Consider the following 69809-nt stretch of genomic DNA (forward strand, 5'->3'; position numbering starts at 1 on the left):
GGGTAAACACTTTGTGATACCTGTGTGGCAGTTTTTTCTTTTGGCATTGTAAAAGTCTCATCCTATATATTTAACCTCAGTATATCCTGACTAAATACTCTGCATATTATTGCGCTCATCTATCCTGTATTAGCGTAACGGAGAATTCTTCTGTGGTAGACAGAAGAATTCTCCTGTTTTCTGCAAGTCAGAAATGTTCTCAGCTTAATGCCCGTCCATGGGCTGTCTTATCTTTTTATCCAATCTGATTCATATTAGAAATACAGTTAGAGTTAAGGTTAGCCAGAAGTCAACATATCTAGTGTTTATCTAATGACATCTCTCACTTGCAAAAATTAGGCATGCGTACAGCCGAGCTAAATGAGTGTATTGAGAAACACCTCACTCATTTCAGGTGATATGAACTTGTGTCACAACTCAGCATACATTTCTGAACCGTGTACTCCACCAGGGATATTGTTGTTTCCAACTTGGATGTCAGTACACTCTCCATAGAAAATGAATGGTTTGATGTCATACGGAGCATTTTGGCACTGAGCATGTGCATAAAACTTGAGAGGCCAGAGAGAAATGGAAAGACAGAGGTGTTAGTGATGTGAACGACGACCAAACTCAAGTTTCCCCTTTATTACAGGTGGTTGTCCAACATGTCAACATTGAGGGTCTGGAAAGAACTAAAGAGGATTTACTGGGATATGAAATCTCAGAGGTCTTCAGTGCCAAAAACCTCATAGATGTATGTATTGCAAACTGTGGCTTGACAGTATAATGGGAATCACCACACACACACACACACACACACACACACACACACACATATATATATATATATATATATATACACACACACTCTCTCTGTCTCAAAAGTCTAGAAAAGGATTTATTTACAGACATTTTGGTCTTGAATGTTTCAAATTAAAGCACAGAGTCGGTTATTGATTCTGAATCCAAAGCTTGTACAATGATTATTACTCACATCAGACGCATATTTCACTCCTCATTTTTTAATAGTTGTGGAGACACTGGAATTTCACATATTGTGATGCACTGTGATGTGACTTCATTGACAGTTAAGTAAACCAAGCTCTAACTTACGGCATGTCATTGTGGCATGCAAAAGGTTTAGGGATCCTGTCTAAGCCTGGATTAAAGAGCTTGCTTATCTATGTTTTTGGGATAGGTCATGAAAAAAGCTCACGTGGCCAGACAGAGACTGCTCCGTCTGGGTATCTTCAAAGAGGTCGAGGTGCTCATCGACACATCTGAGGGTAACCAGTTCAACCGCCCTCCCTTTCTCAAACACCCAAACACTTACCTGCATAGCATACAGGTGTTCCCATTCAAGTTTAATTGACGTAATTTAATTCTCTCTCTCTCTCTCTCTCTCTCTCTCGCTCTCGCTCTCGCTCTCGCTCTCGCTCTCTGTCTGTCTTTCTGTCTCTCTCTGTATTTTTCTTTCTTTCTCTCTGTCTGTCTGTCTCTCTCGCTCTCTTTTCTCTCCTCAGGTAGAGATGCTTTGCCCAATGGTCTAGATGTGACTTTCGAGGTGACAGAGATCAAGAGGTTGACGGGAAGCTACAACACCATGGTTGGCAACAACGAAGGGAGCATGGTGAGAGAAACAAAACACTCAGACGTGAACATGATTTAAAACTCATTTTTGTTTCATATTTTACTTTGATGTTATGTTCTACAAACAGCCAGGCAGGGCTGTTTTTTAAGAGTGAGTACCAAGCCAGGGTTCATTGTTATAAGTGGTTCTCATATCCAATCCTCGGGGGGCCCACAGTACTGCTGGTTTTCTGTTCTGCCAGGGAGTTTATATTCTCCTCTTGTGTCCAATCTGAAATCCTCTGATTAGAAGGCTGGAATGCCTGGCTGGACTGAGGGCCACTGATTTATGTAATTTCAAATTTAACCATCTCTGGGAACAGGTTATTTTTTGTTTTTCTGTCAGTGTCACTTCTTCACTTGATCACATTATTTTTTGTCTTATTTACTATACGGACGAAGAAAACGGCCACACATATATGCTCCAGCACACCTTTATAGAGGGCTATTAGACAAACATTCGATGAACTGTGTTTTGATTCAAATGTTATAATCTTGTTTGCTGTTGCAATGCACCCGTTTCATCAAGCACGTACACATGTGCCATCTCGGGGGGGGGGGGGGGGGCAGAGACAGAATATTAAGTACATAGATCTGAATTACAGAGGCAAGTAGCTCCTGGCCAGCATGAATTCAAACATCACAGAAAAAGGCGTTAAATAGCCTAACCCATCAAATGACATCAATTTTTCCTCCACCGACTGCTTCTCAGGCCAGCCCCCTAGAATTGGGATGTGCACATATCTACCTTAACCCATATTTACTATGCCATGCCTTTTAATTAACTGTTTGCAAAATAATTGACAGAATGATCCACTAATCAGCGCTTGGCAATCATCTCAGTTTCCTCTGACAAACAATATCCTACTCAGTCTACAGGGATCGGCTTTAAATTCTAGATTAGAAAAGATGTAATTACCAAATGGGAAACGGTGTAATGATGTTGTCGGAGAAACTATATAATAGATTCACAATATCCTGAGTGACTGGAGGGCAATGTGTTTTTTATTCCATCTCCAAACCCAAATCTGACCTTTAGATGTGCAATCTAGAGATTAATTTTTTGTGATTGCATTTTCCAAGTTTAAATAAACCATCAACAGGCACATATACATATCAAATACAAGTTGTCTGCAGACCACCTTGCTCTGTTTACCTTGTGACCTTAAAGTATTAAAAGCAGGGCTCGCTTTCAAAGTTTATTGGACATAGCAACAGCAACCAAGGGAGGCGGGACTTGGAGAAATTTCGCAGACGATAATTTAGCAGAATGAATACCAACTGCCAAGTATAACGTACTCCCATTATTTATCATCACCGTTCTTTCCAAGACCTTGTAATAATGGAAGTCCGCCTTGTTTGGAGAGCGAGCCTTCTCATTTAAATCTAGCCAGCGACCTGTAATCTTTTCCTAAGTGAGACACACAAAATGGCGGTTACCGTGGTGTGGAGGCTGGCGATGCTGTGATTTCGAACTCTGATAAGAGAGGGGTAGCGCAGGTTTACAGGCTGATACAGCAGATGCGTGTGTGACCTTTCGAACCCTTTGTCTCCCAGGTGCTTGGTCTGAAGCTGCCCAATGTGTTCGGTCGCGCTGAGAAGCTGACTTTCCAGTTCTCCTACGGGACCAAGGAGACCTCGTATGGGCTATCCTTCTTTAAGCCTCAACCTGGACACTTTGAACGCAAGTACGGGCCGCAGCCCCTCCTCCCCATCACCTATGGCAACATCAATCAATCAAGTTGCATTTTATATGGCGCCCTTCTAGCTGCAACAGCCACTCAAAGCGCTTTACAATTAATTAATTCACACACACATACACACACACACAATAGCCATCAAAAAAGATCCCTCGGGCATCCAGGTAGCGTGGCGGTCTATTCCGTTGCCTACCAACACAGGGATCGCCGGTTCGAATCCCCATGTTACCGCCGGCTCTGTCGGGCGTCCCTACAGACACAATTGGCTGTGTCTGCGGGTGGGAAGCCAGATGTGGGTACGTGTCCTGGTCGCTGCACTAGCGCCTCCTCTGGTTGGTCAGGGCGCCTGTTCAGGGGGGAGGGGGAACTGGGGGGGTGATGGCGTGATCCTCCCACGCGCTACGTCCCGCTGGCGAAACTCCTCACTGTCAGGTGAAAAGAAGCGGCTGGCGAGTCCACATGTATTGGAGGAGGCATGTGGTAGTCTGCAGCCCTCCCCGGATCAGCAGAGGAAGTAACTGGCCGGATACAATAGGGGAGAAAAGGGGGGGGGAAGAAAAAAAGATCCCTCGTCTGCTACGTCCATCCTCTAGCCATGTCAAACTCGTGCTGCGGCAGCCACCGAAGTCTGTTCCTCCTTGAGTGTTGGGTGTATAAACTGCTGGTTTTCAAATCCGTCCTCGGGCACATGCAGCGCTGCAGGTTTTCTAGCCTTTCAAATAGTTAATTACGTTCACCCATTATGTGAGGTTTTCCAGCCGTCTGATCTGGGAGCTGTTAGATCTGCAACCACAGGTAAATGTAATTAACTACCTGACGGAATAGAAAACCTGCTCTACCCTTAGTACCTGAGGACCTGATTGAGAACCACTGGTGTATATGGTAGGTCAATTATAATGCGTGACAATGAATGTAGACGAGTCAAGTAACACTTTCTGCGGTTATCACTTCAATAAATGAAGTCGAACAAATAGGAAAGGGGAAGTCAGATTCAGCTTTCCAGGGAGAAGAAGAGGAAGAGGGCCAAACCTAGCTAGAAATATGCATATTTGAAGTGTTCATATTCATATTCATATTACTGATGGGATGAAGTTAAGCTCCAATAGAAGCAGCGAAAACTCCCCATGGAGCTGATGTGGGACGTCGGCATTGGCTGCATGTCTGTCTGTACTGTAGAATTGGGTCATCCCATATCCAGTGGGATCCCATATCCAGTGACACCTCACCTCCTTTCTCCACTTCATTACTGCTCTGTTAAACCTTCATGGGTAAAACCTGAATGATTCGAATTAGCGAATGATTGGCATCTGGATCACAGCCGGGGTTTTGGTCATAATCGGATGTGTTGTCTGTTTCAGCCTCACACTCAACCTGTACAAAGTCATGGGTCAGTTCCCCTGGAGCTCGCTGAAAGAGACCGACAGAGGGCTGTCAGCAGAGCTCAATGTGAGAATCTCTGTGTGTGTCTGTGTGTGCGTCTGCGTGGCCCTGTTCTTGTACTTCTGTCTCTGAGGACTAATTTGAGTTTCTAACCATCAGAGTGAGGGCTTTCTGCAAAGGGAGGACATTTTGTCCAGTCCTCACTTCTTTAAGGGTCTATTTTAGGGTTGGGACTTGGGTTAAGGTTCGGATTAGGTTACGGTTAGGGTAAGGGTTGTGGTCAGGCATGTAGTTCTGATGGTTAAGGTTAGGATTAAGGGCTAGGGAATAAATGTAGTCAACGAGGGTCCTCACAAAGATATGATATACGTACAGGAGTGTGTGTGTGTGAGTGTGTGTGTTTGTTGCCTTTTGGAAAGGATGCTCCATCCTCCCCTTTAGAATTATTTTTCTTCTTCTCTGCTATTAATGAAGTACAATCAGAATGTGTACATTTGTCAAGAAAATGTTCACCCCGCAGGAATTTGGCTCAGTATATGTTAGCGTGGTCACATGGGCAATGTAAACATAATAAAGAAAATCTCAAAAGACTAATCTATATAGCGTAGTGGACTGATAGATTTGGACCATGCTAATTGGTGCTGAGATGTCAGGTATCCAGGACAGAATTACCAGGCCGGGTTCTGCCTACAGGATAACAGGATGTGACATGTGGTACCGGCAAGACTGTATTATGTGACCGTAGTTCTTAACATAAATCCGTTACAAGTGTGCAAATAAAGGTCTTGCAGCCCGAATATCTGCGTTCGTTTCTGGTCTTTTTAAAGGCCGGTTGTGTGTAGCTGGCATTTGAAGCACAGTAGATGACCCCCTCAGATGACCTCACATCAGCGACAGCAACCAAATAGTGATTGCCGTGTTATTTCAACGTCCGCTCTCGCTTCTCCTTTCAGTTTCCCCTCGGGATGACCAGCCACACGCTGAAGTGGGAGGGGGTGTGGCGGGAGCTGGGTTGTCTGGCGCGCAGCGCCTCCTTCGCGGTGCGAGAGGAGAGCGGGCACTCCCTCAAGTCTGCCCTGATGGTACGGTCTAGGACTCCCTCCAGAAGATCCCAGTGCCGTTCCTTATATGGGCCTTTCTCTTTGCAAAAACATCTCCTCCTGTCTCATTACTGGCCTTTGGATATCAGGAATATTCTGGAATCTTTCTGTGAAAAGACAAATTGTCAGTCACTCGGCCAGTCAGTGATTTTTATATCCTTTCTCTTCGCAGCACACCATGTCGGTCGACACGAGGAATTCTTCCATCTTCCCCCACAAAGGTGCCTTAATGAGGATCAACCAGGTCAGTGTGTGTGTCTGTGTGTGTGTCTGTGTGTGCGCATGCACTGGTAACTTATGTATTATTGTGGCGATGTAGTGAAACCCAGACCTGGCTTTCTTGCCAGCTGAGCTTGAGTGTTTGCCTTGCAGGAACTAGCCGGTTACACAGGAGGAGACGCCAGCTTCTTGAAAGAGGACTTTGAGCTTCAGTTCAACAGACGACTCTTCTGGGACTCGGTAAGACAAAACCCGGTACTTCTGAACCCGGTCAGCATATACAGGAAATGGGACTTTTAGTTTTGTAAACTTAAACGTGTCTGTTAAGCGAGTTGTCTGCGTTTGTTTGAACTATCACAATGCAACAATCCAGCCATCTGATTGGTCAAACAACGCCTCCAACCATGCGGGCTGATAATACATGATCAAGAAGTCAGTCAGCAGTCTCTTCTGCTTTCATATTATTCGTACAGTGTGCGTGTCCTGGTAAAATACAGTACTTCAGAAAACGTCAGACAATAAGCATATGTTGTATGAAGGCCTTTACTGTACTGTACTGTAGCTGTCCTAGTTAACATTTCTATAATTAGAATAATTCTAGTTAATGATTCTCTACAGTCATCATATAATAGGTGTGTTTATTGTTTGTGTGGTTTTTTTTTTCCAGTTGCCGTACTGTTGTAATTGCTGTAAGTAACCACAGGGCGGTGCAGGACACACTTACTGAGTGTGCAGAACTTGGCAGAGCAGAAGTCTAGTTCCCATAAGGGAATGGTTATAGTTCACTTTCCTTCCTGTTCCAATGAATTCCACACATTGCCTTTCTTCATGTTGCCTTGTTTTGAGTCGCAGTTTGTGAATTATGGCTGACGTTTTTGTGCAGTCCTTCCCTAACGTTGATTTACTGGGTGGACGTTGTTTTCTCTCAGGTGTTGTCTGCCTCCCTGTGGGGCGGGATGCTGTATCCGCTTGGAGGGAAGCCTTCTTGCATCGCTGACCGGTACGAGCCTTTTCTGGATGATGATAAATGGTGTCGGATCTCCTTCGAACCCCCATGCTGTATAAAACAAGGTGTCGTTCTAAGTGTGACTCGTTTGACGCTGCTGTCTGTTGCTCAGGTTCTACCTTGGCGGTCCCACGAGCGTGCGAGGCTTTGGGATGTACAGCGTTGGGCCGCAGAGTGAAGGTGAGGTCACGCTGCGTCCGCCAGTCACAGAAAACTGGTTTTCGGAGAAGCCAAAGGCACGAGGACATTTTCCGTCGCCCCCTGCCTCACCTCGGTATCCTCTGTTGTGCTTCAGGTGACTATCTCGGTGGAGAGGCGTACTGGGCAGGCGGACTTCACCTGTACACCCCGCTTCCCTTTAGACCGGGCAAGGGCGGCTTCGGGGACCTCTTCAGAACACACTTTTTCCTCAACGCTGGAAACCTCTGCAATCTCAACTACGGTGGGTGTCTTTTCGATAAAACTTGGAGCCAATCACCTTTTTTCTTTCTTTCTCTAGCCTTGGCTGGTTGGTGCACTGGAAACAGAGCAACTTGCAGACACCAGTTGTATTTTAGATTCATTTCCAGTTGTGTTATCTCCCCTGCTTGTGTGTTCTGTGTTGGGTGTGAGCAACGCACCGAGTCACGTTCCAGATATCTGCGAATGAACTTGTGTAATAAGCTGTCAGTTAATTCAATGACTAGGTACACTGACGAGATGGGGGGCACATATAACTGTCTCGTCTGTCTGTGTGCAGATGAGACTTTAAAAATAAAACGTCAAAACGGAGTCGTTCTCTCCTCGACGCTCATCCGTGTTCAGTTCTGCCACATTCCAGAACTTGCTGCTGATGGGAATAGGGAGCCGGTAGGGAACGTGGGATGCGTGTAGTTGTGCGAGGCGGTGTAACCACTCTCGGTGTGTGCAGGCGAGGGTCCCCGGGCACACCTTCAGAAGCTGGCGGAGTGCATCCGCTGGTCGTACGGCGCGGGCATCGTGCTGCGTTTAGGAAACATCGCCAGGCTGGAGCTGAACTACTGCGTGCCCATGGGAGTCCAGAGCGGAGACAGGTACCGTAAGACACCACACGTACACATTGGTACAGGACTGAGTGAAAATGATAATAATCATCATCATAATGATTTGGTTTTACATAGCATAAGTGTGTGTGTGGGGCGGCACGGTGGCGCAGTGGTTAGCGCAGTCGCCTCACAGCAAGAAGGTGCTGGGTTCGAGCCCCGGGGTAGTCCAACCTTGGGGGTCGTCCTCTGTGTGGAGGTTGCATGTTCTCCCCGTGTCTGCGTGGGTTTCCTCCGGGTGCTCCAGTTTCCTCCTACAGTCCAAAGACATGTAGGTCAGGTGGATCGGCCGTACTACATTGTCCCTAGGTGTGTGTGTGTGTGTGTGTGTGTGTGTGTGGTGGACTGGCGGCCTGTCCAGGGTGTCTCCCCGCCTGCTGCCCAATGACTGCTGGGATAAGCTCCAGCATCCCGCAACCTGATAAGCGGCTTGGATAATGGATGGATGGATGGATGGATAACAGTAGGAACTTTATGAGAGTCAGATGGTGAACCCAATAAGATTTCTTTGTTTCCTTTGTATTAATCCCAAGGGCATTCGTTCACGCCACGTTGGTGCGGCCCGGGGTCGCCTGGGTTACCTACCAGAGATATTGGCGCTGCGTCATCAGAATCCTGTAGAATGTATCGGTTTCGGTATAGCTGTACGGCAGTCGTCGGCACAGAGAGTGAAAAGCATGGCTGACCTCACACGACCCCAGAGGGCCCCAACATTGGTCAATGAAAGGGGTTTGTTCACCTTTACAATCTGGACTCGGGGGTAGTGACAAAAGAGGCACGCGGATGAATCAAATGGGCATTCAGTCCCCGCTGGGCCATTATCGACCCGAAACATCCAGACGTAGGTAGCGAAGGGTCGGACCGCGGCCGTTTTGGGGGGGAAAAAGAATCACCCTTAAATGTTCATGTCTTTCTCCCTCCCTCCCTCTTCCCACACACAGGATATGCGACGGTGTCCAGTTCGGAGCAGGAATCCGCTTCCTGTGATGTCATCGGCTCGCCGTACTCTTGCACAGGCCATAATGTTTAAAAAAAAAAAAAAAAGGGGAGAGCGTAACGCCACTTCTGTCAGTGTGTCGTAAAGTGCAACACTAAGCATGGATCCCGCCAGAATGCATTGTCCCGGAGAAGACCCCCCCCCCCCCACCCGCCCACCTCCACCCTCAGCTGTGTGTACCGGTGAATAACCACCACCTCTGTTTCCTGTGGTAGCACGAACTATTTATGTTTCTAGGGACTTCGATAGATTTGGGCACATCAGCCACGCCACGCCGCTCCCTACCCCCCCCCCCCCCCCCGTTTTGACACGACTCGTCCGTAACGTTGCGTGAGATCTGAGCCACAGCGGGCGCTCCTGCGGCCCCCGTGAGTCGAGTCCACACCAGGTGACCCAACAACCGCCACACACCGGCGCCGAGTCGAAGCGTTGCCGGCGAGGGGCCGGGCCGTCTCCCGGCCCGGCGGCAGAGGTGGACATTTCTTGAAGGAAGCCTACCGCCACTAGTGCCCTTACCTGTCTGCCCTCTTTTTGATGTTGTTGAAGCTGTTCTGATCCGTACACAAATTAAAACACAGCTGTTCTCTGTTTGTCCTGACTCTTTGTTGTGAGACGCACAAGAAGCCGGCAGATTCTCCCACCTCAAACGCTCTAGTCTGCACTGCCGGGGTATTTGTGTCTGCACCGCCGGGGTATTTGTCTCTGCACTGCCGGGGTATTTGTGTCTGCACCGCCGGGGTATTTGTGTCTGCACCGCCGGGGTATTTGTCTCTGCACTGCCGGGGTATTTGTGTCTACACTGCCGGGGTATTTGTCTTGCACTGGCGGGGTATTTGTCTCTGCACTGCCGGGGTATTTGTGTCTACACTGCCGGGGTATTTGTGTCTACACTGCCGGGGTATTTGTCTTGCACTGGCGGGGTATTTGTGTCTGCACTGCCGGGGTATTTGTGTCTGCACTGCCGGGGTATTTGTCTCTGCACTGCCGGGGTATTTGTCTCTGCACTGCCGGGGTATTTGTGTCTACACTGCCGGGGTATTTGTGTCTACACTGCCGGGGTATTTGTCTCTGCACTGCCGGGGTATTTGTGTCTGCACTGCCGGGGTATTTGTCTCTGCACTGCCGGGGTATTTGTCTCTGCACTGCCGGGGTATTTGTCTCTGCACTGCCGGGGTATTTGTGTCTACACTGCCGGGGTATTTGTCTCAATGCGTCGGTATAACGGACCATATTTATTTTGACAAAAATTGTTCGCCTTTCAGGTGTCCGGGTGGCGTAGCGGTCTATTCCGTTGCCTAGCAACACGGGGATCGCCGGTTCGAATCCCCGTGTTGCCTCCAGCTTAGTCGGGCGTCCCTACAGACACGATTGGCCGTGTCTGCGGTGTATCCGGCCAACTACCCCACTCTTCCGAGCCGTCCCGGTCTCTGCTCCACCCCCTCTGCCGATCCGGGGAGGGCTGCAGACCACCACAGGCCTCCTCCCATACATGTGGAGTCACCAGCCGCTTCTTTTCACCGGACAGTGAGGAGTTTCACCAGGGGGACGTAACGTGTGGGAGGATCATGCTATTCCCCCTCCCCCCCGAACAGGTGCCCTGACCGACCAGAGGAGGCGCTAGTGCAGCGACCAGGACACATACCCACATCCGGCCTCCCGCCCGCAGCCACGGCCGATGTGTCTGTAGGGACGCCCCAAGCCGGAGGTGACACGGGGATTCGAACCGGCGATCCCCGTGTTGGTAGGCAGCGGAATAGACCGCCACGCCACCCGGACGCCCCTTGCTGGGTTTCTTATCGTGGGACGCGGCCCATGAGCCAGGCGTGCTGCGCTTTAAACGGAACCGGGGGAGAGTTCAGAAGACGTCATAAGGTACGTGTGATCGCGTCACAGCCCGGACACCCCCCCCTGGCGGGCAGGACTGGCAAATCACCCAACCAACACGTCACTACTGTGCGCCCGCAGGATTCGGTCTAACCCTGCCCACCGACGTCTTGATAAAACATAACAATGGCAGATGTAGGGGGGGGCGGCCAAAACCATCCTCGCCCCCATTAAAACCCCCCCACCACCCCCCTATTAAAAATGCACAAGACCCACGCGCCACGTGGCCGGACCACCCGTAGCGCGGTTCGTTTGCCGGGGGTTCGAGCGCCGTGTTTCCCGTCGTCTGCGGCTGGGAAGAGGGACGACCTCTCTGGGCCGGTACACGTTTGCCTTGTTTATCAGGTGACGTGTCTTTCCAACTGCACACGCTGCAGTACAGCACCCCCCCCACCCCTCCCCACCCCCACATCTAGGGAACAATTTCAGCGCCGCCGCCCCCCCCCTAAAACTCGCTGGCCCCGCTTTGGCCCCCGTTCAAGCTTCTCTGCGGCGCCACCGGCTGCAGCACGAGGGCGCTCGGGTCAGCGGCAACGCTCCACCCATTAAAACGACCGTACTGGTATGTGCACGAGAGCGCATGGTGGCGTGTGCGTGCGTGCGTGTGCGTGTGTGCGTGTGTCTTCCCCTCCTGGATGTTGTGTGTTTAAATGCTGTCAGGACCTTTGCCCTGCTGGAACCAGTGTGGGGCAGCTGGATGTGGATGGTGCTGTCCTCTGTCCTCTGTCCGTCCGTCCGTCCTCTGTGTGTGTGTGTGTGTGCGTGTGTGTGTGCGTGTGAGCCGGTTCAGCTGGACAGTGCGTGTGCGTGCGTGTGCGTGCGTGTGAGCCGGTTCAGCTGGACAGATTGTGGTATCAGCTGCAGGTACAGGCTGTGACCGTCCCCAGCAGACAGCTGGGTGAAGTGTGGAACATGAACTCGCCTGCATTGCTTCGCTTGTTTTGGGGCAGCCGTGAGTTCGACACCCACCCTCCAGATGTAAAGTGCACAGCGTGTCGTCGCCGGTCTGAGGGAGGACAACGGGTCGGGTCCGCAATGCTTGCTGACACGGTTCGGAGTGGGACTCGGGTGCGGACACAAACCAGGCTGAGTAGTCCGAACAGGGGCAAGGCCTTTACTTGGCGGTACCGACCGGAACACATAAATAAGGCGGAACAGCCCGGCAACTGTTGCACGGGTCAGAACCGAACACCGGGCACGGCCAGTCCAGTGGACATAGGAAGTCCTACACACCCCTGCTGACATGGCGGGGTTTTGTAATGTGCAAAAATGAAACCGGGACAAATCATGTCAGAACTTTTTCCACTTTTCTTTTTTTTTAATTTGCAACAAGAACCTGCTTGCGTAAGTGTGCGGCTGTGTTCAGAATTAACCAATCACATTCAAGCTCGTGTTAAATAGTCGCTAATATTGCGCTTCATCGGGGCGGCGCGGTGGCGCAGTGGTTAGCGCGGTCGCCTCACAGCAACAAGGTCCTGGGTTCGAGCCCCTGGGGTAGGCCAACCTTGGGGGTCGTCCCCTGTGTGGACTTTGCATGTTCTCCCCGCGTCTGCGTGAGTTTCCTCCGGTTTCCTCCCACAGTCTAAAGACGTGTAGGTCAGGTGAATCGGCCGTGCTAAACTGCCCTGTGACGGCCTGGCGGCCTGTCCAGGGTGTTGCCGCCCAGTGACTGCTGGGATAGGCTCCAGCATCCCCGCGACCCTGAGAGCAGGATAAGCGGTTTGGATAACGGATGTAGCTGTGAGCAGGATCCGACAATCTGATTAAACCTGATGGGGGGTGCAGTACCAGGATTCGCCAGAGGGGGGAGGCAGAGAAGGCACGAATGTGGCACTTGTAAAATAAAACCGGGCCGCTTGAGGACCGTGTGTCGCGGCATACGAGCGTGCGTGTTTGACACAGCAGTTCAGTGCGCGCGCGTGCGCGCGCGAGGGAGGCCAAGAGTATAATGAGTATTAACTGCGTAAGAAGAATCACGGTCAGACTTGTAATTGCGGTAATAAGCCATCGCCGTGTGACACATTGCCCCTTCATAATGAAAATGGGGTGATTAAAGTGCAGCCCCGTCGCTGAGCCTGGGGCGGCTCGGGTTACGCGCATTTCGTGCGTCACGACACCAGCAGCCAACCACAGGGCTGCGCTGAACAAGCCCCCCCTCCTCCTCCTCCTCCTCCCCCCCCCCCCCACGGTCGGCGTTTCCATGCGGCGCCGCTTTTAATAAACGGGACACCGTGGAAGCCACGCAGGTCTGAGTGCCACATCGGAACGGAGGCGGGGTTCAAAACCCGGCGCGCGTACACGCCGTTTCCCGTGCGTGCCCGGTGGTGGTGGGAAGGGAGCGGGAGCGCGCACGTACCGGGGCAGCACGTAAACCCGGTGGCGAGTATAAGCCGTCTTGTGGTGCGGAGCCCACGATCCGCCAGTCAGTCGGACACACGCGCAGGCAGGTGCGTGTCGCCTCCCCCCCCCCCCGGAGCGCGCCGTTCTCCCACCTCCCCTCCAAGGCTGGACCGGTTCTGCAGCGTTTCTGACTCGGCTTGAATGACCCGTGCGCCATCATGCTGTGGACGGCGAGTCGGGTCCTGAGGAACTTCTCCACCTCCGCCGTGAGTAGCGTCGCTCGTTTCGTTTCACGCGGCGGCGCCGCCGCCGCCGGACAATATCTGCAGGAGTTGCGTCAGCACACGGAGTCGAGCGCCGGCGGCTTAGCGGCGTGCGGAACTCCGCTTTAGACCAGCGCACAGGGTGGGGGGGGGGGGGGGTGCGAGTATCGTTAGCGTGGATGAAGTCCACTAAGGTGGGAGGCCGAGTCTAGCACGACTCCTCAAATTGTCCAGTATCACGGACGTTTCGGCAGGGAGGGTGGCTGCAGCAGTTCTGCACCCCCCCCCGTGCAAGAAGGCTGGCCAGGGGTGTAGCTGTGCTTTCTTAACGGCCGGAGCGAACATTTTGGCCCCTCGCGGGAGGGGGGGAGGGAGGGTGGGTGCCCCCTGCGTCTGACAGCACCATTCATTATAACGCGTGTGCAAGCTCGGAGACCTCCCCCCCTTTCCCACGTGTGGTCGCACACTCTGGATGGGAGGTGGCGCACAGTTGGACGTGAGCTTTTCTCCTTCAGGAGGAGGGCTGTGGCTCCCTGCAGGCCAATAGTCTTGCACTGCCCGCTTCCCCACCGATGACGAGACTGATTTATGGCCCCACAGGCGGTTACTTAACGCCTCTGCAAGAAGCAAGAGGAGGGAAGGACCGGAAAGAGTAGCTTGAACGCGTTTCTCTGGCACTTGAGCTTCAAGTACACTCTGGTGGGCCTTGAATTCGTGGAGCCCAGAGCCCCCTGGGATCAAGAGTACATTGAATTGTGATATTTACAATAGTTCAACCAGGGACCTGGTTTACCCTCATTTTTTTTGGGGGGGGGGGGTCATGAGTCTGTATAACTAGCTGTACTTCTGGTAATCGAACTGTGTTAAGTTATACGAAGGCTTGTGAAAGGGAGGAAAGCTGCAGGCCTGATTATTTTATTTTTTTTTGCAGCAGATTGTTTGCCTGTTTTTTTCCCCCCCATGTTCACAGACTGAGAGTCACAGGTTGCTCACCTTTTCATGTACCAACACATCACTTGGCTTTTCTCTCTCTCTCTCTCTCTCTCGTTCGCTCTTTTGCAGCGTTATTACCAAAGTAAGCTGAAGCTCGCTCTGATTGGCCAGAGCCTGTTCGGCCAGGAGGTTTACTCGAATCTGAGGAAGCAGGGTCACAAAGTGGTCGGCGTGTTCACAGTCCCGGACAAGGATGGCAAGGCGGATCCCCTGGGTGAGTTAGGCTGTGTTTTATGTTATTCCTGCAGAATCATCGTTTTGTCCCCCAGCTCGTCCCACAGTGTGAGAAGTCTGGCGTCTGTCCACTGCACTATCAGGACCTTGCACAAATATTTAGAAGGGCGGGTGTGCTCCCTCCCTCCCTCCCTCCCTCTCTCACTCCCTCACTCCCTCACTCACACCAAAACTCTACCCCCTCACCGCCCCTACCAACCATCTCCCTCTTGCTTTGCGGGGACATATCGAGGAGGACGACGCCTTTTCGTCATGGCGTGTCAATGGGACACCTGCTGCTCCCTGATATCGCCTCATATAAAACACGTAGGACTCCCTCTGACAGACGTTATATTGATTATAACACTGCGCCTCCATTGCCGAATGGTTACAGCGCATGTCACGTGGTCGCAACGTCGCCGGTTCGAAACCCAGCCGGCGACCTTTGTCGCGTGCCGTCCCCCCATCTTTCCTGTCTATCAATACTGTTGCTGTCGAATAAAGCAGAAATGCCCCCCCCCAAAAAAATGTTTTTTTTATATACACTACCGTTCAAAAGTTTGGGATCACCCAAACAATTTTGTGTTTTCCATGAAAAGTCACACTTATTCACCACCATATGTTGTGAAATGAATAGAAAATAGAGTCAAGACATTGACAAGGTTAGAAATAATGATTTGTATTTGAAATAAGATTTTTTTTACATCAAACTTTGCTTTCGTCAAAGAATCCTCCATTTGCAGCAATTACAGCATTGCAGACCTTTGGCATTCTAGCTGTTAATTTGTTGAGGTAATCTGGAGAAATTGCACCCCACGCTTCCAGAAGCAGCTCCCACAAGTTGGATTGGTTGGATGGGCACTTCTTTGAGCAGATTGAGTTTCTGGAGCATCACATTTGTGGGGTCAATTAAACGCTCAAAATGGCCAGAAAAAGAGAACTTTCATCTGAAACTCGACAGTCTATTCTTGTTCTTAGAAATGAAGGCTATTCCATGCGAGAAATTGCTAAGAAATTGAAGATTTCCTACACCGGTGTGTACTACTCCCTTCAGAGGACAGCACAAACAGGCTCTAACAAGTACTATTTAATGAAGATGCCAGTTGGGGACCTGTGAGGCGTCTGTTTCTCAAACTAGAGACTCTAATGTACTTATCTTCTTGCTCAGTTGTGCAACGCGGCCTCCCACTTCTTTTTCTACTCTGGTTAGAGCCTGTTTGTGCTGTCCTCTGAAGGGAGTAGTACACACCGGTGTAGGAAATCTTCAATTTCTTAGCAATTTCTCGCATGGAATAGCCTTCATTTCTAAGAACAAGAATAGACTGTCGAGTTTCAGATGAAAGTTCTCTTTTTCTGGCCATTTTGAGCGTTTAATTGACCCCACAAATGTGATGCTCCAGAAACTCAATCTGCTCAAAGAAGTGCCCATCCAACCAATCCAACTTGTGGGAGCTGCTTCTGGAAGCGTGGGGTGCAATTTCTCCAGATTACCTCAACAAATTAACAGCTAGAATGCCAAAGGTCTGCAATGCTGTAATTGCTGCAAATGGAGGATTCTTTGACGAAAGCAAAGTTTGATGTAAAAAAAATCTTATTTCAAATACAAATCATTATTTCTAACCTTGTCAATGTCTTGACTCTATTTTCTATTCATTTCACAACATATGGTGGTGAATAAGTGTGACTTTTCATGGAAAACACAAAATTGTTTGGGTGATCCCAAACTTTTGAACGGTAGTGTACATTGTGACAAACACTGCTAATACAGCCGGTCTGGGTCATCCGGGTGGCGCTGAGGTCTATTCCGTTGCCTACCAACACGTGGATCGGTGGTTCGAATCCCTGTATACTTCCGGCTTGGTCGGGCGTCCCTACAGACACAGTTGACCGTGTCTCTGGGTGGGAAGCCGGATGTAGGGTGTGTGTGTCCTAGTCACTGCACTAGCGCCTCCTCTGGTCGATCGGGGCACCTGTTGGTGGGGGGGACGCGTGATCCTCCCACGAGCTACGTCCCCCTGGTGAAACTCCTCACCGTCAGGTGAAAAAAAGCGGCCGGCGACTCCACATGTATGGGAGGAGGCACGTGGTAGTCTGCAGCCCTCCCCGGATCAGCAGAGGGAGTGATTGGCCAGGTACAGTTGGGGAGACAAGGGGGGAGGGGGGTGAAAAAGAAGGAAAGAAATATAGCCAGCCTGTATGAGCCTGTATCAGTAAGGAGGTGATGGGTACGTTTCGATCCAGCTGCTTCGAGGAGCTTTGGGTTTATGTTGACCTGGTGCTCCTGCGGACAAAAAGCGGTTGCCTTTTGGGGAAGAACGACTTAATTTCTGAATTTCACATAAGCATTGTGTCTTGTGGCAAAGATCTCGTCCACCCTCTGGTTAGCTTGTGTATTTGGTTTTGGTTTTTGTATTTTTGTAATTTCTAGTTTTCCCCCTTATCCCACCCGATTAACCCAACGGCATGTGGCCGGAACTCTTGTGGAATAACTCCCCTGGCTCACGTTTCCACAGGGAGGAGATAGGCGTAACACCAGCTTCCTCCAAACCCGTGTCGGCCGCTCTCGCCATTTTACACGCTGAAGCCTCCTCGCACGGATTGCATCACCTTCAGGCCGCGAAGGAGGCGTAGGGAGAACGCTTCCGGTTTGCTTGGCTGCAGGCGCCCGGATGGGCCAGAGGGGTCGCTGGAGAACGACGAGTCCCCGAACACTACACCGATCTACACCCACTACCCCTCGGGTAAGGGTGGCCCAATGAACGCCTGACCCCGTGGACGCTCTGGCCGTGACCGGTTACGGCCAGTCTGGGATACGGACCTCCCAGGCCACGTGACGAGCGGGTTGCCAGAACGGCGGGTTATCCCGCTCGGCCACCAGGGCGGCGGTGTATTTGTCTCTAAGAGAAGAATTGCAGATGTGATGGCGTTTTGGAAAAACAGCTGTTTGCGAGACGCACAGCAACGAGGTAGTGTGTCTGTTAATCCCGTTACGGGTCCCGCAAAACCTGCAGGGTGCTGTAAATCCTGCAGGTTTTGCAGAGAATCCAACCCGGACAAGTGTTTGGTCTCATTATACGGCAATATCTAATCTCTTCTCTCGTGGCCTCATTTGCATTACGCCGGGGCCATGTAGAGACGTCGAAGTTAAGCCGAGACTGATGAATAATCCCTGAAAAACTCCTCGTGGCCGCTTAAACGGCTCGTTGGGCCGGACGGGACTGGGTACCAACGCCGTACGGTGGAGGGCGTCTCGGTTTGGCCGGCGACCGCATTAGCGTTGACAATGTGTCACGTGTCTGTCAGCCTTTGAGTCGGCAGAATTTGTGCCGTCCGTCATGACTGTCATTCGGGTCCTGCAGTGAGGCATGATGGGTTGTCGCTGCGGGAGAGAATGGTGTGTGTTACTGTTATTCGGGTTGTCGGTGTGGACCCCTGGCTCTCCTCCGTCATCGGGTCATCGGAGGCCTCCACCCGTTGGCGGTGAGGTAGATGCGTGTTGACTCCGCAGTGCTCCTGCACAAAGACGGGCCTTGATCCTGCGTTAGTCTCGGGGCGGTGGCTCCATTGTCTGGCGGAGGCGGAGGGCCCTCCCCGTGTGGCCGGGGAGGGATGCGGCGCCGGGGGTGACAAGTCTACAGTCGCCCCTCGGTGTGATGCAATCCACCCGGGGTCTATCGTCACTGTCTGCCGGATGCACAGAGTCCAGCTAACCTTCCCTGATCATATAGCCTGCACACACACACACACACACACTAACACGCTAACGCAACTCGCCTTCACTCCGTTTCCCCTCGCAAACGTACTTGCTGTGTTGATCTCCTTGACCGGCCTCGTTGGGTTCTAATCCGGACATCAAGGCTACGTGCACCTGCAGGCCCGTCGGAATAAAAGCTGATTTGACGACTCGTCAGACGGCTCAAGTCCCAAATTAGTCCGTTGGAGGAGCCCGGGTTTGTGAATCACGGCCGGTCAGTTACCGTCTGTCCTCTGCGGCTTTCATGCCACTTAGACCAGTCTGTCTCTCACTCTCACTCTCACTCTCGTAACACACACACACACACAACTGGTTGTGTGTGTGTGTGTGTGGGGGGGGGGGGGACCCATTGCAGCTGTTTGTAGGCTGGTAGGCCGAGTTTCGGGGAAACTTAAGTCGCCTGTTGATGCTGTCGTAGGTGATGCTGCGCCTGTCCACAGACCTACGTGTGTCCCAGTTGTCCTCTGGCTGGTGTCCTCTGACTGGTGTCCTCTGGTGTCCTCTGACTGGTGTCCTCTGACTGGTGTCCTCTGACTGGTGTCCTCTGGTGTCCTCTGACTGGTGTCCTCTGACTGGTGTCCTCTGGTGTCCTCTGACTGGTGTCCTCTGACTGGTGTCCTCTGACTGGTGTCCTCTGACCTGCAGCTGAGGCCTCTGTCTCGCTGTCTCTTCCTTTATTATTCCCCAGAGAGGAAATCATCCCAGTGTGTGTTACACAATAAATACATCCACACAGGAATAACATGGCCCCTCTTCACATTACCGGTGTCTGATATGAACTAAAATTCATATCATGGGGGCGTCCGGGTGGCGAAGCGGTCTATTCTGTTGCCTACCAATACGGGGATCGCCGGTTCGAATCCCCGCGTTACCTCCGGCTTGGTCGGGCGTCCCTACGGACACAATTGGCCGTGTCTGCGGGACGGAAGCCGGATGTGGGTATGTGACCTGGTCGCTGCACTAGCGCCTCCTCTGGTCGGTCTGATCCTCCCACGTGCTACGTCCCCCCGGCGAAACTCCTCACTGTCAGGTGAAAAGAAGCGGCTGGTGACTCCACATGTATGGGAGGAGTCATGTGGTAGTCTGCAGCCCTCCCCGGATCGGCAGAGTGGGTGGAGCAGCGACCGGGATGGCTCGGAAGAGTGGGGTAATTACAGTTGGGGAGCAAAGAGGGCGGGGGGGGGGGTGATGAGAATATGAATAAATGACTGCAATACTCTCTCTTTCTTTCACCAGCTGTGGCGGCGGAGAAGGACGGTACGCCGGTGTTTAAGTTCCCCCGCTGGCGGGTGAAGGGGCAGCCCATCCCGGAGGTGGTGGAGGCCTACAAGGCGGTGGGCGCCGAGCTGAACGTCATGCCCTTCTGCTCCCAGTTCATCCCCATGAACGTCATCGACCACCCCAAGCACGGCTCCATCATCTACCACCCCTCCATCCTGCCCCTGCACAGAGGAGCCTCCGCCATCAACTGGTGAGTGGGGGTCAGGGGTCGGAGGTCACGGGTGGATGGCGTTAAAGGGAAACAGTCGCAATTTTCGACATTATCTCTCTATATACAGACGGGGGACAAAGGAAAAACCTGAGTGCTTGACCCCCTAGTGAGGGGGGTCCGGGGGCTCTGTTGTGCTGTAGGGGGCATTTTCCTGGTATGGTTGGGGTCCACTTGTCCTGGGTCAATGCAAATCAGTACAAAGTTCTTCTGAGTGGGTCACCTTTATCCTGCCATGAGACATCTCCATCCTGATGGGAGTGGTCTCTTCCAGCATGACGATGCCCCCATCCACAGGGCACGAGGGGGGGGGGGTCACTGAATGGTTTGATGAGGATGAAAATGGTGTAAACCGCATGCTGCGGCCTTCACCGTCGCCACATCTCAACCCATCTGAACACCTACGGGAGATTTTGGACCGACGTGTCAGACCACTGTCCACCACCACCGTCAAAACACCAAATGAGGGACTATCTTCTGGAGGAATGGTGTCCGTCCCTCCGGCAGAGTTCAGACTTGTAGAACCTATGACAGGCAGCACTGAAGATGTCCTGGAGGCTCGTGGTGGCCCTGCTGACACACTTTGTGTTGGTTTTTCCTCTCATTTGTCACCGCCTGTACACGTTGTAGGGATAACTCTGCATAAAGCAGCTGTACTGCTGAGCGGGCCTCTGTGTGTCTCTGAAACGGCACCGAAATTGTGTGGAAAAAGTGGTCGAGCCAGACAAACCATGAATGTGGGAAGCACAGCTCTCACTTCCTGGTTTGTCGCCGCCTTCAGCCTTCAGGGGTTTACATCAAGACTGGCTTCATTAGATGGGGAAAATGTGAATCGCAGCGCTGCATATACGTCTTTTGTAGCCAAACAACACCGCATAAAATGTTGGCGCTGTCGCAGAGACACTCAAAAGACTGCCCACACCCAGTATTATGGCTGCTAATGCACTGTTATCCATCCCTACTGCAACACACATATATATATATATATATATATATATATATATATATATATATATATATATATATATATATATATATATATATGTAGTATATGATGATAATGATGAAAATCCTGACTGTGCCCCTTTATGGACTTGGGAAGAGGCTAAGTGGCTAGTGTGCACACTCGTGTGTGTGTGTGTGTGTGTGTGCGTATGTGTGTGTGTGTGTGTGTGTGTTTGGTTAACAGAGTACAGAAGCTAAAGAATAACTCTTACATAAATTTGCTTTTGGCTCATTGCCAACACAGGTTGATCCTGTTAGGGGGAAAAAACACACACGTGACGTGACGCTTGCATACCTGCATACACACATGCACACGCACATACACATGCACACGCACATGGACATACACACAAGCACACAAACACATGCACATGCACACAATAACACTTGCATGCACACGCACACACACACACACACGCACACACACATGCACACACTCACGTTACACACACACATGCACACGCATACACACACACACACACACACACACGGGTTAAGAAGACACACTGTTGCTGATCAATCTGCAAGGATAACAACAAAGACATGAAGGGAGTCAGTGTGTTTGTCCATTTATTTATATATATATATATATATATATAAATATATATATATACACACACACACACACACATATATATATATATATAAAATAGAATCATGAAAGTGTAAACTTTTTGCAGTGTGGGAACATTTGGTAGTGAGCCTAAAACCAAATCGAACAGACTGGGAAAGGTGCTTTGCTTTGCGCCGTGGTTGCAGACCGTGGCTGCAGACCGTGGCTGCAGACCGTGGCTGCAGACCGTGGCTGCAGACCGTGGCTGCAGGCCGTGGCTGCAGGCCGTGGCTGCAGACCGTGGCTGCAGACCGTGGCTGCAGACCGTGGCTGCAGACCGTGGTTGCAGACCGTGGCTGCAGACCGTGGTTGCAGACCGTGGCTGCAGACCGTGGCTGCAGACCGTGGCTGCAGGCCGTGGCTGCAGGCCGTGGCCGCAGACCGTGGCCGCAGACCGTGGCGGGTCACCACGTGCTAAGTGAGTCGACATCACACGGCGCGCCGCTCATTAGGTGCATTATTAACCGCCGGCGTTGCAGGTTGTGTCAGCTCTCCGGGGCCCGGCTCCCCGAGCGTCTGGCGCTGTCCGACTGGCTTGAGTTTAAACCAGTTCTGTTCGGCCTTGCCGGCGGCTCCTCTTATCTGCCTGTGTTTCCCGAGGCTATCTGCAGTCTCCGCCCCTGTTATCACAGTGTCCTGGTTATCGGCGTGGGGATGGATGGCTTCCTGACCGCGTTAAAGTTTAGCTCAGCTTGTCACATATTGATGTTGTGTTTGTCAAATGTACAAAGATACTCGTGCCCACACAAACGCGTTATCTTGTAGAGATAATTAAGATGGACGATGATGATGATGATGATGCATGGCGTTGTCAAACGGACTGATGAAGGACTCAGAGGAGGACACACAGTGTGTCCCTCTGTTCCCCGACATGGGGGTTGGGGCCACACATTGCCTTTGTCAAGTCAGCCGACGCCGCCTGTTTAGGGGGGGGGGGGGGTTCTGGGAGTGTTAGCACTAGCGGTCAGTAGCGCTACAATGGTAAATACACTGCATTTATACGGCTCTTATCTAGGCTACCAGCCACTCACAGTGCTTCACAGTGCTCGCCTTACATTCACCCAGTCACACACATGTTCACCCAGTCACACACACGTTCACCCAGTCACACACACGTTCACTCAGTCACACACACGTTCACCCAGTCACACACACGTTCACCCAGTCACACACACGTTCACCCAGTCACACACACATTCACCCAGTCACACACACGTTCACCCAGTCACACACACGTTCACTCAGTCACACACACATTCACCCAGTCACACACACGTTCACCCAGTCACACACGTTCACCCTGTGTCACACACGTTCACCCAGTCACACACACGTTCACCCTGTGTCACACACGTTCACCCAGTCACACACACATTCACCCAGTCACACACAGTCACACACACGTTCACCCAGTCACACACACGTTCACCCAGTCACACACACTGAGGGCAGAGGCTGCCACGCAAGGTGCCAACCTGCTCATCAGGAGCAGTTAGGGGGGTTCAGCGTCTTGCTCAAGGACACTTAGACACGCTCTCTGGGATCGAACCGGCGACCTTATGATGACCGGTCGACCCGCTCCACCTCCTGCCGCCCCACTTAATGAGCGGCGTGCCGTGTGACGCGGACTCCCTTGGCATGTGGTGGCCTCCGTGATCTGCGGCCACGGCATTTAGGCTCACTACCAAATGCCTCCACGCTGCAAAAAGTTTATGCTTTGGTGATTTTATTCATGTGTGTGTGCTCAGGTTTCCTCCCACGGTCCAGAGACATGTGGGTCAGGTGACTCGGCCGTACTAAATTGTCCCTAGGTGTGAGTGTGTGTGTGTGTGGGCCCTGTGATGGCCTGCCGGCCTGTCCAGGGGGTCTCCCCACCCGACTGCTGGGGGAGGCTCCAGCATCCCCGTGACCCTGAGTAAGGAGCCACGTAGAAGAACTGTGCTGCCGTGTGGGTGGAGCAGAGGCGCCACAGTGAGCCCTCAGGAAAGCTTGAGCCATAGGCGCTCGGGTGTTTTTCCAGAAGGGTGACCCTTACACCCTGATAGGTCCGCACCGGCCAATATATCAACAGGGAATGCTGGGTCATCACGTGATGGTTTATTGGCCGGCTGACAGGTTTTATGTCCTTCAGGTAATGGTGTTTTATCGGACCCTGTTCTGGCCGGTTGTGTTATGGCCCGTAATCGACCTTCCGCCTGGCCTCTGTTGAGCTCCTTCTATGGTTCGGTTTGTTTCGGAAGGGGGGTAGTTCAGCTTTTACGAGACCGTTAGTCCTTATCTTTGAATGTGGCTGCGGAAAAATGAATGAGTAGCAGTCTAGTCTCCATAAATCAGTACTACTGAGGTGCTCTTGAGCAAAACTTTACCCCGAACTACTGCAGTGCAGCTTTCATGACGCATTAAAAGACTGGTTGTACTGTGTGTGTGTGTGTGTGTGTGTCTCTTCGCCAGGACCCTGATCCACGGCGACAAGAAGGCCGGCTTCACCATCTTCTGGGCGGACGACGGTCTGGACACGGGTCCCGTCCTGCTGCAGAGGGAGTGTAAGGTGGAACCCAACGACACTGTGGACACGCTTTACAACCGCTTCCTGTTCCCAGAGGGCATCAAGGCCATGGTAAACTACCGCCACTGCAGACGTGTCACGGTGGTCATGTTGGATGGATGGTTGGATGGATGACTGACAGGTGGAACGGTTGGTCGATTGATAGCTGCGTATGGAGACGACCATATTAATCTAATCAATACTTTGTTTGCTGTGGTGAAGACGTGTAAGTCCTCAGGGTTGTAGTGTTTGCTGTTTCCCATCGAGGCGATAAGAAATCAAACCTGCTTTTCGGGAACTTCCATCCCCCACACAAGAGCGTGAGGCCCAGGGCCAGGATTATACATAACCTTACCAGCTTCTCTCCATCCGCTCTGTTGCACCCCTAACTAAGGCGTAGCTCTCACACTGAACTGGTGCTGGTGTATTTGCTGGGGGCAGGTGGAGTCGGTGCAGCTCATAGCGGACGGCAAGGCCCGGCGAGTTCCCCAGTCTGAAGAAGGGGCCAGCTATGAAGGCATTCAGAAGAAATCCAACTCGGTGGTAAGAGTCCCTCTCTCTCTCTCTATGTTCCTCCTCCTCTCTCGCACTCACACACGTTCGTACTTCTATTTTTGTGGGGACCCCTCACGGACTACGTTCATTCCTTAGCCCTTAACCCCTAACCTTAACCACCAGAACTACATGCCTGACCCTGACCCTAACCTAATCCTGAACCCAAACCCAAGTCCTAACCCTAAAACAGACCCTTAAAGAAGTGATGCCTGGCCAAAATGTCCTCGCTCTGCAAAGATTTCCTCACTCTTGATGGTTCAAAACTCAAATTGGTCCTCACAAGCATGGAAGTACAAGTACACACACACACACATGTGCACGCACACCCATCGCAGATGATCGCCCAGACTTGGCTGTGTTGCACTAGATAAGCGGTGGCCCCTTCCCTTACAGTTGCAGTGGCCCCGCAACTGAGGAATGTCCGTACGCCGACTCCTCTCTTATTACATAATACACGTTCCTCAACTGACCTTTTTCATTCGCCCCACCCCCCCCACCCCCCACCCACAACCCGCTCCACTGATCCGCCATTATCAAAATGAATACTGCGTCTGTAATTGCAGGACAAATGCGTGAATACCCTGTTAAAAACATCAAAATAAGAGTCTCCCTTAAATGAGATCCTACAGTGAAGCCCAGGAGTGAGTCTGAGTCTCAAAACTTCCCTGTTAAAAACATCAAAATAAGAGTCTCTCTTAAATGAGATCCTACAGTGAAGCCCAGGAGTGAGTCTGAGTCTCAAAACTTCCCTGTTAAAAACATCAAAATAAGAGTCTCTCTTAAATGAGATCCTACAGTGAAGCCCAGGAGTGAGTCTGAGTCTCAAAACTTCCCTGTTAAAAACATCAAAATAAGAGTCTCTCTTAAATTAGATCCTACAGTGAAGCCCAGGAGTGAGTCTGAGTCTCAAAACTTCAACCCCCCCCCCCCAAAAAAAATCCACATTTACAAAAACAATTTTTTCAGGACGAGACTTGCATATACTGTATGTATCACGGTTTCCGTACAGCGTGTGACCCTTTAGAGAAACGCTGTGCTTGAGATCCAGGACGGTGTTGGTCCCCATGTGGTGCGGGAGCTGGCCCGGTATTCCGGGTTCTGCTGTTGGGGTGGACTTAAAATGAGGCCGTGTTGAGTCGGTTTCACCGATGGGACATTTCCTGTATTTGTTAGCTAGCGTGTGGATCAGGGCCGGGAGTGGGTCTGAGTGAGTGAATTTATGGGCGGTGGTTGGGTGGTGTCTTGGAGGAGAGGGGAGGGGAGGGGTGGGGTCGGGTTTTACAGTAACTGTTCAGCCGCTGCAGAAGTGCTGATTCATCAGCTGAATGCCTGCTGCCGACAGCTGTGTGCAGCGAAGTTATTCTTAGGACGGAGTGTGTGTGTGTGTGTGTGTGTGTGTGTGTCTGTGTGTGGTGTGTGTGTGTGTGTGTTAGCTTTCAGTGGTGCACTTCCACATATTGCACAGCCACAGGCGGCCGGTCAGGTTGGCCCTCCTGTGATTCCCAGGAAGGCTCCTCTGCAAGGGGAAAAGCAAACTGGAGTTTAATCAGTTATTTTCTTTTTTTTTGGGGGGGGGGGTCCCCCGGGGGGGGTCCCCCCTCCTTTTTCTACCCAATTCTATCCGGCCAATTACCCCACTCTTCCGAGCCGTCCCGGTCGCTGCTCCACCCCCTCTGCCGATCTGGGGAGGGCTGCAGACTACCACATGCCTCCTCCCATACATGTGGAGTCACCAGCCGCTTCTTTTCACCTGACAGTGAGGAGTTTCACCAGGTGGACATAGTGTGCGGGAGGATCAGGTGCCCCGACCGACTAATGGAGGCGCCAGTGCAGCAACCAGGACACATACCCACATCCGGCTTCCCACCCCCAGACACGGCCGGTTGTGTCTGTAGGGACGCCCACCCAAGCCGGAGGTAACACTGGGATTCGAACCGGTGATCCCTGTGTTGTTAGGCAACGGAACACACCGCCACTCTACCCGGATGCCCTAATCAGTTATTTTCTGTCTGTCCTCTTTCTCTCCCCTGTCTCTCTCTCTGCCCCTCAGGTCAACCTAGCCCAGCCAGCCGAGGCCATCCACAACTGGATCCGCGGGCATGACAAAGTCCCCGGCGCCTGGACCACTATTGGCAGTCAGGTGTGTTTCCAGGAACGCGAAAAAGCGCAGACAAAACCTCATACTGTGTCAACACGCACCTGTTAAAAGGGCAGCGTTGACCTGAACTTTGACCTCTACAGGCCTTAACCTGACCCTACGGGAATCGACGTCGATTCCCGTAGATGCGACGCATGCTTGGTTTATCGCCACACACCCGCACATGCGGACATTCGTAGCAGTTGTTCCTCTGCGTGTCTGTCCCTCAGACTGTGACCTTGTACGGTTCGTCCATGCTGAGCGGGTCGGTACCAGCGGGTCAGCCCCTGGAGATCGAGGGAGCGTCCCAGCCTGGCCTGGTCACCAAGAGCGGACTCGTCCTGTTCGGAGCTGATGGGAAAGCGGTGAGTGTCCCAGCCGTCCGCTGTACTACAGAGTAAACAGAGAAGGCAAACAAAAGGGTGTAGAGGTGGACGTGTGTGGCAACGCTCTTGGCTCGGCTGGCTCGAGCGGCGCAGCACTCCGAGTTGGCGAGGTCATCGGAGTTCAAGTTCGAATTCAGATCCCCCGTTGTTGTCCCCTTGTCATCTCCTCTTCTCCCCGTCTCGCCTCCCATCCTCTCTCCCTCCGCAGCTCCTGGTGAAGAACCTGCAGTTCGAAGACGGGAAAATGATTCCTGCCTCCAAGTATTTCTCCTCGGGGGAGAGCTCGAGCGTGGAGCTGACCGACGAGGAGAGGGAGATGGCGGAGGAGATCAGGGTGAGTCACTTGTGCCGGTTCTCTCCAGCTCTTCTATCCAATATGTTTTTTGACGACAGTTCAGCGGGTGACATTCTTGCAGGACCGTAACAGTGTTTCGGCGTGTTTTATCCCGTGTGATCCTGGATACTTCACATTGCTTCCGACCATTTTCCCAAACATGCCGTTGTTTTTTTTTTTTAGATTTTTGTTCCCTCTCGGACAGCCACTTGTTCCCATTAATTTCAGCAGGGTATGAAAATTAACTTGCAAAGCTAGGTCATCCATCACAGTGGACATTTGAACACAGTGAACTCAGGGCGTCCGGGTGGTGTGGCGGTCTATTCCGTTGCCTAGCAACACGGGGATCGGCGGTTCGAATCCCCGTGTTACCTCCGGCTTGGTTGGGCGTCCCTACAGACACAATTGGCCGTGTCTGCGGGTGGGAAGCCGGATGTGGGTATGTGTCCTGGTCGCTGCAATACCGCCTCCTCTGGTCGGTCGGGGCGTCTATTCGGGGTCGGGGGGAGTAGCGTGATCCTCCCACGCACTACGTCCCCCTGGTGAAACCCCTAACTGTCAGGTGAAAAGAAGCGGCTGGTGACTCCGCATGTATCAGAGGAGGCACGTGGTAGTCTGCAGCCCTCCCCGGCTCGGCAGAGGGGGTGGAGCAGCGACCGGGACGGCTCGGAGGGGTGGGGTAAGAGTGGGGCCTCCATTGACTCGCCATCAAATATAGAATGAATTACAAGATCGCTCTGTTGACCTTCAGGGCTCTAAGTGGCGTGGGTCCGTCTTTATGTGCTTAGCTGATCTAACACATGCTGTACTCCCCCCCCCCCCCCCCCACACACACACACATGGCTGGTCTGGTTCTCACTGCTTCAGAAACCACCTGTCGTGCTGTCCGCGGTACGTCCGTCTGTGTTATCGCCCCCAGACTGGCGAACAACCGGCCATTCTGCGTGACGTTCAGCTCCCACGACGTCCGTTTTTCAATCTAAACTCAAAAGCCACCTTCTCGACCTGTCTTGGATCCAGCGTGGGGTCATCTATTGTTGGTTTGTGCCCCTGGAAAGGCACATCACAAGTAAAAAGCATAATCTTGTTATTATCAGTACCGTTTCATTCATTGTGCGGCTGAAACGATGAATCGATGTCCTGCACGCCATCCTGGCAGGACTTCTGTGCAGACACTGAAAAGAAGGGTTACACAACAATCAGGCCTTTTTTCTCACTTTTACTGAACTCTCCTTGGGATTTGTGTTGGTATCTCTAATTTTCTCTGAATGAGGAGGGGGAATCAAAAAGGGATTGCAAATGTCATCTCTCCTCAGGCCATCTGGAGAGGCATCCTCAGCAACGTCCCCGTGATCGAAGACGCCACAGACTTCTTCAAGTCGGGAGCCGCCTCCATGGATGTGGTCAGGTGAGGTGGCGGGCGTGAGTTAGCGCCAGTTGCTTTTGTCATGTTCCTGTGACCCAGTGGTTTCGTTAGAGGCCAAGCGGTCGACCGATCATCCTGAATTATACGTATAATTTCTCTTCACGGTCTCTGAGTAGACTCGCTAGCCCTTGGCTAACGGGTCGGCCCCTCTAGTCGACTGGTTAACGTAGTCGCCCGTGGTGCGGGAGACCCGGGGTTCGCGTCCCGGCTGCCCCCTGAATTCGCTACATTGGTGTCAGAAATAGGTCTGCAGCAGCTACCCTGAATTCAGAAGACTGGTGTGGTTTCTACGAGGTATAGCCAGAACAAGGGGGTAACATTTGGGTCACATATATATATATACATTTATAGCCAGAACAAGGGGGTAACATTTGGGTCACATATATATACATTTATAGCCAGAACAAGGGGGTAACATTTGGGTTACATATATATATATACATTTATAGCCAGATAAAGGGGTTAACATTTGGGTCACATATATATACCTTTATAGCCAGAACAAGGGGGTAACATTTGGGTTACATACACTACCGTTCAAAAGTTTGGGATCACCCAAACAATTTCGTGTTTTCCATGAAAAGTCACACTTATTCACCACCATATGTTGTGAAATGAATCGAAAATAGAGTCAAGACATTGACAAGGTTAGAAATAATGATTTGTATTTGAAATAAGATTTTTTTACATCAAACTTTGCTTTCGTCAAAGAACCCTCCACTTGCAGCAATTACAGCATTGCAGACCTTTGGCATTCTAGCTGTTAATTTGTTGAGGTAATCTGGAGAAATTGCACCCCACGCTTCCAGAAGCAGCTCCCACAAGTTGGATTGGTTGGATGGGCACTTCTTTGAGCAGATTGAGTTTCTGGAGCATCACATTTGTGGGGTCAATTAAACGCTCAAAATGGCCAGAAAAAGAGAACTTTCATCTGAAACTCGACAGTCTATTCTTGTTCTTAGAAATGAAGGCTATTCCATGCGAGAAATTGCTAAGAAATTGAAGATTTCCTACACCGGTGTGTACTACTCCCTTCAGAGGACAGCACAAACAGGCTCTAACAGGTACTATTTAATGAAGATGCCAGTTGGGGACCTGTGAGGCGTCTGTTTCTCAAACTAGAGACTCTAATGTACTTATCTTCTTGCTCAGTTGTGCAACGCGGCCTCCCTCTTCTTTTTCTACTCTGGTTAGAGCCTGTTTGTGCTGTCCTCTGAAGGGAGTAGTACACACTGGTGTAGGAAATCTTCAATTTCTTAGCAATTTCTCGCATGGAATAGCCTTCATTTCTAAGAACAAAGAATAGACTGTCGAGTTTCAGATGAAAGTTCTCTTTTTCTGGCCATTTTGAGCGTTTAATTGACCCCACAAATGTGATGCTCCAGAAACTCAATCTGCTCAATGAAGTGCCCATCCAACCAATCCAACTTGTGGGAGCTGCTTCTGGAAGCGTGGGGTGCAATTTCTCCAGATTACCTCAACAAATTAACAGCTAGAATGCCAAAGGTCTGCAATGCTGTAATTGCTGCAAATGGAGGATTCTTTGACGAAAGCAAAGTTTGATGTAAAAAAAATCTTATTTCAAATACAAATCATTATTTCTAACCTTGTCAATGTCTTGACTCTATTTTCTATTCATTTCACAACATATGGTGGTGAATAAGTGTGACTTTTCATGGAAAACACAAAATTGTTTGGGTGATCCCAAACTTTTGAACGGTAGTGTATATATATACATTTATAACCAGAACAAGGGGGTAACATTTGGGTTACATATATATACATTTATAGCCAGAACAAGCGGGTAACATTTTGGTTACATATATATATATACATTTATAGCCAGATAAAGGGGTTAACATTTGGGTCACATATATATACATTTATAGCCAGAACAAGCGGGTAACATTTGGGTTACATATATATATACATTTATAACCAGAACAAGGGGGTAACATTTGGGTTACATATATATATACATTTATAACCAGAACAAGGGGGTAACATTTGGGTTACATATATATACATTTATAGCCAGAACAAGCGGGTAACATTTTGGTTACATATATATATATACATTTATAGCCAGATAAAGGGGTTAACATTTGGGTCACATATATATACATTTATAGCCAGAACAAGGGGGTAACATTTTGGTTACATATATATATATACATTTATAGCCAGATAAAGGGGTTAACATTTGGGTCACATATATATACATTTATAGCCAGAACAAGGGGGTAACATTTGGGTTACATATATATATACATTTATAGCCAGAACAAGGGGGTAACATTTGGGTTACATATAGTATATACATTTATAACCAGAACAAGGGGGTTACATTTGGGTCACATATATATACATTTATAACCAGAACAAGGGGGTAACATTTGAGTTACATACATTTATAGCCAGAACAAGGGGGTAACATTTGGGTTACATATATATATATATATACATTTATAACCAGAACAAGGGGGTAACATTTGGGTTACATATATATACATTTATAACCAGAACAAGGGGGTAACATTTGGGTCACATATATATACATTTATAGCCAGAACAAGGGGGTAACATGTGGGTTACATATATATACCTTTATAGCCAGAACAAGGGGGTAACATTTGGGTTACATATATATATACATTTATAGCCAGAACAAGGGGGTAACATTTGGGTTACATATAGTATATACATTTATAACCAGAACAAGGGGGTTACATTTGGGTCACATATATATACATTTATAACCAGAACAAGGGGGTAACATTTGAGTTACATACATTTATAGCCAGAACAAGGGGGTAACATTTGGGTTACATATATATATATATATACATTTATAACCAGAACAAGGGGGTAACATTTGGGTTACATATATATACATTTATAACCAGAACAAGGGGGTAACATTTGGGTCACATATATATACATTTATAGCCAGAACAAGGGGGTAACATGTGGGTTACATATATATACCTTTATAGCCAGAACAAGGGGGTAACATTTAGGTTACATATAGTATATACATCTGTAGCCAGAACAAGGGGGTAACATTTGGGTTACATATATATACATTTATAGCCAGAACAAGGGGGTAACATTTGGGTTACATATAGTATATACATTTATAGACAGAACAAGGGGGTAACATTTGGGTTACATATATATACATTTATAGCCAGAACAAGTAGGTTACATTTGGGTATATATATATATATACATTTATAGCCAGAAGAAGGGGTTAACATTTAGGTTACATATTTACACATCTATAACCAAGCTACGGCTATACGGGTAGCTGTAGCCATTAAAAAGTGAATTTTCCCTTTTGAATTCTCTTGACAAGCTGGAAAAACCTGGACGGCAACAGTAGACAACTAAATCCTGACCCGTCATAATGGCCGTCCATGTACCCTTGAGCAAGGCGTTTGATTCAATTCAATTAACCCCCAGTTACTCTTAAGTGTGGCCAGTAATCAGAATACATGGTTCTGTGTGTGTAACTGAAAGAAGGTGAAGCAACAAAAGTGCATGTAAAAGTAAAAAGGTTACACACCTCCATCGAGCCCCAAGTGGAAGTACGGCGTTTAAAAAAGGAGGGGTAAAAGATCCTACTGCTCTGACCTTTTCCGTGACCTCCGTGTCCAGGCTGGTGGAGGAGATGAAGCAGAAGTGTGCGGGGGTGCAGCTGCAGAACGAGGACGTGTACATGGCCACCACCTTCCGGGACTTCGTCCAGATGTTTGTCCGCAGGCTGAGAGGAGAAGACCAGGAGGAGGAGTTGGTCGTGGACTACGTGAGTCATTTCGTAACTGCTGAAACACGTCCGTCTCAGCGAGTCAGTTGTGTTAGGGGTTGAACTTTCAGAAGGGAGATTTGGCGACTGATAATCTGCACGTCCGGTAAGTGCTGGTGGTCTGTCTCATTATTTTAAACCTATCGCCGCGTCTGTTCAGTTCATTTTGACAAACAAGCTGATGTTCTCCTGCCAGCAGAGCTCCTACACATTGCCTACATGGACCAGAATGCATTGCACGAGAGTTTCCCAGCGGCGCAGATTAGAAAAGAAACAATCTCGGTCAATCCACCTTTTAGCACTTCCGCCATCGGCTGACGTCGATAGATGGTGGATAAGGGTGTCCGGGTGGCTTGCCGGTCTATTCTCTCGCCCACCAACACGGGGATCGCCGGCTCAAATCCCTGTGTTATCTCTGGCTTGGTCAGGTGTCCCCACAGACACAAGTGGCCATGATGTGGGTGTGTGTCCTGGTCGCTGCACTAGCACCTCCTCTGGTCAGTCGGGGCACCTGTTCGGGGGGAACGGCGTGATCCTCCCACGCGCTACGTCCCCCTGGTGAAACTCCTCACTGTCAGGTGAAAAGAAGCGGCTGGCGACTCCACATGTATGGGAGGAGGCATGTGGTAGTCTGCAGCCCTCCCCGGATCGGCAGAGGGGGTGGAGCAGAGACCGGGACGGCTTGGAAGAGTGGGGTAACTGGGGAGAGAAAAAAAAAAGTGGGGGGGGGGGGTCCAAATAAAAAAAACCAAAAAAAAAGATGGCGGCTGTAAAACAGTTTGCTATAGCAGTGACATGGACAACATTGTGTGCGTTACAGAGATGCCACCGCTACGATAAATACGTGGAAATAAGGTTGAAAACTGGCGAAATGTCCCCTTTAATGTCCGTTTGTTGAAGGAAGTAGAGTGATTTCCTTGTGCTGCCTTGTGTCGTATGGACTCTTGGTTTTGAGAAAGTTGCTGAGCATCCTGTTCCTGTTGATGGGAAGAAGTGGAGCTGTGTCACCTCGGTGGCGGAGCGTCCCGCTTGTCTGAAGAAAGATAAGATTTTACGGTGGGGACATGAGACTTGATGACCCTTCAGGTGGACATATTTTGTATTGCGTCCTTCGATAACAGTAAAACAGACCTCTTCAGAGGGACGGAGCCCGGGTACCGTGTCGTGAGATAGTCACAACATGTCCAGGTGGTGAATAGAGAGACTCTCTAAACTTCACGGTTGATCCGAGATTGTGTTTTTTCTCTCAGGCTATAAAAGAAGTGAACAACATGACGGTGAAAATGCCGTACCAGTGTTTTATCGACGGCAAGTTCGAGGACGCGGAAAACGGGAAGGCCTACGACACCGTCAACCCCACGGACGGATCGGTGAGCGTCGCACATCCACCAGAACCCACACAAACAAGCGTGTCCATGCACCCGAATACACATAAACACCCAGGGAGGACTTGGTGATGGATGAGGTGTGCGTCTTGCAGTAAATGTGTGTGTGTTGTGTTGTGTTTCCGGTCCAGCAGTATGACTTGTCAGTGCGTTTCACGCAGGTGATCTGTAAGGTGGCCTTTGCCTCGGTGGGGGACGTGGACCGGGCGGTGGCAAGTGCCAAAGAAGCTTTCGACAACGGGCCCTGGGGCAAAATGAATCCCAGAGACCGAGGAACCCTGCTTTACAAGTTAGTTCCTTTACCTACAGCGCCCCATAGTGGCCTACTCTGAATTTTACTTGCATAACAACGGAGGGGGAAAAAAGTCTTTTGTAATGATTATCCTGCACGATATTCATACAGCGGGTGGCGCAGTCGCCTCACAGCAAGAAGGTCCTGGGTTCGAGCCCCGGGGTGGCCCAACCTTGGGGGTCGTCCTCTGTGGGGAGTTTGCATGTTCTCCCCGTGTCTGCGTGGGTTTCCTACGGGTTCTCCGGTTTCCTCCCACAGTCCAAAGACATGTAGGTCAGGTGGATCGGCCGTACTAAATTGACCCTGGGTGTGAATGTGCATGGATCAGCCCTGTGGCGGCCTGGCGGCCTGTCCAGGGTGTCTCCCCGCCTGCCGCCCAATGACTGCTGGGATAGGCTCCGGCGTCCCGCGACCCCGGTTGGGATGAGCAGCTTGGATAATGGAAAGTCAGATCCTCCCCCTTCTCCGTCCGCCCTCCGATAACCATTTCTGACCTTTGACCTCCAGGCTTGCAGACCTGATGGAGGAGCACCAGGAGGAGTTGGCCACCATCGAGTCCATCGACTCGGGGGCCGTGTACACCCTGGCGCTCAAGACCCACGTCGGCATGTCAATTCAGACTTTCCGCTACTTCGCTGGCTGGTGCGACAAGATCCAGGTACGGTCCTGAATGACAGGGCTCACCTTTCCCCTGTAGAGGGCGCACACGAGCGTTTCTAAAGCAGGCGTCAAGCATACTATATATATCTTCTCCACCGCATTTGAGGAGTTTCATTTCTGTCTCTGCTCTGGTTTACTTTCTGGCTCTATTTGGTGTCTTATGGTTTGGCTTGGCGGGTGCTGCATGAATATTCTACTTTTGTTCTTTGTGAATTGCCCGAGATTCCGTCCGTGGAGACTTTCCAGACAAATAATGTTTGATTCGCTTTCCAAAAACTGTCGTCGACTAGAATACTTGAGGAACATTCTCCTTTTCCCTTCCTGCTCGGTTTGTTTTAGGGCAAGACGATACCCATCAACCAGGCCAGGCCCAACCGCAATCTGACCTTCACCAAGAAGGAACCGCTGGGGTAAAAGAGCCGTGCTCACTAAAAACCTTTTAAAGTCTGCATTTTGATGAGCTTGCCGGGTTTTATTGTTGATTAGCAACTTCTTAAGGCACTACGTGAAACAATTTGTTGGTCTTTCTTGCCCTTTTGTGTGTGTTTAAGTGGGAGAGTACTGCTGGCGTCACATGTGGCTGCAGCTTCTCCCCCTCTTACCCCCCTTTCCCATCCACCCCCGTATATCTGTGTCATGTTTATGTTGTCTTGTTCCACCCTGTTTATTGTAAAGCGACACTGAGTGTTAGAAAAGCGCTATATAAGATTGATTTATTATTATTATTATTATCAATATACCACATTTCATCATCTTTCCTCAAGTTTTTCTGGGTTTATTTGCATAACTTCCAGTCACAGCTACAGTCTCAAAGGGGTAGAGAGCGGTAATTAGCGCCCCCTATCTTTGGACCCAATATTTGAGTAGCTTTAATGTCGTATGTGAGCGAACCTTCAGGTCAGACTCTGATTCCCATTGTGTGTGTGTGTGTGTGTGTTTATTCTGTTACAGTGTGTGTGCCATAGTCATCCCATGGAACTACCCTCTCATGATGCTGGCGTGGAAAAGTGCTGCTTGCCTCGCAGCCGGTAACACACTCGTCCTGAAACCTGCACAGGTGAGTGCCACACACACACACACACACACACACACACACAGACACACACTTTATGCCGGCCTGTGAACAGTCTGTCTGCCGGGTTTAACAGGTCACGCCGCTGACGGCGCTGAAGTTCGCTGAACTGTCGGTGAAGGCCGGCATTCCAAAGGGAGTCATCAACATCGTGCCCGGCTCAGGTAACAAGCACAACCAACCAGAAGGGGGCGCCTCTGCCGAGCTTTCCCCCGTCGCAATTTCACGAGAACTCTTCTCCTGCCGTACATTTGCAAACACGTTGCTCCTCCTCCTCCTCCGCCAGGTGGTATGGTGGGACAGCGTCTGTCCGACCACCCAGACATCCGCAAGCTGGGCTTCACCGGCTCCACGCCTATCGGCAAACAGATCATGAAGAGGTACGTCGCCATTGGTCGCTGCGGAAACACTCTTGTCGCTGATTGGTTGACGTTGCATTCATCTGAACTCGCGTTTGTATCGTTGTATTACATCCTCTTCACTCTGTTTTCTTCCTTTTACCTCCTTTTTATTTGTGTACTTTCACTTTATATAAAGCACATTGCATATATAAATACTGATCGATTGATTGATTGACTGATTGATTGACTGGTTGTTGCAGCTGTGCGCTGAGTAACCTGAAAAAGGTCTCCCTGGAGCTCGGAGGGAAGTCTCCTCTCATCATCTTCAGCGACTGTGACATGGACAAGGCTGTTCGCATGGTGAGAGAGAGAGAGAGAGAGAGAGACTGACGGAGGAATGGGAGGCGCTCTGGATTAAAACCTTTACCAAACATCAAATTACATGACTCCTGAGTCCTCCGTTTCCCTCTCTCCAGGGCATGAGTTCGGTCTACTTCAACAAAGGCGAGAACTGCATCGCCGCCGGACGCCTGTTTGTAGAGGAGTCCATTCACGACGAGTACATCAGCCGCGTGGTGAGTGGAGACACACGTACAGACGTTAACCGGCCTCAGAACCAACTCCCCCTCGGCCTGTTGTCTCCGGGCCTGTAGGGAAACTGTGGGCCAATTGACCATTTACATTAAAGGTGGAGGTGGCGCAGCGGTTAGCGCGGTAGCCTCGCGGCAAGAAGGTCCTGGGTTCGAGCCCCGGGGTAGTCCAACCTTGGGGGTGGAGTTTGCACATGGAGTCCAAACACATGTAGGTCAGGTGACTCGTCCATCCGTTATCCCTAGGTGTGAATGTGTGTGTGTGTGTGGGGGCCCTGTGATGGTCTGGCGGCCTGTCCAGGACGTGTCCTCGCCTACCGCCCAGTGACTGCTGGGACAAGCTCCAGCATCCCGTGACCCCGGTTGGGATAAGCGGCTTGGATAACGGATGGATGGATGGATGGATGGATTAAAGGTGCTACGTGTCATTTCCTCCTCAGCACTGAAGTCGGTTGTTCAGAGATGTGAATGAAAACCGATGAAAATAGACGAGATCAGCAAACGGAAAATAAATAGAAAAGTAGCATTTTTGCTGACATCTATTTTCAGACACCTTCAGTACATCTCGCTTTAGTGGATTGCTGAGGATTACGAGTACAAGCCAAGGGCAAAAAAACCCACTCGGCCGGCTCGTATTGGTTGTATATGTATGTGTGTGGGAGAGGAAGAGTTAAACACACACACACACACACACACACACACACACACCATCAGCAACCCCTGCGGATATTTACCAGCTGTATTTTACTCCACCCAGCTGTATTTTACTCCACAAAAGCCAAAATATTACAAATCAACTTAAGTTTTATTTACGCCCCCCCCTCCTTTCAGGTGGAGGAGATTAAGAAGATGAAGATCGGAGACCCGCTGGACCGCTCCACCGACCACGGCCCGCAGAATCACAAGGCCCACCTGGACAAGCTGGTGGAGTACTGCGAGACTGGTGTGAAGGAAGGAGCCACGCTGGTGTGCGGAGGCAGACAGGTGGACAGACCAGGTACAGTCCAGACGGTCTGTTGGCCGTATCATCACGTGTGTTAGACAGGCGGCACGGCGGCGCAGCGGTTAAAGCGGTCGCCTCACAGCAAGAAGGTCCTGGGTTCGAGCCCCGGGGTGGTCCAACCTTGGGGGTGGTCCCGGGTCGTCCTCTGTGTGGAGTTTGCATGTTGTCCCCGTGTGGGCCCCGTGTGATGGACTGGCGGCCTGTCCAGGGTGTCTCCCCCCCCGCCTGCCGCCCAGTGGCTGCTGGGATAGGCTCCCTCCAGCATCCTGCCATCCTGAGAGCAGGATGAGCGGTTTGGATGACGGATGGATGGATGGATGGAGTATGTATTATACCAGCTGTGAGCTGATTTCTGCTGCCACATCTGGTCCGAGTCCCTCGTCGGAGGGCTTCACCCAAACCCGAAACAAACACGTGGGGGGGAGGGGGAACTTACAATTTGGTCGTAGTTGTACATTTTGTGATGTCTTGGAGTTGCGCCGGCCATTTTTTATTCTTTATCCTACAGGCCTCTATTTGTTGTTTTGTCTGATGTAAAGTACTGAACTGTTTCTTCTTTTGTATTTTAAAAATGATTCTTTTTATCATTTTTATTGTTGACGTAAACAAAAATCATTCTAAACGAGGTCGTCCGTCCCCAGGCTTCTTCATGGAGCCCACCGTGTTCACCGACGTGGAGGACCACATGTTCATCGCTAAAGAGGAGTCCTTCGGCCCCGTCATGGTGGTGTCCCAGTTCAAAGAAGGGTGTGTCTCCAGTAGTGTTCCCCCACCCCATCGCGCAAACGAGCAATCTTGTCCAGTGAGGCACCGCACCGTACACGCTAACACGTCTTGACCTCTCTGACCTCCAGGGACGTAGACGGGGTGCTGCGGAGAGCCAACGACACGGAGTTCGGCTTGGCGTCCGGCGTGTTTACCCGCGACATCAGCAAAGCCATGTACGTGAGCGAGCGGCTGGAGGCCGGGACAGTGTTTGTCAACACGTACAACAAGACCGACGTGGCCTCGCCGTTCGGCGGCTTCAAGCAGTCTGGCTTTGGCAAAGATCTCGGTAAGTCGGGGGATTATTCCGTTGCCTACCAACACGGGGATCGCCGGTTCAAATCCCGGTGTTACCTCCGGCTTGGTCGGGCGTCCCTACAGACACAGTTGGCCGTGTCTGCGGGTGGGAAGCCGGATGTGGATATGTGTCCTGGTCACTAGCGCCTCCTCTGGTCGGTCGGGGCGCCTGTTCGGGGAGGGGGGACTGGAGGGAATAGCGTGATCCTCCCACGTGCTACGTCCCCCAAGTCCCAAGACTTGTTTAAGACCGGACCACAACAGTTGTCCTGCTCACACTGAGTGGTCGTCAGTGACAGACATACACAGAGTCCAAGATGACCTTGAAAGTCTGTCTGGGGCTCCGTCATCCGGTCCGAAGTCCTTCTGACGTGCGCTTGGCGTCGCGTTGAAAGTGAAGGTTATGCAGTCACGTAGGTGCCAAGGTAGTTTGGCGACCGCTAAAAACCCGTTGGTTTTCTAACCTGCCAGGTTAGTAGTCCATGTCTTGCATGTCTTTCAAAGTCCCTGGTCAGATGCCGGGATGCCTGCCAGGATGGAAAACCAGCAGGCTCGCAGAGGAACTGAGACAAGGTCTGGAAATTGAGTTGAAAACCACTGAAGTGGAAAATAGGCATCATTTTCCAGAGTTTTGCCAAAGACGTCAATAAAGTCGTCTCGTGTTGCCTACCGAGACGGGGCTCGCGGGTTCGAATCCCCGTGTTACCTCCAGCTTGGTCGTGGCGTCCCTACAGACACAATTGGCCGTGTCTGCGGGTGGGAAGCCGGATGTGGGTAGCGCCTCCTCTGGTCGGTCAGGGTGCCTGTTCAGGGGGGGAGGGGGAATAGCGTGATACTCCCACACGCTACGCCCCCCCCCCCGGTGAGACTCCTCGCTGTCAGGTGAAAAGAAGCGGCTGGCGACTCCACATGTATCGGGGGAGGCATGTGGTCGAAAAAGGAGGGAAAATAAACACCAAACAAACGAACAAATAAATAAAGTCGTCTCGTTTTTTGCCCTCTTTTACTCTGTACGCTGTCGTACTTCCTGCCGCTTCAGCGCCGTTGTTTTCTCTGTTGTCTACAGGAGAGGATGCTCTGCTGGAATACCTGCGGACCAAAGCAGTGACTGTCGAGTACTGAGGCAGCCCCCCCCCGCCCCCACCCACTCACCCATCCGCCTCCCTGACAATGAACTTTGACCCCACCCCCCCAGCCAGCCCCGCTGTTTTCAAAAGGGACTCATCCGCCTGGTTCAGGGATTCAACTTCAGCTGGCGTGTCCGCGGAGGAGGAAGACGCCGTCGTCGTTTTCCTCTTGCCACGTTCTGGACAACGTGCCTACCGTTTCCCAGCATGCTGCAGGAGCCTTGCAGGGTGGACGTGGGAAACGTGCGCACACGCGCACGCGCGCACACACACACACACACACACACACACCATCGGTGACAAAACCGGACATTGCATAGAAATCAGACCTCCGAGGTGGGAGTTGCTGGTCCTGACGGGAACTGAACCGGTTTCGACCGGTCCAACGCGGCACAGAATTTCCCGCGTTTCCCGTTCTGCTTGGTACAATGACACGAAGGTGCGGTTTACTTTTAAAAAGACGCGACTCCCCAAATCCATTCGAAAGCCAAACGGTAGCAACAGAGGGCGACAAAAAAGGGACTACAGATGTTTTTTCGTACTCTTAAAAGTCTTAAAACCACCACGACGTTGTGCGACGGCTGAACGCGAGTTGGCGACGTAGCTTGAAGCGGTCCAACTTCTCGTTTGGTCGGTGAACACCGGAGCGCTGCTTGGATTTCACCTGCGGCGCGGCGGCTAGCGCCGTCGCCTCGCAGCGAGAAGGTCCTGGGTTCGAACCCCGGGGTAGTCCAACCCTGGTGGGGGTCGTCCTCCATGTCCGCGGTGGGGTTTTCTCCGGGCGCTCCGGTTTCCCCCACCATCAGCAAGACACGCACGTTAGGGTCAGCACTCCTGTCTGTGCCCCTGAGCAAGGCAAGGCGAGACAAACTGGAGTCGGTCCCCGGGCGCTGCACGGCGGCCGCCCACTGCTGCTAGCTACACAGCTAGGACGGGTTAAACGCAGAAGAAGAATTGCCCCACGGGGGGTCAGTAAAGCATCTTATTCATCTGCGAGGCCTCGTGTTGACGAAGCCCGTCCCCTCGGCTCGAGCCGCGGTCTCGCATCAGCCGTTGGCGTCGGCCCGCGCCACTTTTTTTTTATTTTAGCTCGCTCACACGCGCCGCTATTCAAGACGTCTCCTCATTAACGTTCACGGCACCCTCTGTTAAAATTTTATCTTATCTGTAAATATTTTTTAACAAAAGAGCAGAGAAAGCTATTCTATTTTTTGGCCTTTTTCTTGTCGGAGGATCACTGTGCTGTTCTAACACTAGACGACCCTATCCGCTCGGCGCCGCCACCAGCCCGTTTCTACACGCTTCTACGCTTTAGATCGACTCGCCACAAAATTGGCCGCAAAGTATAATATATATAAGTATATGATTTAAGTAAACGCTGTGGTATTAATGTAAGTAATTTTGTATTTGTCCCGCAGACTTCGACAAGGCCGACAAGGGCTAAACAAGAGTTTTTATTGTATGTGCAATTCTGAGGCCTCAAAAAAACAAAGAAGAAGAAAATGGTGTCAAAAGAGAAAAAGGGAAGGAAGTGAAGTCTTTCTTGCAGTCTGTGAACACGATCGGAGACGACTCCTCAATAAACTGTCTTCAACCGAAAAGCTCCCGCAATTTACATAAATATGACTTAACAAATTATGCAAAATGTTCCATGTTGATATTTGAAAAATGATGCAGTTCTCTTTTTTCCCCTCGTTAAGGACCCTTGTTCGGATTGTTGCACGGTGGCGCAGTGGTTATTGCGGTCGCCTCGCAGCAAGAAGGTCCCGGGTTCGAGCCCCGGGGTAGTCCAACCTTGGGGGTCGTCCTCTATATGGAGTTTGCATGTTCTCCCCGTGTCTACGTGGGTTTCCTCCGGGGGGGTCCGGTTTCCTCCCACAGTCCAAAGACATGTAGGTCAGGTGACCCGGCCATACTGAATTGTCCCTAGGTGTGTGTGTGTGTGTGTGTGTGTGTGTGTGTGTGTGTGTGTGTGTGTGTGTGTGGGCCCTGTGTGATGGCCTGGCGCCCTGTCCAGGGTGTCTCCCCGCCTGCCGCTGAATGACTGCTGGGAGAGGCTCCAGCATCCCCGCCACCCTGAGTAAGGATAAGCGGTTTGGATGATGGATGGGCGTGTGATTTTTGTGCGTTATTCTGGTCAGCTCAAACGCACTCACGCTAACACACGTCCTCGCGAAACAATGGCGCGTGCTGTGAAAGGTTCGTGTCAAAATGTGCCTTGAACCTTGCCAGCAAACCGTGTTCCAAAGTCAAGACTGCACCGGCTGTATGGCCAAAGTGTCTGGAAGTGGGGAAAAACCAAAGCGTGCAGGCCAAGACCTAACAACCTCTGACAAGCAGCTGGTTCTAACTTCACGACTCGAGTGCCGAAAGGCGTTTCCTTGATGAACATTACAGTCGCCGGTCGTCAGTGAGGCGAAGTGAACCGTGTCCTGTTGTGGTTTAAGGGCTCTGGAGAAGTGGCTCGCTAGGAGCGTGTGCACACGAGCAGACACCGAAGCCCATCTCAATACGGGAGACTTGACAGCCACGTCCATTCTGTCCAGCGCCTCCATGCAAGATGCTCCATAACCGCCACAACTTGGGCAGGATGACACCGACGGAAGGAGCCGAGTGGACTACTTTGCATGGTTGCTGACAATGAAAGTGTATTTGCCAACCCCCCCCCCCCCCAGACCGAACATGAGCAAGAACTGCAATAAAAGTCCTTACCAACTGCACATTCTTTGGAAAGAATTGCAGAAGAATCCCAAAGGAGTCGCATGCACCAGCTAACCGACGCACATACAGAACTATAGATTTGTGAAGTCTTTGAGCGGCATATTGTAGGCCCGTCCTGCCCGCGAGAGGAAAGCCCTTCAGTCAAGAAACTGGCGTTTGATGGACACTAATGGGTTAAATCAATCTGAAATTCATGGTTAAAAACAAAACAAAAAAACATTTAGGACTGAATAATTATGGCAAAAACAGCCGTCAGTCTTGATTGGAGGTATTATTTTGAAGAACTTAATTAAGATTTGAACTTCAACCACAGTGAAGAAACTGCTCCTGTACCACAGGATGGGTTAAATGCAGAGGACAAACTTTGTCGTAACTTATACAATGACGACAATAAAGTGGCTTTCTTTCTAGAAAGTCATAAAAAAGGCACGACACCCGCTTGCTTAGAAAAATAACCGGTTTTATTCATCTAAAGGGAGGATGTTTCAGCCAATATCGCCTCCGTAAGATCTAAGCAGGGGGCGGCACGGTGGCCTCATAGCAAGAAGGTCCCGGGTTCGAGCCCCGGGGTAGTCCAACCTTGGTGGGTCGTCCTCTGTGTGGAGTTTGCATGTTCTCCCCATGTCTGTGTGGGTTTCCTCCGGGGGCTCCGGTTTCCTCCCACAGTCCAAAGACATGTAGGTCAGGTGACTCGGCCGTACTAAATTGTCCTTAGGGGTGAATGTGTGTGCATGGGCCCTGTGATGGCCTGGCGGCCTGTCCAGGGTGTCTCCCCGCCTGCCACCCAATGACTGCTGGGATAGGCTCCAGCATCCTCACGACCCTGAGAGCAGGATAAGCGGTTCAGATGATGGCTGGAGATCCAAGTGGTGTCGCGACTTTTCTGACCGTCTTTTTAAAGCAGCACCTCAACTCAGCCGCTTTCTAAACTTCACCCACAGCGAAATGATTTCATCAAGGCTGATGAACTTGACATACTTATACAGGTTTCCACTACATGGTACCGGCTCGACTCGACTCGCCCTTTTTTCGTTTTCCGTTACTGGGAAGTACCAGCATTTTGGTAACGGTTTCCACTTTTCTGGTACCACCTTTGTCGAGGGTCCAAAAAGACTGGAGCGGGTACCGAAATCAATGCAGACCTCTGATTGGTCAGAGAAATGCGTCACTGCATCACTGCGTCATCACTGCACGCGTGGGATATCACCCGGCATTTTCCGATACCGAAGCGGAGTTATCTTAAAAGTACATTTTGAAATTGAACAAAATGGAGAGCCGAAAATCCACGCCGTGGTCTGTCGAGGAGGTACAGTATCCCCTCGATGTCCGCCGCCGTTCTTAGAATGGTCCCGCTGAAGATGACGTCCCAGCAGTTTAACCAGGCGTCGCTATGACGACCAGCTACACTGAGGGGGGTGCTGTTACGGTAACGGAAAACGACACAGAAGCGAGTCCAGTCGAGCCGGTACCGTGCAGTGGGAAAGCGTCATTAGTTGTACAGCGTTGATATCTACTCATAATCCTGTCAACATTATAACATGGCCGAATGGTTTGCAATTTACAAATAAAACGGTCAAAGGTCAGGTGGCGTGGCGGTCTATTCCGTTGCCTACCAACACTGGGATTGGCGGTTCGAATCCCTGTGTTACTTCCGGCTTGGTCGGGCGTCCCTGCAGACACGATTGGCGGTGTCTGCGGGTGGGAAGCCGCATGTCTCGGGTTGTACAAAGGCACTATGACATGAACTCCTACTGGCACACATGAACTCTGCACATACTTAAAAAAAAAAAAAGTACTGTTCCCATAGGGATGAGGAGGGCGTCGATCTCTCCAAACGGGAACTCTCCATTCACTGGTCTCCTGCATAATAACTCAATATTCTCTCGATAACTGACACGTGAGCGGTTTTACCATCAGTGATAAGCGGGCTTGTCGTGGGTGAGAAATGTAACCAACGTCGCTTGACGGGGCAGAGGAGCCCTGTGTGCAGCCATCATTAAAACTGCTCCCAGACGTCACTCTGGAGCCACTGTACCCTCATTGTCCTGCGTGTCCAAGACTTGGATGTTGGCTCGCTTCTTCCCGTTTTTGTCACCGGGCAGTTTGAGGTTCTCCTCTGTGACCTCGCTCTCTTCGTCAGAGTCGGAATCCTTCTCCTCCTCCTCCTCCGACGTCTCCCCCGCCGAGTCGCTGTCCGATCCGCTGAGCTCCACGAGGGCCACGTCCTGAGAAGATGTAATGATTTAAAACGTCATTTAAAAATCATGCGGTTGATCGAACCCAGGGTTTGTATCCTGCACAAACACGTTCAATCAGCATGTGCTCACTTGCGCCACATATACATACATGCATTTTAGACATAAAGGCCTGGATGGCAGAATATTTTACAGCTCCATCAGGATAAAACGGAGGTAGCGGTCTTTGGTTCAAAGGCTCGGAGTGAGAAACCGGCCTACAAACTAAATGCACGAGGACTCGACCTAAGCCAAGAAGCAAGAAATCTAGGAGTGAATTTTGATTCCGATTTCAGGGCTCGTGCAGGGTGTCACAAAAAGAGCATTTTATTATTTAAAGAACATCTCCAAAGTGAGGCCATTTCTCTCGCTGAGCAACACAGAGATACTGATGCAGGCTTTTTTAACTAGCAGACTAGACGACTGTAAGGCTCTCCTATATGGTCTACTGAAGAACACAATACATCAGCCACATCCATCCATTCATTATCCAAACCGCTTATCCTGCTCTCAGGGTCGTAGGGATGCTGGAGCCTATCCCAGCAGTCACTGGGCAACAGGTGGGGAGACCCCCTGGACAGGCCACCAGGCCATCACACAGGGCCGAGATACACACACCCACACACATTCATACCTAGGGACAATTTAGTACGGCCGATTCACCTGACCTGCATGTCTTTGGACTGTGGGAGGAAACCCATGCAGACACGGGGAGAACATGCAAACTCCACACAGAGGACGACCCGGGACGACGCCCAAGGTTGGACTACCCCGGGGCTCAAACCCAGGACCTTCTTGCTGTGAGGCGACCGCGCTAACCACTGCGCCACCCTAAAATCGCTACAATTAATTCCTAGTTCTGCTGCACGAGTGCCGACTAAGACAAAGACACCACACCTATTTTACACCTATTTTAAAGTCTTTACCTGTTAGTTTTCAAATGGATTTTGAAATTGTTTTATTAGACTATAAGGAATTACATGGCCTTGCACCAGACAACCTCTCAGAAATACTTTGGGTTTATGAACCAGGAGGGCCCCTCAGATCCTCTGCTTCTCTTTTAGCCGTTCCACAAAACAGAACAAAAACATTTGGTGATGCGGCGTTCAGCCATTACACTGCAAACGGCTGCAACAGCCTTCCAGAGGAGCTGAAAATAGATATTTTTTAAACGTAACCTAAAAACCCATCCATTTAGTCTGGCTTTTATGTACTGTTTTATGATTCATACTTATATTTTATTTTTTGGGGGGAATTTTTTCTCCCCAATTGTATCCGGCCAATTACCCCACTCTTCCGAGCTGTCCCAGTCTCTGCTCCACCCCCTCTGCCGATCCGGGGAGGGCTGCAGACTACCACATGCCTCCTCCGATACATGTGGAGTCGCCAGCCGCTTCTTTGCACCTGACAGTGAGGAGTTTCGCCAGGGGGACGTAGCGCGTGGGAGGATCACGCTATTCCCCCCAGTTCCCCCTCCCCCCTGAACAGGTGCCCCGACCGACCAGAGGAGGAGCTAGTGCAGCAACCAGGACACGTACCCAAAGCCGGCTTCTCACCTGCAGACACGGCCAATTGTGGTCAGGGATGCCTGACCAAGCCGGAGGTAACATGGGGTTTCGAACCAGCGATCCCCTCACTTTCAACATGCCCACATGTAGAGCAGACTGCATTGTATTTTCATGTACATAATGTACTACACAAAGCTGGATTAACTGGGCAAATATTATGATGACCAGAGTGTCTTACTTTAACCACTGTTTATTTGCCAACCAGAGTCAGTATGTTTTGTTCACTTCAGAGGTTAAAGGTCATGACTATGGATTTGATCAATAGGAATTACGCTACTAAAATGCTCATAATCAACAAAATATCCACCTTCTGTTCGCACAATACTTTTTTGGACAAACTTTCCATTCCACTGCTTGAACTTGCCGGACAGCAGTTCACCAGATTAGACACCTCTTTATTCTCTCATCAACCACAGACGTAGACTCACCATCTCTATCACCTTCTCTGCCTCCTCCACTCTCTCAATGTCAAAGTGGCCGGGAGGACACTCGTCCATCTGCTGCTTTAGCTTCTCATTGGCCTGGGCTATCTGTGGCAAGAAGCTCTGCAGTCGGTCCAAAACTGGAACACATTCAGCAAGTTAAACAGCGGTTCAAATGTTACTGCTTCATAGACAAGACTGCAAGAAGCGAAGATAAGACAAGGAGAAATGGAACAGAGCAAAACCATATCGCCACATGACCAGACATGGAGAAATATGGTTTCTGTACAATATGGTAGAATCAGTGCAATAGCTCTGCTACATACATGGACATGGTGATAGATACACAGACAGACAGATACTAGATAGATAGATAGATGGATAGATATAGATAGATAGATAGATAGATAGATAGATAGATAGATAGATAGATAGATAGATAGATATGCAGACAGATAGATATACAGACAGATCGATACTAGATAGATAGATAGATAGATAGATATACAGACAGATAGATATACAGACAGATAGATATACAGACAGATAGATATACAGACACAGATACTAGATAGATAGATAGATAGATAGATAGATAGATAGATAGATAGATAGATAGATAGATAGATAGATATGCAGACAGATAGATATACAGACAGATCGATACTAGATAGATAGATAGATAGATAGATAGATAGATATACAGACAGATAGATATACAGACAGATAGATACTAGATAGATAGATAGATAGATAGATAGATAGATAGATAGATAGATAGATAGATAGATAGATAGATAGATATGCAGACAGATAGATATACAGACAGATCGATACTAGATAGATAGATATACAGATAGATATACAGACACAGATACTAGATAGATAGATAGATAGATAGATAGATAGATAGATATACAGATAGATATACAGACAGATAGATACTAGATAGATAGATAGATAGATAGATAGATAGATAGATATACAGACAGATTGATAGATAGATAGACAGATAACTATCCTCAAATAAGAAATCGACAGATACATAGCCCAGTTAAGTCAAAACAAGTATACACCGAAGCAAGACGTAATGGAGCCAGAGCTTATGTTCTCTTGTTGCGCAAGACGGCCAAAAGGTGCAAGAGCAGGTAATGCAAACTGAACTGAATATTAAACGCATGCGCAAATGCAGATTTGACTCGATGCATGCTCAGCAACCCAGGCGTAGAAACCCCAGAAAAGAAGTAAAGACAGGTCTCAACAACTTGTGCAATAAAACAATCTCACCGCTGCTTCTCGGGACCCTCTTAGTCTGCGGGGCTCTGCCGGCTTGGGGTTTGAGGAGCAGTTTGTCGCGAAGACCTGTCATTCGAGAAGGCAACACTGGTTACACACGTGAGTCCGACCTACGATATGAGAACAAACGCCAAAATACAACGAGCCTCTTAAACACGTCAGGGCAAAGAACAACAACAAACCTCCTCTGCTGCCACATGACAGCAGGTCCTGCGAGCTCGTCTCGGCATTGACTTCCATCTCAAAGAAACAGGGACCGAGGGAACGCGTGTGTCGCTTGCGAGAGCAACATCCGGGACGGTGACGGTAAATGAGTTGTACCTAGCCGTGAGCAGCGCCCTCTATCGTTAGGGAGGTGATTGAGAGATTGGCAAAAAAAAAAAAGGTGAGCTATATCGCTTAGTTGGAGACCAGCAGCGGCGCCGACATGACAGTCGTCCCGAGTTATTGATCGGTTGTCTCGACGCATGCGCAATAATCCAGGTATGCAAATCAAAGAAGGTTGGAGCAGTTCATCTGCATACAACGTTTTTCGACAGATACGTTTCATCACCCCAACTAAGTGACCCCCCTTCAGTCTAAACTGGCTGCAGCGGGTATCTACGTTAAGAGGGAACGACCGTCCCTGAACCGAGGGTGGGGGTGGGGTGGGGGTGTAAAAGTACATCTGTCGCCATTTTACCTTACGACGACTACGTTTACGTGACGTCAGAAAAAGTCGATTTATTGTGTTACCCCGGCTAAAACTGGACCTTTTAAAAAACACGTAAACGCGTTAGTCCGACTGAAACCGCACTAAAGTGAACTTCTCCAAGTCGGACTAACGCGCCCTAGATAACGCGGTTGGGGACCGATTTACTCCGGCACGTCTTACGCCGCCATCGGCCCCGAACTGGCCTAGGCGTTCTGCGCATGCTCCGCAGTTCCCGCGGCGGTCTTTCATATCCAATAGCGACCAGCTGAAAGGGGGGCATATCGCCACCTACCGTACCGGGGTGGGACAATACTTCCGTCGAGAAATCGATTTTCCCCCGGTTTTGTATACTGGGACGACGACGGTAGTCCAGTTACGTGGCCTAATCGAGCTCGATTTAACAGTGCATGTAAACGCAGTGAATGATGTGATTGCGTCTATTCCCCGACCCTCTGTGAGAAGTACACATGGCCATCGAAATTGGTGTAAACTACTGTAGCGAATTCGGGGGACAACGCAACCACAGGAACTGCCGCGGCCGGGACGCGAACCCGTATCGCCCGCACCGCAGGAGGCATCGCTAACCGCTAGACTAAAGGGTTAGACCCGCCACCTAGCGGCCAGCGTGTCTTCTTATCCATGCACGTTACACTACTAATAAGACCCGACCCTTTAGCCGAGCGGTTAGTGATGTCGCCTTGTGGTGCAGTACACTCCGTATCGAATCCCGCACCGGGCAAGAACATAACCGGTTACACTGGTTAAGGGGCACACCCATATCTGATCATGAAGCCGGTCGCTGGTTTGGGTCGTTGTATTGTACTGTGTTGTTTATTGGGGGGTACCCGGGAGGGGTACCGGTACCCTGCAGTCAGCTTAGACTGAAGATGTCACTTAGTTGAGGGATGAAACCTATCTGTCAATAAAAGTTGTATGCAGATGAACTCATTCAATTTTGCGTTACCCTGTTTTTTTCCCCTACACCATGTCACCAATATGGCTCCGTAATAAATGAATCAATCTAAAATAAAAAATAACATCAAACCGCACGATTAAACTCATAAACATGCAAACTTCTCAATCACTCAAACAACATTATATATATATAGAGCCTCTCATGCATTCAAATACAATGCATGTGCTTTACGTAAGAGAAAGTGCACTGATGGAATGAAGGAGATAGTAAAGGAAGAGAACAGACAGAACCAAAAAACGAAACAAACAACCATCTAATAAATACATCAAAATAACTAAGTGGTAAGTTGTAAATTATGTAACTCTGGACTTTCTGTCAACAGTTCGGGGAACATTGACGAACAAGGTGCGCACCACGCATGCGCGCCACTGTCACAACAACCCCTGCGGCACAGTTTGTCCTGACGCGTGGGAACATCGCGCGGCAGTCTCGTGGTCATGCAACTCTGCGGTGGCAAAGGACAAAAAGAAACAGAGTGCAATAAAATTAAATAAAATAAAATAAGAAAGCAAAACTATGTGATTTTACATCGAATTATCTTCCGAAGTAGTTAGATCCACACTCCAAAGCAGTAGGTGGCAGTAATGCGTCCTTTTTACGATTGAAAGTTTATTTGATTTAATTTTCAACAAAAAAAAAACCAAAGCCACGTCATAGAAAACCTATGGATGCATAAGCCCAACAGCAATTCCCCTGAACTCCACCCGGAAAAATAGTAATAATAAAATAAAACAAGTAAAGGCAGTAATGCATCGTAATGCTGAACGCCTATCTGTCTTGTGCCTAAAGCAGAAGACGCAGAAGAAGAAGAAAAAGGGACAAGAAGACGGAATGTGCTTTGATTAGGGAACATTCGCAACCGCAAGACTTAGTACAGGCGTAGCGGTCCTCAAATAAACCAAAGGCATCAATTATGTTCAGTTTGCCGACTCCCCCCCCCCCCCTTTATATATTTAAGTGCGTTTAAATAAATGACTTTTATAAATCTCGGAATGACACGCTTCCCAAAGATCCTGCAGACATTTCATTTTTTCCCCCACACATAAAACCACAGAGACAGAAGAAGAAGAAGAAGAAGAAGAAGAAGAAACGTTTCGGCTTCGGACAACGTTTCTGGGCATCCGCCAATACAAACAAGGTGTGCTTCGCGCATGCGCGCCACTGTAAACTACATCAGTGTGGCACTTTTGCTGCGCCGACGCGACGAGCGGGCGACTGACTGTCAAGAGAGAGACAGAGCGAGGATCCGCATCCCCGTGGGGTCCCGGACTCGAACCCTCACCTTAAACCCGGCAACGAGGTAACCCCGCTAGTCGGGGTTTGTTTTCTGGGGAGGGTTTTTTTTTTTACACACTGACGTCGGCGTTTGGGATTTTTCCTTCTCACGCCAGCGTCCGCTGGATGGGCTCGGTTCGTCGTGGGTCGGTTATATCCGAATATACTTGGATGCGGTTCGTGGTCCGGGGGTGCTGTGCGCGCGCCGTGCGGGTTTTTTTGCTCAGTTTGGCGCGAGCAAAGGCTTGTCCCGTGGGGGCGGGGGGGGGGGGGGACGTGTGTTCGAGAGATAAAGTGGTAATCGCGCACGCGATGGGGGCGATGAGGCGAGCGCAAGCCGGGACACTCGCGAGGCCTGACGGACGAGTCGAGGCTGTGTTGCGTCGCCGTTTGCAGGTTCTCGTATAAAGTGTTTTGGCCGATGACGTCCTGTTGGCGTTGTTAAGCGGCGCCTAGTTTTGGGTCTTGTTAGTAGCGTAACGTGCATGGATAAGAAGACATAGCGATGTCTCCTGCGGTGCGGGCGATACGGGTTCGCGTCCCGGCCGCGGCAGTTCCTGTTCTTGCGTTGTCCCCCCGAATTCGCTCGGCCGCCTGCCTAAAAAGGGGAGGTCTCGTCTTAAACAGAACTTGCGTAGTTTCACCTCGTGTGAAATGATGCGTGGTTGGGTTTTTTTCTCCCCTACTCAGAAATGTACACAGGATTTTCAGAAGCACCGGAATGATCTTTAAAAGGGATCAACGTCCCGAAGATTATCCCAATGTTTACCCGGTTATCTCACTTGTACATGAGGGATCAGGGGGCTGGCGTGTAGTACTCCACATATAGTATTCCACATGCGTGACTGTCTGTCTGCACACATGCAGTATTTGTGCCTCGGTATGTTTCTTGTGCTAGACGGGAAACAGCTGGAGATGACTAAGGAAATTCGGCATTGAGCTGGAAGCCTGTGAAGATTCAAGTCAGTTTTTGCTTTTTATTTCTTTTCTCTTTCTAAGGAGTCGCCTTGTCACGAAAGCGACTCCAGGCCGAACCACTGCTTTTTCCGACACACACAGAGACGCATTCATGTGACGAACACAAGCCGACTCCGCCCCCCTCCCGGAGACAGCGTCGCCAAGTATTGCTGCTTCATCGTGTCCGGCCATAGTCGGATCTGACGAGACCGGGGCGCGAACCCCCGGTCCCCAGTGGGCAACTGCATCGGGTGCCGATGCTTAGACCGCTACACCACCGCGGACCCCGCAGTTTTTGCTTTTTTGCTTAGGATACTTTTGGCATGTGTCTCACACGTTTGTCCACGTCTTGATTGGAAACACGAGCAAGTGTCTTGCGGGGCTTCCGGTACAAACTGAACAAAAGATTGTTGATAACCATTTCAGTCTGCAGTGACAAGGACTGTGAGATAAACTGTGACGGTACTAAGTGTGTTCTGTAGTGAAGATATGGGCACTAGTATAATGAAGTGTACCACATTTGAATGTAAAGTTTAAACATAGTATAGATTCTTTTTCCTCAAGTCTCCGATTTGTTGTCCAATGTAGTAGCTCTAGGTTTTGGACCTTAATGATTAGGGCCTTGATTCACCTGCTTGTATCTTTTTAAGGAAATGTACCGTAAAGACAGACTGAACCAAGAGAGACATCGGTTCTGAACATCACTTGAGAATTCATTTTCTCTCTTTTCCCTTTCGATTGTCATCAATACTTTTCTTCTTTTTTTTTATTCATCCAGGCATACAAGACCCCTGCAGTTGATTTTCACCATGGAAGTTGTTCCTAAGTTGGTGTACGCCATTTGATCCTGCTCCCTCCCGTACCTTTTGCTTCTGCCCCAGGAATGGAGAGCTGGATGAAAGGAGATGACGCATTGGAGTCTTGCAACACATCATGAACATCCAGTCTCTAGGAGGAGCTGTAGGGGAGTCCCTGGGCCCTAGCTTGACGGTGCGTATGAGCGGAGCGGGCAGAGGGTGGGGTGGTCTCTCCCTGAAGCCTTTCCCCTCCGGACGAATCACCTCTCTGTTCCAGACCATGGTGCCCACGGGATACACCAAACTCCAGGAGGAGCGGCTGGCCATGGTTGACATGGGGCCCAAGTCCGATGCCGGGTTGCACCAAAACGGCTACCGGGCTGAATTATCACACGTGGAGGGCCGACGGCACTTGGACCGGGCCGCCCGCTCCTCCCTGACCCTCTCAGACTGCGGCGACGGACGATATTCAGAGACGGAGCCCATGCTCCTCGAGGGGAGGCTCTCTGGAGAGGAGACTGGCGGGGAGGAAGAGGATGAGGGCAATGAAGGTGAAGGGCATGGGTCTGCTGCCCGAAACATGCCCAAGGAGTCGCCCTTGGCCATGGCATTGCAGATCCTAGTACCTTTCCTCCTGGCTGGCTTTGGCACGGTGTCGGCGGGAATGGTGCTGGATATAGTACAGGTAAATGAATATAACACACCAAAACCCACACTGACCATTCATATTTCACTGTCGTATTCTAGTTCAAGTTCAGACCAAGTAGGTTTGCCAATAACAAGGAATTAGTCTATAGACAAAACCGTGAAAACAACATTTTAAAGTTGAAATAAACTGAGAACTTGTATGTTATCTTTATAAAAGTGTCTGCGTACCAACGATTATCCAAATATCTTATTGTAAATAATTAAGTGGTGATGGTTATCCATATTTAGTCCTTCACATATGATATTGATTCTTATGCTCTCATTTATAAGTCTTCTTGTCCCAGGAACAAAACAGTGGGGGATAACTTTTAGAAATTAAGCATTAACTGTAAAAAAAGAAAAAAAGAAAGAAAGCCTTGTTTTTATATACTTTAGTTTTCTATTGTTTTGCTGCACAGTGGCTTAGAGATTAGCACTGTGGCTTTACAGGGTAACAAAGCTTGTGGGTTCAATGCCAGCTCAACTCTATGTGAAGTTCCCTTGTCCCCTCACAGTCTGAAGACATGGACGTTAGGTAGGGCTGTGCGATATGATGATATATGTCATGTGACGATAGAAAACCGCTATCGTTTCATATTTAGTTCTATGGTTTATTTTGTCATCAGAATCAGAACACTCCATTCGTCCCGAGGAGAAATTGGGTTCTATTACAGACACTCATGCTCTAATAACTAAAAACTAACAAGGTAAAATAGAAACAAGAAAATTGAAACTAATAGAAATAAAAGATAAAATAAGAAATGGAAATAAGAACAAAATATATCAACAAGCATGGTGCACATAACACCCTATCTATACTGCACTCCTGCAGCACAAAACAAGCAGCTCAAACAAAACCCGACAGGGCCAGTCCAATGACCATTAACTCCGAGTGTCTGACAGTCTGAGTCTGAGGGAGGAGTTGTAAAGTTTGATGGCCACAGGCAGGAATGACCTCCTGTGGCGCTTTTCGGCAGAATGAGTCTATCACTAAAAGTACTCCTGTGCCCAACCAGCACGTCATGGAGTGGGTGGGAGACATTGTCCATGACGGCACATAATTTCGACAGCGTCCTCCTCTCAGAAACCGCCGCCAGAGAATCCAGTTCCACCCCCACTTCACCGGCCTTGCGGATCAGTTTATTGAGCCTGTTTGCATCCGCCACCCTCAACCTGCTGCCCCAACACACAACAGCAAACAGGAGAGCACTGGCCTCCACAGACTCGTACTACATCTTAAGCACTGTCTGGTAGATGTTGAAGACAATGCTTCAGATGTGGTATGAGTATCGCAAATCACCCTCTTTACGGCAATATTTTTCGTCATTTGGACGACCCTTTCTGCTCTTTGCGCAGCATGGATGCATGAGGCAATTTGCTCGAAGGCCATACAAACAAACATGGAGGACAGTGAACGTAACGCAGAACGGGGTAATTCCGAACAGAAGGACAACGACCAGCCAGGACAAAATGAGGAGCTTGTACCTGAAAGAGGGGCTACTTCTATCGTGTGGACGTGGTTTGGGTATGAAAAGTCTGACACGGACCAGCAAACCGTACTGTGCAAAATATGCCGCACACCGGTCCCCACAACAGACTCAAAACACCGCTAGCCTCTTTTACCACCTACGCAAGAATCATGTCAAACAGTACAGAGCAAGTCTACAGATGAGCCGCAATAGCACAGTCGAGTGCTCATAACAAACCCCAGACTCAGATATTGCAAGATACATCAAAGAATCATGACGATGGAAGGAGATAACGACTGCCGTTGCAACTTCCGTCTGCAAAGACAATGGCTCCAATTTACACGGTCGAGAAACGGCGGTTTTGTGAGTTGGTGCGAACACTCGACCCACTCAACTCGGTACACAATGCCAAACCAAAAACGGAGTATATAATTCAAAATGTAATAAGAAATAGGCTTTTCCATGTAGTCGTTTTGTGTAAACTATTTATTAATTGAATTTACAGAAAATGTGCTATGGTGATGGACAGGTTGACGGATGAGATCAGGCAGGAGTCTGCGTGGACTAGGATGTTTGCGGATGACATTGTGATCTGTCGCGAGAGTAGGGTGCAGGTTGAGGAGAGCCTGGAGAGTTGGAGGTATGCACTGGACAGAAGAGGAATGAAAGTCAGTAGGAGCAAGGTGGAATACATATGCATGAATGAGAGGGAGGACAGTGGAATGGTGAGGATGCAAGGAGTACAGGTGACGAAGGCATATGAGTTTAAATACTTGGGGTCAACTGTCCAAAGTAACGGGGAGTGCAGAAGAGCGGTGAAGAAGAGAGTGCAGGCAGGGTGGAGTGGGTGGAGAAGAGTGTCAGGAGTGATTTGCGACAGAAGGGTACCAGCAAGAGTTAAAGGGAAGGTTTACAAGATGGTTGAGAGACCAGCTATGTTGTATGGTCTGGAGACAGTGGCACTGATGAAAAGACAGGAGGATTTTCATCAGGAGTGATGAAGAAGGACAGGATTAGCAACAAGTATCTTAGAGGGACAGCTCAGGTTGGACGGTTTGGAGACAAAGCAAGAGAGGCAAGATTGAGATGGCTTGGACATGTGTGGAGGAGAGATGCTGGGTATATTGGGAGAAGGATGCTGAATATGGAGCTGCCAGGGAAGAGGAGAAGAGGAAGGCCAAAGAGGAGGTTTATGGATGTGGTGAGGGAGGACATGCAGGTGGCTGATGTGACAGAGGAAGATGCAGAGGACAGGAAGAGATGGAAACGGATGATCTACTGTGCCAACCCCTGACGGGAGCAGCCGAAAAGAGTAGTAGTAGTAGTAGATTGTCTGGCCTTAGTAGTAGTGCTATATTGTAATATTTATCATGATATAAATGACCTATATCGTGATATGAGATTTTGGTCATATCGCACAGCCCTAATGTTAGGTGAACACCCCAGTGGTGAGACTGGGAGTGTGATTAATACTCTGGGTCCTGTGATAGGTCAGTGAAACCCCTCCTTCACCCAGTCTCTGCTGGGATAGGCTCCAGCCCCCCAGGACCCTGAACCGGGTTAAGTCAGAAAAGAGTAAATGAAATGAGTAATTTGGTTCGACTTTTATTACGCTCGGTACCTCTGCCTGTTTTTGCTTATCTGTATTCTAATTCGCTGCTGCCATCATGATGTCAGTCGTTCATACCCGATGTGGTCTGAATGACTGACTGTGTTACGGAGGAGAGGAGATAACGAGTCCCTTAACTTTGTCCGTGGTAGGCATTTTTATTGCCTCTAGCAAGTGATATTGTAAAACTGCACTGTGATAAGTCTCTTTATCTGTACTGTTGACAAAGTATGTCTGAGTTTGAATATGGAAAGAGTTCAGGCTGACACAAGCTGTTTCAGCAGCCAAGTACGTTTTTGCAGAAAAGGATTCCCGACTTGATGGGATGTTCATCAAGGAGACCGTTGGACTTAAAATACCATACGCAGCATTATAGAGCGGTAGAACATCAAGTTCCAAAGTTTAGTAGGCAAGAGAGTAAAGGAATTTAGGGGGAAATGGTTATCTTCTAGTCCATATATCTCTATCCATCCATTATCCAAACTGCTTATCCTGCTCTCAGGGTGACGGGGATGCTGGAGCCTATCCCAGCAGTCATCAGGCAGCAGGCCATCACAAGGCCGACATACAAATGCACACATTCACACCTAGGGACAATTTAGTACGGCCGATTCACCTGGCCTGCATGTCTTTGGACCGTGGGGGGAAACCGGAGCATCTGCAGGAAACCCACGCAGACACGGGGAGAACATGGGACCCGCCACAACCCCCAAGGTTGGACTACCCCGGGGCTTGAACCCAGGGCCTTCCATTATCCAAACCGTTTATCCTGCTCTTCGGGGTTGCAGGGATGCTGGAGCCTATCCCGGTAGTCATTGGGCGGCGGGCGGGGAGACACCCTGGACAGGCCACAACACACACACACACACACATATATATATATATATATATATATATATATATATATATATATATATGGTTAGTGGCTGTGTTAGGAAGGGCATCCGGTGTAAAATTTTGCCAAATCCGTATGCGGATTGGCACGACCATATTGGATCAGTCAAGGCCCAAGTTAACCGCAGCCACCATTGTTGCTGTGCCCTCACAGGGTACTGATGGAAACCATAAAACCACTGTGGTGACCCCTGAAGAAGAGGGAACAAGCCGAAAGAGGAGAAGAAGTTCTAATGCAGCTTGAAAAAACGTTTCAAAAGTGTCAGAGTGTGTGTGTGTGTGTATGGGCCCCGGGTTGTACTGGTGTCCTTTCCACGGTGTCCTCCTGAGACCTCAAAATGGCACCAGGTGCCGAGAATGAAGAAAAGAACGAATGGGAAGGAAAAGGCAACTCGACTCTTTGTGTTCTGTTTGTGTTTTTCAGCACTGGGAGGCCTTCAGGTACATCACCGAGATCTTCATCCTGGTTCCTGCCCTGCTTGGCCTGAAGGGGAACCTGGAGATGACCCTGGCCTCTCGGCTGTCCACAGCGGTGAGGTACACACGCACAAACACACGTGTTAACACACACACACGAATGCAAACGCGCCTCCCCGAGGCCTGTCGGAGCGATGCGTTGACGCGTTTGAGACCCTCGCCGCTAGGCTTTCCACAGCAATAACGGACGCCGTGCACACACTCGCACATAGACAGACACGCAAACCTCCCCGAATTTGGTCAGAGTAACTCACTGACATGTTTATAAGTGGTGTGTGTGTGTACCCCCTTTGCTGTAGTCCGCCTCCCTATGCTGTCACTTCCTGGAGCTGGATCATGATGTAAGCGTGGAGCCATTTCCTGTACCTCTATGTGATGGCACACACTATACGGGAGGCCACCTTCCTTTCCCCCCCCCCTTTTTTTCCCCGAATTGTGCTTGGCCAGTTACCCCACTCTTCCGAGTCGTCAGGGTCGCTGCCCCTCCGCCGAGCCGGGGGGGAGGGGGCTGCAGACTACCACATGCCTCCTCCCATACATGTGGAGTCGCCAGCCGCTTCTTTTCACCTGACAGTGAGGAGTTTCGCCAGGGGGACGTAGCGCGTGGGAGGATTACGCTGTCCCCCCCCCCACCACCCCACCCCGGGACAGGTGCCCTGACCGACCAGAGGAGGGGCTAGTGCAGCAACCAGGACACATACCCACATCTGGCTTCTCGACCGCAGACACGGCCAGTTGTGTCTGTAGGGACGCCAGACCAAGCCGGCGGTAACACGGGGATTCGAACCAGCGAGCCCCGTGTTGGTAGGCAACGGAATAGACCGCCACGCCACCCGGACGCCCTGGCCAACTTGCTTTTGCACGACACACTGCATTATACCTGTGTGAGCACGTGTGCGTCCGACAGGCCCGTTTTGTCTTTTTTGCGGCGGTGTATTCGAGTTGTCCTCGCCGCAGTCGAGTCACGTCTCGTCTCCACAGGCCAATCCCTCGCTTCTCTTTCCGGTTGTCGGCCGTAATCTGTCGGGGTCAACCGTCATCGTAACACGGCATTTCAGCCCCCACGTACGTCGCCGTCACCCCGCTGTTCTACACAGTTGTGTCTCGTTTGCCGTCCTCGGCTCGCTGGAGGTTAACGTTTCAGAGGTCGCCGTTTTGCCACGTCTGATGTTTGGCCGATCTTGAATCGCTTTCGATCCGAGAACTCGGCAGGGGTGGATTAAGGATCGGAGGAGGAATGTGCTGATTTGGCATGCTGCATGCTCCCCGCCCCTTCTCTGAGAAGGAGGGAGAGAGAGAGGGAGCGAGTGGTAATTCTGCAGAGGGGTGGAAGAAGGGCTGCAGAAAAAGGGCCGAATAGTGTAGCCGTTGTACTTCAAACTCTTTAATGCATAAAATGGACTCATCCCTCGCTTATAAAACCCCTGAGTGTTATTTCATGCCGCTGTGGGGTTTCCCCGGCCCAGTTTGCTGTACTGGCTGAACCCGTGGAAGTACAGTACGCCCGGGTTGGGCGGATGTGCACGTTTGGTCCAGTTCCTCTTGACGTCTGGTGCTACATCTGCCTCTCGGGGCTTGGCTGGTGATGTGAGGTTCGGTGGGTGAAGTGACAGAACAGAATCCCTTCTTTGTTTGCCTCCGGTCTGTTTTTCAAAACCCCGGCTCCCCACAGACAGGCTCCACATTCACAGTGTTGTGTCAACACGGACAGCGGAGGCCGGGGCGGCGGCGGCGAATGTTTCCCTCTGCGTGCCGACGCTCCGTCGTCGAACCGGAGCAGCTCCACCGGCAGAAATGTGCCTCTTTCTTCCCCCCCCCCCACCCCCCGCTCTTGTTTTTGTCTCTTTTTGCTTCTCGTTTTGTCTTCATAATAATGCTGTGCTATGAATTAGCATAATTATTTACTGAGTAATCTTCATCATAACTAATGACCCCCCCCTCCCCCCCCCCCTCCCCGGGGCAACGGCTGCAAATTAAAATCATTTTCTTTCATCAGTTTTTCTTGTGAAAAAGGACTTGTGTTAGTTTATAGTAACGCACACAATATTTTTTTTGGGGGGGGGGGTTCCTCCCTTTTTCTCCCCAATTGTATCCGACCAATTACCCCACTCTTCCGAGCCGTCCCGGTCGCCGCTCCACCCCCTCTTCCGATCCGGGGAGGGCTGCAGACTACCACATGCCTCCTCCCATACATGTGGAGTCGCCAGCCGCTTCACCTGACACCTTTCACCTGACAGTGAGGAGCTTCGCCAGGGGGACGTAGCGCGTGGAAGGATCACGCTGTTCCCCCTTCCCCCACCCGAGCAGACGCCCCGACCGACCAGAGGAGGCGCTAGTGCAATGACCAGGACACACGCCCACATGCGGCTTCCCACCCACAGACATGGCCAATTGTATCTGTAGGACACCTGACCAAGCCGGAGGTAATGCGGGGATTCGAACCGGTGACCCCCCGTGTTGGTAGGCAACGGAATAGACCGCTACACTAACCAGACTCCCAGTATTCCACACACAGTATTCCTACTACTACTTTCGGCTGCTACTACTTTCCATTTCTTCCTGTCTTCTGCATCTTCCTCTGTCACACCAGCCACCTGCATGTCTTCCCTCACCACATCCATAAACCTCCTCTTTGGCCTTCCTCTTCTCCTCTTCCCTGGCAGCTCCATATTCAGCATCCTTCTCCCAACATACCCAGCATCTCTCCTCCACACATGTCCAAGCCATCTCCATCTTGCCTCTCTTGCTTTGTCTCCAAACCGTCCAACCTGAGCGGTCCCTCTAATATACTCGTTCCTAATCCTGTCCTTCTTCGTTACTCCCAATGAAAATCTTAGCATCATTCCATACACAGTATTCCAACTGCATCAAATGAATACATGCATAGAGATAGATGAATGGTGTGAGTTCTTGTTTTCCCCCCCGTTGTGTAACGTGGCAGGCTGTACACGGCCAGATACCCACGCCAGACTTGAACGTGTGGATTGTAGAGAGGGTGTGTGAAGGCTGTTTTTTGCTGACTTGTCTTGTCCTCTGCATGCAGGTGAACGTGGGCAAGATGGACTCTCCCATAGAGAAGTGGAACCTTATCATAGGGAACCTGGCACTGAAACAGGTAATCGCTGTCCAGCTGGACGTGGCCGTAACGTTGCCGTGTGTGCGATTCCCGTGTGTGAGGCGTGGCGCTTATCTACCCGGGGCTGATAAACACGCTGGCATATGTGATAATGTTCTGACAGGCTGTTGGTTGTCTTGTATTTAATGTGGCACGCCCTGCACAGTCGGTTGGAAGTGCATACAGTTCATTAAAGGTGCGCCATATTAACTTTCCTTTCTATGTGGAGAGCTCGTCTCCGTAACCACGAGTTATCGGTCCATCTGCAATCTCTCTTCTGTCTCTGCTGCTTTTCCATTTCCTGTTATTTCATTTTGCCGTTCTTATGTTTGCTCTCTTACATAACGCGTTCTTCCTCTTTTTGCTTTTCTGTCTGTCTATATGTTTTTCTCTATGCATTTATGCATATTTCTCTTTCCCGTTATCCCTCCATCTCTATTATTCTACCTCCTCATCTACCAGCCGTCGTCTACCTTCTTCCTATCTCCTCATCTACCAACCGTCCTGTACCTCCTCATCTATCAGCCATCCTCTACCTCCTCATGTATCAGCCATCGTTGGCCTCTTCATCTTCCTCCTTTCTACCTCCTCATCAACCTCCTTCCTACCTCCTCATCTACCAGCCATTTCTACTGCCTTCCTACCTCCTCATCTATCAGCCATCCTCTACCTCCTTCCTACCTCCTCATCTACCAGCCATCCTCTACCTCCTTCCTACCTCCTCATCTACCAACCATCCTCTACCTCCTCATCTATCAGCCATCGTTGGCCTCTTCATCTTCCTCCGTTCTACCTCATCTACCTCCTTCCTACCTCCTCACCTACCAGCCATTTCTACTGCCTTCCTACCTCCTAATCTACCAGCCATCTTCTACCGCCTTCCTACCTCCTCATCTACCAGCCATCCTCTACCGCCTTCCTACCTCCTCATCTACCAACCATCCTCTACCTCCTCATCTATCAGCCATCGTTGGCCTCTTCATCTTCCTCCTTTCTACCTCCTCATCTACCTCCTTCCTACCTCCTCATCTACCAGCCATTTCTACTGCCTTCCTACCTCCTCATCTACCAGCCATCTTCTACCGCCTTCCTACCTCCTCATCTACCAGCCATCCTCTACCTCCTCATCTACCAACCATCCGCTACCTCCTCATCTACCAGCCATCGTTGACCTCTTCATCTTCCTCCTTCTTACCTCCTCATCTACCAGCCATCTTTGCACCCACAGAAATCGACCCCTACAGAATGACTAGGTGGTCCTTGTCGCTCTGACGGATGAACAACACCCCCTGATTGTTGATTGTTATTCTCAGTTCTTACTCCCTTTCATTTGTCTCTCTCTGTTTTTCCTCTCGTCTCATCGCTCTGCTTTTCCTCTGTTGTTCCAGGTGCAGGCCACCGTCGTGGGCTTCCTGGCGGCGGTGGCGGCGGTGATTCTGGGTTGGATCCCAGAGGGCAAGTTTCAGATGAGCCACGCTGTGTTGCTCTGCTCCAGCAGCGTGGCCACGGCCTTCATCGCCTCCCTGCTGCAGGGTAGGGGGACAAAGACACACAGCCGCAGACATTACGATTCAAAATAAACTGTTAGTGCTGTCCCTGTTGTGAGGCCTGTTGACTCATGCTTCCTGTGTCAGACCAGCATTATGAATGAGGATCTGGCGTACTCGCGGGTTGTTTAAAGCTGCTGTGCGGCGTTTTTTTAATGATCTCGGTTTTCATTTTGAACATAAGCAAATGAGACCAACTGCAGAATATTAATTATTCCTGTGTAATGACTGCCAAATCAGTCCTGCAAAATGATTAACAGCACACAGACGGGACACAGAGTCCCAGTGAGGGATACATTACCTCATCCCTGTGTATATTACAAACAGATGTTTTTCCAAAACACTGCTCCGTCCCTCACTCTTCTCATGAAAACAAATGCACCAGCTACCCGGTGGCGAATGGAGATCTCGGCGATAATGAAGCCGTTCTTCTGTGAAGTAACTAAACAATGGTAAACTTTTAAAAAGCAAATGATGGCATCCAGCTAGCATGGCGGTCTATTCCGTTGCCTACCAACACAGGGATCTCCGGTTTGAATCCCTGTGTTACCTCCGGCTTGGTCGGGCGTCCCTACAGACACCATTGGCCGTGTCTGCTGGAGAGAAGCCAGATGTGGGTATGTGCCCTGGTCGCTGCGCTAGCTCCTCCTCTGGTCGGTTGGGGCGCCTGTTCAGGGGGGAGGGGGAACTGGGGGGAATAGTGTGATCCTCCCATGTGCTACCCCCCCGGTGAAACGCCTCACTGTCAGGTGAAAAGAAGAGGCTGGCGACTCCACATGTATGGGAGGAGGCATGTAGTAGTCTGCAGTCCTCCCCGGATCGGCAGAGGGGGTGGAGCAGCGACCGGGATGGCTCGGAAGAGTGGGGAAATTGGCCTGATACAATTGGGGAGAAAAGGGGGAGGGGGGAAAAAAAGCAAACAATAAAAGTTAAGTGTTTTTGAATACAAATACTTACACCTTGCTTGGAGTCTACATTTATGTTCTTTTTCAGACAGCGGGTGAGAACAACAAAACGGCTGGTTAATGTGGAGTTGCCGAGCTCTGTTGCACCTGTTACACACCCCCATTCTCGTCCTGCCTTCTCCAGGTATCATCATGGTGGGAGTGATCGTTGGCTCCAAGAAGACGGGCATCAACCCGGACAATGTTGCCACGCCCATCGCCGCCAGTTTTGGCGACCTCATCACTCTGGCCATCTTGGCATGGATCAGCCAGGGCCTCTACAACTGCCTGGGTAGGAAACGGAACACGTACATGTGTCGTCTGTGTGTTGACAAACATTTTTCTTCACCAAAATTAACGCTGAATTGAAAATATGTCGTGGGGTAACGAGAAAGCCAGCAGGTGGCAGTGTGCAGGTTAGGGAAAACAGGCTTATCGCCCCACAGAGGGCCAGTTTGAGCCCTCGATGCTGATGGTAAAGTTTGACCAGGGAAAGAGAATCTTAAATCTCCACCCAGTACCCTGCCTCCTCTCTCATCTTTGAACAAGTCTTCAGAAATAGGCCGATTTTGGTGGGGTGTTTGCGCCACTACCACAGACGAGATAAGGGAGGTGGGGAACAGGCTGTCTCTCTGATGGTGGGGTGATAACATTTCTCAGGATCGGAAACACTTGATTTGTCATTTCACTTCGCGCACTTGCGCACATGAAATGGAAAGAAACATCGTTTCCCCCAGCAAGCGCAACACAAAGACAAAAACACATCCAAGAACACACATATCCAAACTAACACACACGCGTATCTAAACTAAACAAAAAAAAGACACTGTCCAGGAGAACGAGCGCCAGCCAGGATGACTGTCGGAACCGCCGGTCTGCATGGGCTAGCAGTTAGCTTAGCCTGCCCCGCTTCTGTGTCCTGTCAGACCGCCCTCGGTGTTTCCTCCTCGGGCACAGCTCCGGTCAGGGCCGTGGTCCTTGGGCCCACAGGATGCAGCAGACCAAGCTCCCTCAGCTGATCCAACACCAGCTCTCCCAGCCACACACCTTCAACACACCTCCCCGCACCCCACACGACAACATTAAAGACAGTCAAGGCTAGGCGAGGCCGCCACCAGACCGCCCTCGGTGTTATCGGAACTGCCGGTCTGCATGGGCTAGCAGTTAGCTTAGCCTGCCCCGCTTCCCCGTCCTGTCAGACCGCCCTCAGTGTTTACTCCTCGGGCACAGCTCCGGTCAGGGCCGTGGTCCTTGGGCCCACAGGATGCAGCAGACCAAGCTCCCTCAGCCGATCCAGCACCAGCTCTCCCAGCCGTCAAACGAAGACATAGCAGACACGGACAAAGACACCGCATGGACGGTACTGGGTGAGGCCGCCGCAAATGTGGATTCGCGCTGCCATCTTCCCACACCGGTACTGGGTGAGGCCGCCGCAAGCGTGAATTTGCGCCGCCATCTTCCTTTCATTTCTACTTTATTATATTTTACTATACTTTTATTGTTATTTTTAAATTATTTTTATTAAAAATGTGTTATTTTTATTATTATTTTACTATTATCCTTTGCAAGTTTGAAGTGTCTGTGGACAAATAAACATCCGGGACAGCAACCAGCAGGGCGCAGTGTTGGTAGATTTATTACGGGAAATGAAAATATTCTCATACACAGAAATTTCATCCAGGACTGTTTTCTTTCCTTGGAACAAAGCCATTTATTTCAGTTGTTTTACTCTAAGAACGGATTTTAAGTGTGTAGTTAGTCTTTGAACCTTGAAGTAAGGCACTAAACGTGCTGTGTGTAATCCTACTTTTATCTCGGCCTCTGTCGCTCAGCAATGTGAATAACCGCAAACCAAATAAGCTGGACGAATACGTTCATAGAGAAAGGTAGCAGATTCACAGGACGTCTGGGGATTGAGGGTAGGCTCGAGTTACTTACTGGGTTTCAATCAGTACCACTGAGTGATGCCTGTTGCTGTTATCTACCCATCATATTATGCTTCAAGGTGGTGCAGTGGTTAGCGTGGTCACCTCACAGCAGGAAGGTCCTGGGTTCGAGCCCCGGGGTAGTCCAACCTTGGTGGGTCGTCCCGGGTCGTCCTCTGTGTGGAGTTTGCATGTTCTCCCCGTGTCTGCTTGGGTTTCCTCCGGGGGCTCCGGTTTCCTCCCACAGTCCAAAGACATGTAGGTCAGGTGACTCGGCCGTACTACATTGTCCCTAGGTGTGTGTGTGTGTGTGTGTGTTGGCCCTGCGATGGACTAGCGACCTGTCCAGGGTGTCTCCCCGCCTGCTGCCCAGTGACAGCTGGGATCGGCTCCACCATCCCCGTGACCCTGAGAGCAGGATAAGCGATTTGGATGGATGGATGGATGGATGGATTGGGCTTCAAGAAAAGAGAAATATCGCCTCTAAAACCTGTGACCCTTTCTTGCCGTAGAGTAAATACAGTTGTGCCAGATGTGAGTGAACGTAAACGGATGAATTCAGAGCAGAGCTTTGCAGATGAGGAGACGAGGCGCTCGGTCGTCTTAGCCTGCATAGATAAAGACTGAAAAACTAACGGCCTCACTCGGTGTCGGGTGAGCTCGTTGCAACACGTCTGTAAAGGTGCACACAGAAACGAGACGGTTATGTCATTGGCCACTAGAGGTCGCCCGCGCACCGCCGCTCCCTCCCGGCGCCGCCTCCCAGAAGCGGGACAGAGCGTCTCTTTCTACTTTCATCACACATTCCGCATGTTTAATTCATGTCACACCCAGCCTAAAATGGCAGTACACCGCGCATTACTTAAAGCCGAGTGCGCCCGACAGCGGTTTCCTCTGGAAAGTGCAGCAAATGAACCGACCCTCCGTCAGCTCCGGTTGGATGACACGCATGTTTGCCACGACCACCCAAAAAAAATATGACTTCGGAGCGAAGCGGCGGAGGGCGCCGGGCCAAATTTAATCGAGCTCTTTTCAGGTTTCGCATTTCCGTCAGCGCGGCGGCATCCGTCTGGCCGAGCGGCACGCGGGACAGTGGCCTCGTTGTTTCCCGCTAAATTGGAACTAATGGTCGGATTACTCACAGCGCCACATGATGGTTCTCACAGATAGCAGCGGGTCTAATTTTAAAAGCGGACCCGCCGGGCCCCCCGCGAGAGGCTGGCTGGAGAAAGCGGCCGCAGGAGCCCCGTGGACGTTTACTTGTAGAGCGCTTTTATTTCATTTATGCATTTATTTCTTTTTTATCCCCCCCCCCCCCCCGGTTGTATCCGACCAATCGCCCCGCTCTTCCGAGCCGTCCTGATCGCTGCTCCGCCCCTCCTCTGCCGATCCGGGGAGGGCTGCAGACTACCGCACGGCTCCTCCCATACATGTGGAGTCGCCAGCCGCTTCTTTTCACCTGACAGTGAGGAGCTTCACCGACCAGAGGAGGCGCTAGTGCGGTGACCAGGACACATAATCCCACATCCGACTTCCCGCCCGCAGACACGGCCAGTTGTGTCTGTAGGGACGCCCGGGGGTTCGAACCAACGAGCCCCGTGTCGGTAGGCAACGGAGCGGACCGCCGTGCCACCCGGACACCGTCGTAGAGCGCTTTTAACAAAACGGCGCCGCAATGAAGTGCTCCGTGAACCTGGACGACGCAACAAGTACACACGGTAGCGGTAGCGAGACAGACTGGACAAGTGCATCGGTAAGCGGTGATGCACAGGCCTGCACACATTGTGTGTGCATGTGTGTGTGTGTGTGTGTGTGTGTGTGTGTGTGTATTAATGTAACCAGGCAGCACACAGGAGAAGCGAGTGGCTGGTAGAGTGGCAATGGGACTGGATGCGACAGGTTGCTGATCCACGGCGACGGCGGGAGCCTTCATTTTCAGAAGAAGGCTGGGACGGGGGGACGGGGGATGGGGGGGGGGCTTGCCCTTGCCCTTGCCCTTGCAGGACATGGCCCCTGGCCCTGCAGCTGGCGTTGTAGCCGGGCGCCGTGGCCATACCTGCCTCGCCGTTACACGGCAGGACTGAAACGCTGCCACGCGGCTATTACGGGAACAAAGGCTCCTTTCTGCACCGCCACCACAAGGCCGTGTGATAATAAATCTGGGACCGTTCCCTAATGACCGTTATTTACTGAGTGGAACTGGAGCCTGCTGGGAACGTGTGTGTGTGTGTGTGTGTGTGTGTGTGTGTGTGTGTGTGTGTGTGCATATCACCTCCATGGCTCCCTAGCAGGTGCTTTAGCCTAATGACTTTTCCGAAGTGGGAGCGTTGCATCACACCGGCGTTGAAAGACGAGGCTGTTGAGGGTTGTCGAAGGCCTTGCGTGGGGGTGTTGGTGTGGGTCGGTTCGCCGTGTTGTGGTTTTTTTTGTGCGACACGTTATTTGGAATCTCGCTTTTCGGGACCGTTGTCCCTGTCCTCGGCGTCTTTCTTTTCGGGGGTTTCGGGCGCAGCGTGTCGGTTTCCCGCTACGCCGGCCGGGCGGCGGAAGTTTATCCGAAATAGTTTACCCCCGTACCCAAACCCAGAGTCCCTAATCCAGCCTTTCCGTCCCCCCCCCCACCCCCTCCCCTCATACTCCAGCAGACCTGCCCCGCCGGCTCCCCGGCTTTGTTTTTCTTCTTCTTCTCTGTTTTTGTTAGCCCTCTGCCTCCCCTCCTTGGCCTCGCTTCGGTATTTTCGGTTCGCCGGGCCCAGAAGAGCCCGGCAGGCGACAGGGAGGATTAATCCGAAACAAGTCCTTTTTTTTATGTGGCGTTTGAACGTCTCCTGCTGTCTCACCCCCCTCCCCCCCCTCCCCCCTCCCCCCTCCCCGGTCCAGATTCCTACCCGTATGTGTCGTCGCTGGTGTGTGCCTTCTTCATGTGTCTCACTCCACTGTGGATGGTCATCTCCTCCAAACACCCGGCCAGCCGCACCCTGCTCTACTCCGGATGGGAGCCAGTCATCACCGCCATGGTCATCAGCAGGTGTGTGTCTGTGTGTGTCTGTGTGTGTCTGTGTGTGTGTGTGTCTGTGTGTGTCTGTGTGTGTCCTCAAAAGGACAAGACCAGCTATTCTCCATCTGCAGCTCGCAGCGTCTGGCCTGTGTGATGATGACTCATCCTCTAAACAAATTGGCTCATTTCTAGCTCATACACCCTCGGGTGCCCTTGAGCCTGGCAGCTTTACAGAGCCGGCCAGGAGGGTGGGAATGTTTGTTTGTGCCTCTGGCCCCGCCTCTCCACCCCTCTATTGCTCACTGCTGTGGCTGCTGCTGTGTGTGGGTGGGTGTGTGGGTGGGTGTGTGTCACTGTTTCTGTCGTTCCTTTGCACTCTGGGTTTTGTACTTGACTCCTTTTCAGTCTCTCACTTGTTCTTTTTTGGTCCGTGTCTGTCTGACCCTCTCTCGTACTCTCTTTACCTCGCTCGCTTTCTCTCTGGATCTCTCGCTCTCTCTCTCTCTCTCTCTCTCTCTGGATCTCTCTCTCTCTCTCTCTCTCTCTGGATCTCTCGCTCTCTTTTTTTTTCTTTTTCTTGCTCTCTCTCTCTGGATCTCTCTCTCTGTATCTCTCTCTCTCTCTGTATCTCTCCCTGTCTGTATCTCTCTCTGTATCTCTCTCTCTCTTTTTTTTTCTTTTTCTTGCTCTCTCTCTCTGGATCTCTCTCTCTCTCTCTCTCTCTGGATCTCTCTCTCTGTATCTCTCTCTCTCTCTGTATCTCTCCCTGTCTGTATCTCTCTCTGTATCTCTCTCTCTCTTTTTTTTTCTTTTTCTTGCTCTCTCTCTCTGGATCTCTCGCTCTCTTTTTTTT

At 50.5% G+C, this 69809-nt stretch overlaps 4 protein-coding genes across 6 annotated transcripts in view; 3 read left to right on the forward strand and 1 right to left on the reverse strand.

The window, feature by feature from the left end:
• The window catches only part of samm50l (sorting and assembly machinery component 50 homolog, like), a 10015-nt gene extending 359 nt beyond the window's left edge, over positions 1-9656 (forward strand). Inside the window, exons 2-14 of the mRNA XM_056277169.1 lie at positions 635-736; positions 1181-1268; positions 1506-1612; positions 3169-3299; positions 4670-4757; positions 5645-5773; positions 5964-6035; positions 6164-6250; positions 6940-7010; positions 7129-7196; positions 7312-7458; positions 7927-8068; positions 9019-9656. Coding sequence (XP_056133144.1) covers positions 635-736; positions 1181-1268; positions 1506-1612; positions 3169-3299; positions 4670-4757; positions 5645-5773; positions 5964-6035; positions 6164-6250; positions 6940-7010; positions 7129-7196; positions 7312-7458; positions 7927-8068; positions 9019-9064 — 1278 coding nt within the window. The 3' untranslated portion in view covers positions 9065-9656. The remainder of the gene's footprint in view (positions 1-634; positions 737-1180; positions 1269-1505; positions 1613-3168; positions 3300-4669; positions 4758-5644; positions 5774-5963; positions 6036-6163; positions 6251-6939; positions 7011-7128; positions 7197-7311; positions 7459-7926; positions 8069-9018) is intronic.
• A 3817-nt stretch (positions 9657-13473) lies between these two features.
• aldh1l2 (aldehyde dehydrogenase 1 family, member L2) lies at positions 13474-41981 on the forward strand. Its single transcript, XM_056275825.1, has 24 exons — positions 13474-13564; positions 14624-14768; positions 19758-19992; positions 24080-24245; positions 24615-24716; positions 26779-26868; positions 27096-27230; positions 27460-27585; positions 28902-28993; positions 32672-32819; positions 34070-34189; positions 34366-34493; positions 35004-35154; positions 35496-35566; positions 36108-36213; positions 36305-36392; positions 36515-36608; positions 36830-36929; positions 37046-37144; positions 37991-38156; positions 38804-38909; positions 39017-39216; positions 40291-40594; positions 41770-41981. Exons 1-23 carry the CDS (start codon positions 13517-13519, stop codon positions 40344-40346), a joined length of 2772 nt encoding a protein of 923 aa, XP_056131800.1. The 5' UTR covers positions 13474-13516; the 3' UTR covers positions 40347-40594; positions 41770-41981.
• A 1530-nt stretch (positions 41982-43511) lies between these two features.
• nopchap1 (NOP protein chaperone 1) lies at positions 43512-48880 on the reverse strand. 2 transcript variants are annotated; one of them, XM_056277545.1, is made up of 5 exons: positions 48775-48880; positions 48584-48658; positions 47303-47436; positions 45108-45297; positions 43512-43895 (listed from the first exon to the last, which is right to left on the reverse strand). In XM_056277545.1, the coding sequence occupies exons 1-5, from the start codon at positions 48830-48832 to the stop codon at positions 43888-43890; spliced, it is 465 nt and encodes a 154-aa protein (XP_056133520.1). In that variant the 5' UTR covers positions 48833-48880; the 3' UTR covers positions 43512-43887. The 2 variants fall into 2 exon arrangements, with proteins under 2 accessions (XP_056133520.1, XP_056133519.1); XM_056277544.1 differs by having other exon boundaries at positions 43512-45297.
• Positions 48881-51411: 2531 nt separating this feature from the next.
• The window catches only part of slc41a2b (solute carrier family 41 member 2b), a 44983-nt gene continuing 26585 nt past the window's right edge, over positions 51412-69809 (forward strand). For both annotated transcript variants that reach the window (XM_056275619.1, XM_056275621.1), the window contains exons 1-7: positions 51412-51562; positions 53273-53976; positions 58375-58482; positions 61471-61542; positions 62931-63075; positions 64179-64325; positions 68839-68986. In XM_056275619.1, coding sequence (XP_056131594.1) covers positions 53428-53976; positions 58375-58482; positions 61471-61542; positions 62931-63075; positions 64179-64325; positions 68839-68986 — 1169 coding nt within the window. In that variant the 5' untranslated portion in view covers positions 51412-51562; positions 53273-53427. The remainder of the gene's footprint in view (positions 51563-53272; positions 53977-58374; positions 58483-61470; positions 61543-62930; positions 63076-64178; positions 64326-68838; positions 68987-69809) is intronic.

This window comes from Lampris incognitus, chromosome 3 (genome assembly GCF_029633865.1).
Source record: "Lampris incognitus isolate fLamInc1 chromosome 3, fLamInc1.hap2, whole genome shotgun sequence".
Lineage (NCBI taxonomy): Eukaryota > Metazoa > Chordata > Actinopteri > Lampriformes > Lampridae > Lampris > Lampris incognitus.

Excerpts from the sequence above, each read along its gene's own strand:
- nopchap1 (XM_056277544.1), bottom strand. The coding sequence starts at position 48,832 with ATGGAAGTCAATGCCGAGACGAGCTCGCAGGACCTGCTGTCATGTGGC. Across the intron at positions 48,659-48,774 it reads GTCATGTGGCAGCAGAGGAG|GTCTTCGCGACAAACTGCTC; the intron begins GTTTGTTGTTGT and ends CTCGAATGACAG. Across the intron at positions 47,437-48,583 it reads GAGGGTCCCGAGAAGCAGCG|TTTTGGACCGACTGCAGAGC; the intron begins GTGAGATTGTTT and ends AATGTGTTCCAG.
- aldh1l2 (XM_056275825.1), top strand. The coding sequence starts at position 13,517 with ATGCTGTGGACGGCGAGTCGGGTCCTGAGGAACTTCTCCACCTCCGCC. Across the intron at positions 28,994-32,671 it reads GCCTCCATGGATGTGGTCAG|GCTGGTGGAGGAGATGAAGC; the intron begins GTGAGGTGGCGG and ends CTCCGTGTCCAG. Across the intron at positions 36,930-37,045 it reads TGGACAAGGCTGTTCGCATG|GGCATGAGTTCGGTCTACTT; the intron begins GTGAGAGAGAGA and ends CCCTCTCTCCAG.